We start from the raw sequence: 71185 nt of genomic DNA on the forward strand, positions 1-71185 counted from the left end.
TCCCAGGGCAGGTACAGCACGGGTTAGAAACAGAGTAAAGCTCCCTCTACACTGTCCCATCAAACTCTCCCAGGGGCAGGTACAGCACGGGTTAGATACAGAGTAAAGCTCCCTCTACACTGTCCCATCAAACTCTCCCAGGGCAGGTACAGCACGGGTTAGATACAGAGTAATGCTCCCTCTACACTGTCCCATCAAACACTCTCAGGGCAGGTACAGGGTTACATACAGAGTAAAGCTCCCTCTACATTGTTCCATCAAACACTCCCAGGGCAGGTACAGCACGGGTTAGATACACAGTAAAGTTCCCTCTACACTGTCCCATCAAACACTCACAGGGCAGGTACAGGGTTAGATACAGAGTAAAGCTCCCTCTACACTGTCCCATCAAACACTCCCAGGGGCAGGTACAGCACGGGTGAGATACAGAGTAAAGCTCCCTCGACACTGTCCCATCAAACACTCCCAGGGGCAGGTACAGCACGGGTTAGATAGAGAGTAAAGCTCCCTCTACACTGTCCCATCAAACTCTCCCAGGGGCAGGTACAGCACGGGTTAGATACAGAGTAAAGCTCCCTCTACACTGTCCCATCAAACTCTCCCAGGGCAGGTACAGCACGGGTTAGATACAGAGTAAAGCTCCCTCTACACTGTCCCATCAAACACTCTCAGGGCAGGTACAGGGTTACATACAGAGTAAAGCTCCCTCTACATTGTTCCATCAAACACTCCCAGGGCAGGTACAGCATGGGATAGATACACAGTAAAGTTCCCTCTACACTGTCCCATCAAACACTCCCAGGGCAGGTACAGGGTTAGATACAGAGTAAAGCTCCCTCTACACTGTCCCATCAAACTCTCCCAGGGCAGGTATAGCACGGGTTAGGTACAGAGTAAAGCTCCCTCAACACTATCCCATCAAACACTCCCAGGGCAGGTACAGCATGGGTTAGATACAGAGTAAAGCTCCCTCCACACTGTCCCATCAAACACTCCCAGGGGCAGGTACAGCACGGGTTAGATAGAGAGTAAAGCTCCCTCTACACTGTCCCATCAAACTCTCCCAGGGGCAGGTACAGCACGGGTTAGATAGAGAGTAAAGCTCCCTCTACACTGTCCCATCAAACTCTCCCAGGGGCAGGTACAGCACGGGTTAGATACAGAGTAAAGCTCCCTCGACACTGTCCCATCAAACTCTCCCAGGGCAGGTACAGCACGGGTTAGATACAGAGTAAAGCTCCCTCTACACTGTCCCATCAAACACTCTCAGGGCAGGTACAGGGTTACATACAGAGTAAAGCTCCCTCTACATTGTTCCATCAAACACTCCCAGGGCAGGTACAGCATGGGATAGATACACAGTAAAGTTCCCTCTACACTGTCCCATCAAACACTCCCAGGGCAGGTACAGGGTTAGATACAGAGTAAAGCTCCCTCTACACTGTCCCATCAAACTCTCCCAGGGCAGGTACAGCACGGGTTAGGTACAGAGTAAAGCTCCCTCTACACTGTCCTATCAAACACTCCCAGGGCAGGTACAGCATGGGTTAGATACAGAGTAAAGCTCCCTCTACACTGTCCCATCAAACTCTCCCAGGGCAGGTATAGCACGGGTTAGATACAGTAAAGCTCCCTCTACACTGTCCCATCAAACACTCCCAGGGGCAGGTACAGCACGGGTTAGATACAGAGTAAAGCTCCCTCCACACTGTCCCATCAAACACTCCCAGGGGCAGGTACAGCACGGGTTAGATAGAGAGTAAAGCTCCCTCTACACTGTCCCATCAAACTCTCCCAGGGCAGGTATAGCACGGGTTAGATACAGAGTAAAGCTCCCTCTACACTGTCCCATCAAACTCTCCCAGGGGCAGGTACAGCACGGGTTAGATACAGAGTAAAGCTCCCTCTACACTGTCCCATCAAACTCTCCCAGGGCAGGTACAGCACGGGTTAGATACACAGTAATGCTCCCTCTACACTGTCCCATCAAACACTCTCAGGGCAGGTACAGGGTTACATACAGAGTAAAGCTCCCTCTACACTGTCCCATCAAACACTCCCAGGGGCAGGTACAGCACGGGTGAGATACAGAGTAAAGCTCCCTCGACACTGTCCCATCAAACACTCCCAGGGGCAGGTACAGCACGGGTTAGATAGAGAGTAAAGCTCCCTCTACACTGTCCCATCAAACTCTCCCAGGGGCAGGTACAGCACGGGTTAGATACAGAGTAAAGCTCCCTCTACACTGTCCCATCAAACTCTCCCAGGGCAGGTACAGCACGGGTTAGATACAGAGTAAAGCTCCCTCTACACTGTCCCATCAAACACTCTCAGGGCAGGTACAGGGTTACATACAGAGTAAAGCTCCCTCTACATTGTTCCATCAAACACTCCCAGGGCAGGTACAGCATGGGATAGATACACAGTAAAGTTCCCTCTACACTGTCCCATCAAACACTCCCAGGGCAGGTACAGGGTTAGATACAGAGTAAAGCTCCCTCAACACTATCCCATCAAACACTCCCAGGGCAGGTACAGCATGGGTTAGATACAGAGTAAAGCTCCCTCCACACTGTCCCATCAAACACTCCCAGGGGCAGGTACAGCACGGGTTAGATAGAGAGTAAAGCTCCCTCTACACTGTCCCATCAAACTCTCCCAGGGGCAGGTACAGCACGGGTTAGATAGAGAGTAAAGCTCCCTCTACACTGTCCCATCAAACTCTCCCAGGGGCAGGTACAGCACGGGTTAGATACAGAGTAAAGCTCCCTCTACACTGTCCCATCAAACTCTCCCAGGGCAGGTATAGCACGGGTTAGATACAGAGTAAAGCTCCCTCTACACTGTCCCATCAAACACTCCCAGGACAGGTACAGCACGAGTTAGATACAGAGTAAAGCTCCCTCTACACTGTCCCATCAAACTCTCCCAGGGCAGGTACAGCACGGGTTAGAAACAGAGTAAAGCTCCCTCTACACTGTCCCATCAAACTCTCCCAGGGGCAGGTACAGCACGGGTTAGATACAGAGTAAAGCTCCCTCTACACTGTCCCATCAAACTCTCCCAGGGCAGGTACAGCACGGGTTAGATACAGAGTAATGCTCCCTCTACACTGTCCCATCAAACACTCTCAGGGCAGGTACAGGGTTACATACAGAGTAAAGCTCCCTCTACATTGTTCCATCAAACACTCCCAGGGCAGGTACAGCACGGGTTAGATACAGAGTAATGCTCCCTCTACACTGTCCCATCAAACACTCCCAGGGCAGGTACAGGGTTAGATACAGAGTAAAGCTCCCTCTACACTGTCCCATCAAACTCTCCCAGGGCAGGTACAGCACGGGTTAGGTACAGAGTAAAGCTCCCTCTACACTGTCCCATCAAACACTCCCAGGGCAGGTCCAGCATGGGTTAGATACAGAGTAAAGCTCCCTCTACACTGTCCCATCAAACACTCCCAGGACAGGTACAGCACGAGTTAGATACAGAGTAAAGCACCCTTTACACTGTCCCATCAAACACTCCCAGGGCAGGTACAGGGTTAGATACAGAGTAAAGCTCCCTCTACACTGTCCCATCAAACTCTCCCAGGGCAGGTACAGCACGGGTTGGATACAGAGTAAAGCTCCCTCTACACTGTCCCATCAAACACTCCCAGGGCAGGTACAGCACGAGTTAGATACAGAGTAAAGCACCCTTTACACTGTCCCATCAAACACTCCCAGGGCAGGTACAGCACGGGTTAGATACAGAGTAAAGCTCCCTCTACACTGTCCCATCAAACACTCCCAGGACAGGTACAGCACGGGTTAGATACAGAGTAAAGCTCCCTCTACACTGTCCCATCAAACACTCCCAGGACAGGTACAGCACGGGTTAGATACAGAGTAAAGCTCCCTCTACACTGTCCCATCAAGCGCCCCAAGTAAAGTAGAGCTTGGATAAACATTCAGCCCCATCTCGGAGCTCCTAATCCAGGAGCTCCCAGTCCAGATTCGGCCTTTACTGAATTTCTTGGGGCCTAGGCCAGTCTTCCTTGTCTGGATGATTGATGAACCAGCTAAAAGCCTCATTGCTGTCCACATACATTTCTCGGAGAGGGACCAACAGCACTTTCGAATCAGTTGTTGGGTCGGAGCCAACGTTATCTCATCCGTGATACAAAACCCCATCATGGCCCTTTGAGAATTTCTGTTCAATTTTTTAAAAATCTGGAAATAAAAAGCTGGTACAGTACCCATCACTTAAAATGTCCATGTTTATGACTGAGAGTTTATAACTGTCAGGAAAGACTGAACTGATTGGGCCTCTTTTCTCTAGAAAAGAGAAGACTGAGAGGTGACCTGATAGAGGTCTTTAAAATTATGAAGGGGTTTCATAGGGTGGATACACCCTATCACCATATCCTTCTATTCCTTTCTCCCTCATGTGTTTATCCAGCTTCCCCTTAAATCCATCTACACTATTCACCTCAACCACTCCTTGTGGGAGCGAGTTCCACATTCTCACCACTCTCTGGGTAAAGAAGTTTCTCCTGAATTCCCTATTGGATTTATTAGTGACTATCTTATATTTATGACCCCGAGTTCTGGTCTCCCCCACAAGTGGAAACATCTTCTCTACGTCTACCCTATCGAACCCTTTCATAATCTTAAAGACCTCTATCAGGTCACCCCTCAGTCTTCTCTTTTCTAGTGAAAAGAGCCCCAGCCTGTTCAGCCTTTCCTGATAGTTATGACCTCTCAGTTCTGGTATCATCCTTGTAAATCCTTTTTGCACCCTCTACAATGCCTCTATATCTTTTTTTTAATAATATGGAGACCAGAACTGTGCACAATTATCCAAGTGTGGTCTAACTAAGGTATATGGAGACCAACTCGCCAAGGCTTCTTCGACAGCACCTCCCAAACCCGCGACCTCTACCACCTAGAAGGACAAGAGCAGCAGGTACATGGAAACAACACCACCTGCACGTTCCCCTCCAAGTCACACACCATCCCGACTTGGAAATATATCGCCGTTCCTTCATCGTCGCTGGGTCAAAATCCTGGAACTCCCTTCCTAACAGCACTGTGGGAGAACCGTCACCACACGGACTGCAGCGGTTCAAGAAGGCGGCTCACCACCACCTTCTCAAGGGGCAATTAGGGATGGGCAATAAATGCCGGCCTCGCCAGCGACGCTCACATCCCGTGAACGAATTTTAAAAAAATTGTTCACAGTGCTCCAAGTGTGGTCTAACCAAGGTTCTATACAAGTTTAACATAACTTCTCCGCTTTTCAATTCTATCCCTCTAGAAATGAACCCCAGTGCTTGGTTTGCTTTTTTTTTTAATGGCCTTATTAACCTGCGTCGCCACTTTTAATGATTTGTGTATCTGTACCCCCAGATCCCTCTGCTCTGCCCCATTTAGAGTCTTATTATCCAAGCTGTATGTGGCCTCCTTATTCTTCCTACCAAAATGCACCACCTCACACTTATCTCTGTTGAAATTAATTTGCCAATTACACGCCCATTCTGTAAGGTAGCTTGTCGCAGAGGTGAGAGGGCTACCGACTGACCGACGGCTGACACATATCAGTTGGACGAGATTTGGAGAGGGGCTGATTCCCCCTGATCGTGATTTTTTTTTTGTTGTCGTCCCTGTCCACGGGGCCTTCTTGTTTTCATTGTAATCGTTACTCTTGCTCGCGCTGCTTTGTGCAACTCACTGAGAACAAGGCGTTGCTCTTTGGACGTTGAGTTAATTTGGATCTTGCACAGTCACAGGGGAGAGCCAAGTGTTATTCTGAGCCTGTTTGGAAACTCCAAGACTGCAAGCAGCAGCCCCAGATTGGCAAGAAACTTCTGCAAAATGTTTACCCAACAACGCTATATTTGAATGATGGATTTGTGCGTCACCTTAGGTCCCTGGAACAGCTAGCCCTGAAATCACTCCTCTCAGCTGTCAAGACTATAAATGAAGACATCCTCTCTCAATTTACAACACCGCCTAAAACAGTGTGAGAAAATATTGAGTTTGCACTGTCGAGAGAGAGACTCGGGAACTCAGCCCAGAAATAATGTGAAAAACCTGCCAATGCTTCCGGTGACCAAGATGAAGATATCTCCATGCGACAGGTCAACGAAGAACCAGGAGGAGGCCATTCGGCCCATCGTGCCTGTGCCGGCTCTTTGAAAGAGTGATTCAATTAGTCCCACTCCCCACCCCCTGCTCTTTCCCCCGTAGCCCTGCAAATTTTTTTACCGTTTCAAGTATTTATCCAATTCCCCTTTTGAAAGTTATTATTGAATCTGCTTCCGCTGCCTGCCAGATCATAACAACTCGTGTGTGTTTAAAGCCAATTTTTTAAACACAGTGCGGCCTGTGGATGGTCGAGAAGTGCACACGCACAAAAAACAAAATACTTGCATTAACGTTCGCGCCTTCAGAGAACTTCACACAGCGAATTAAAAAGAAATTGCATTTCTACAGCGCCTTTCACCACCTCAGGACGTCCCAAAGCGCTTTTCGGCCAACGAGGTGCGGTCGCTGTTGTAACGTAGGAAACGCAACAGCCAATTTGCGCACAGCAAGATCCCACAAACAATAACGTGATAACGACCAGTCTATTTTAGTGATATTTATCGAGGGATAAATATCGGCCCCAGGACACCGGGGAGAACTCCCCCCTGCTCTTCTTCGAAATAGCGGCTGTGGGATCTTTCACGTCCCACCTGAGAGGGGCAGACGGGGGGGCCTCGATTTAACGTCTCATCCGAAAGACGGCACCTCCGACAGTGCAGCGCTCCCTCAGTACTGGGCAGTGGGAGTGTCGGCCTGGATTATGGGCTCATGTCTCTGGAGGGGGACTTGAACCCACGACCTTCTGACTCAGAGTGCCGAGGTCATGGAAGGCGCTATGTAAATGCAAGTCTTTTCCTTTCCATCCAGAGTCGATGTGAGAACTCTGCCCCACCCTCCTGTTTAGTCCCTTATTGTCGCAAAAGTAGAACTGAATTTCTTCAGAACACAAAGTCCGAGACCAAAATCTGAGGGAGAGACACGAAAATAAGACAACGATGAAAATGTATTTCTCGGAGTTAAACATCTCGGAGTTAATCATTTGGAACACATGTGGGAAGCTGAAATGGAGGAATGCGGTATCATTTGCCAGTCGAACCCCAGGTTATTGTTTCATGTTCCTTGTGGTTACGTGAAAAATGAAACAATTCAGGCAATTTTTAAAAAAAAAATATTAATTTTGGAAAAAACCCCAAAAAGGCCAGATTTGAAAATATGGGAAACTAAAGCGACATATTTGACTCAAATTTATACAGACTATAAATAAAAGGGTGTAACCCGAGGCCTGGAGACGAGACTTGTACTGGTTCAGTGGGTAATACTCACCTCTGAGTCAGAAGGTCGTGGGTTCGAGCCCCTACTCCAGAGACTTGAGTCCATCATCCAGGTCGACATTTCCAGTGCCAGTATAGAGAGAGTGCTGCACAGTTGGAGGTGCCGTTTTTCAGATGAGATGTTAAACCGAGGGCCCTGTCTGACCTTGCAGGTGGACATAAAAGATCCCATTACACCGTTTCGAAGGGGAGCAGGGGGAGTTCATTGTGTTGGGGATAATATACTGGCATGGATCGAGGGATTGGCTATCTGACAGAATACAAAGAGTCAGGATAAAAGGGTCATTTTCAAAATGGCAATCTGTAACTAGTGGGGTGCCGCAGGGCTCAGTGCTGGGGCCTCAACTATTTACAATATATATCAATGACTTGGATGAAGGAACAGAGTGTCTTGTGGCCAAATTTGCTGATGATACAAAGATAGGTGGAAAAGCAAGTTGCGATGAGGACACAAAGTGTCTGCAAAGGGATATTGACAGGTTAAGCGAATGGGCAAAAATTTGGCAGATGGAATATAATGTGGGAAAATGTGAAGTCATCCACTTTGGGAGGAAAAATAAAAAAGCAAAATATTATTTGAATGGAGAAATACCACAAAATGCTGCGGTACAGAGGGATCTGGGCGTCCTCGTACATGAAACACAAAAAAGTCAACATACGGGTGCAGCAGGTAATCCGGAAGGCAAACGGAATATTGGCCTTTATTTCTAGGGGGATGGAGTATAAAAGCAGGGAAGTCATGCTACAACTGTACAGGGTGCTGGTGAGACCACACCTGGAGTACTGCGTACAGTTCTGGTGCCCTTATTTAAGGAAAGACATACTTGCATTGGAGGCAGTTCAGAGATGGTTCACTAGGTTGATTCCGGGTATGGAAGGGTTGTTTTATGAGGAAAGATTGAACAGGTTGGGTCTATACTCATTGGAGTTTAGAAGAATGAGAGGAGATCTTATTGAAACATACAAGATTCTGAGGGGACTCGATAGGGTAGATGCTGAGGGGATGTTACCCCTCATGGGGGAATCTAAAACTAGGGGGCATAGTCTCAGAATAAGGGGTCGCCCGTTTAAGATGGAAATGAGGAGGAATTTCGTCTCCCAGAGGGTCGTGAATCTTTGGAATTCTTTACCCCAAAAAGCTGTGGAGGCCGAGTCATTGAATACATTCAAGGCTGAGTTAGACAAATTTTTGATCAGCGAGGGAGTCAAAGGATATGGGGAAAGGGCGGGAAAGTGGAGTTGAGGTAAAAATCAGATCAGCCATGATCTCATTAAATGGCGGAGCAGGCTCGAGGGGCCGAATGGCCTGCTCCTATCTCTTATGGTCTTATGTTGACAAAAGCAAGATCAGCAAACGTTTCTTGGTGTGAGACGTCCAGCAATTTTTATTACCTCACTATCACAGTGACAACAACCTGCATTTATATCGCGCCTTTAACGTAGTAAAACGTCCCAAGGTGCTTCACAGGAGCGATTATCAAACAAAATTTGACACCGAGCCCCATAAGGAGATATTAGGGCAGGTGACCAAAAGCTTGGTCAAAGGTAGGTTTTAAGGAGCGTCTTAAAGGAGGAGAGAGAGGCGGAGAGGTTTAGGGAGGGAATTCCAGAGCTTAGGGCCCAGGCAGCTGAAGGCACAGTCGCCAACGGTGGAGCGATGGAAATCGGGGAGGCACAAGAGGCCAGAGTTTGAGGAGTGCAATCGTGGCAGGTAAGTTCCATTCAGTCTGCAATTGAAGTCACGATAAATGCAATTTTCTATTGTCCTTTTAATCAGAAAAAAACCCAGCTACCTGGGAGGTTCACAGAGTTTCTGATTGCAAGCTCCATAAAAAGGAGCGCCCATAAACTCTGTAAATAATCGTGGATTATCACCTAGCCTGGCCGCATCTTTCATTTAAACAAAGAATTAAATTTCGTTGTTCGTTTTCTTGAGCTTTAGCAACAATCCAAATACTGATTCTCTCCGATATTCCTCGAGATTCCCGAGGGGGTTTCAATTTTCACTGTTGGTTTTCTCCGGATTTTTTTGAACACGCACAGGAAAGAAAAAGCTTTGGTCTTTGAATCGTCAACAAAAACCGGCTTTAATGATGCTCAGAGATCAGAAATTGGAGCCACCTTCTCCCATCAGACGCACAAAAAACTTTAACTTGTTCAAAAACTGCCCACAGCTTTAACTCAACGGAAATAAAACATCATCAAAACGCTCACCTGCCGCAGTTTAAGGACATAAAACGATGCCGAAGAGTTTTGCTTTCCAAGAAGGGGCCAAGATGAACGCCAATTCCAATCTAATGGCGGCCACAATGATGGGAACAAGCAGCGGTTTGCAATCAAAGTACTGGGAAATAGCCTGGGTCGGAGGAGGGTATTTGCGGAGGATCTCGAGCCCAGTTTTGCTCTCCCTGGGTCTCTCCTGCTCTCTTCCCCAATCCCCCGCCCCTCCTCCTCCTCCTCTTCCCATCGCCCTCCATTTTAAGATGATGAAAGGATTTGATAGGGTAGATGGAGAGAAACTATTTCCTCTGGTGGGGGGAGTCCAGAACAAGGGGGCAGAACCTTAAAATTAGAGCCAGGCCGTTCAGGGGCGATGTCGGGAAGCACTTCTTCACACAAAGGGGAGTGGGAATCTGGAACTCTCTCCCCCAAAAAGCTGTTGAGGCTGGGGGTCAATTGAAAATTTCAAAGCCGAGATTGATAGATTTTTGTTGGGTGAGGGGATTAAGGGTTAAGGAGCCAAGGCGTGTAGATGGAGTTGAGATACAGGTCAGCCTTGGTCTAGTTGAATGGCGGTACAGGTTCGAGGGGCTGAATGGTCTTCTCCCATGTTCCACACTGACTGTTTCTCTCCTTTCTCTTGCTCGCTCAGCCCCCTAACCCCCTGTTTGCAATTAACTCGGTGACTACCGAGCATCCAGAGCAGGATCGGGGCTGCTCGAGCAGCGAGCGGAGAGATCTGAGCCACGGGGAAATGGGGTCGTTTTATCAGCGATGTCCTATAGTGGACTTTTACAACGACTGAGGACGCGAACTCACCCCCCCGGTTTAAGAAGAACTAGTTCACCTCGTGCTTTGGCCTTGTTTTCTCGATGGACCATGCCCGCTCAACTGAACGTCAGTTCAAAGGCCATGACTGGTCAACGGGGTATCGTTTGCGGTGAGAGAGGGTAAGGGATTTGCTCCCTCTCTGCCCCGTCACGAGAGGGACCCTTTAGCAAACCGGCTCATTCCTCAACATTTCGAGTGACAGCCCCGGGATCGAGAGCTTGGCTGGGCTGCAAAGCGTGAGCTGCGTTAACATAACCACAGTCCCCTCTCGGAGGCCTTCGCGTCAACACAGGACAATTCCCTTCAAACTCGCCAAGTTGCGATTTCCAAAACTATTGGATGGGTCTCAAGTCGAGTAAACAAGGCTGCTTCCCTCCCCACCCCCGGCCCCGAGCAACCCACGACATAAATACGGTCAAGTATGGAGCAGTTCTTCGGTCAACGTGACCGTCCTGGGGGGACTGAACTCAAGACGGTCAACCTCCAGAGGGAGATTCCTCAAAGCTTCACTTTGTACCAAAGCTGCAGTACATGTCCAAGTAACTTTCAAACTGATGGGGAACGGACTGCCAAGAAAACAAGGGGAAAACTGGAACAACACTTAGTGAATTGGCAATGGCCACGGATTTTGCGTTGCTTAACTGGGATCTTCTCAAGCGCCCCCGTCGAGGTGATTCAGATCGCCACCTCCGTCCTTTCCCGTCCCATCTGTGCGGCAGGTGCCGCGCGGTCAAAACAAAAGGGTGGGTTAGGACAACAGTCGGCTGTATTCCGAGAGAGCGGACGATTTCTTCACACTGTCCCAGATCCGAGCAGCATAGTGAAACCTTGGGAAGAGAGGAGAGAAAGAACTAGTGTTTTTACGGCACCTTTCACCACCTCCCAAAGCCACTTTGCCGCCAATGAAGCACTTTTTTGAAGCGCAGTCACTGTTGTGATGTAGGAAACGCAGCAGCCAATTTGCGCACAGCAAGATCCCACAAACAGCACCGAGATAACCGACCAGGTCATCTGTTTCTTTTTTTAAAAAGTGATGTTGGTTGAGGGATAAATATTGGCCCCAGGACACAGGGGAGAACTCTTCTACATTGGGGTCTCTTTCACGTCCGCCTGAGAAGGGGCAGACGGGAGCTTTGGTTTAACGTCTCGTCCGAAAGACGGCACCTCCGACAGTGCAGCGCTCCCTCAGTACGGGCGCTGGGAGCGTCGGCCTGGATTGTGGGGCTCAAGTCTCTGGAGTGGGGGCTCGAACCCACGACCTTCTGGCTCAGGGGCGAGAGAGAGTCGTTTAGGAAAAAAGTCGGGGGGGGAGAAAGGAAGAGACAGACATTAATGGCTAAACTACAAGTTGCTCGGATGGCACTGTTCTGTGGCTGCGACCATAGTTCTTACACCAGTGGATACACTCAGCGTTCAGTACCAGCAACTGATACGATTGTACCCTATTAAATTAATGGCTATTTGTTCCACATAGTTCACCAGCACCATCCAATGTGAGGGGATTTCTCCCCCCGCAGACGCTATGATTTGGTCTTTAGGCACGCTAGCGTCTGAGAAACGCAAAGACAGCTTAATGTATCAGTTCCAGCTCCTTCATCGGAACTCTGGACAGTTCTGACGACAGGCTAATCCCAGCGCTTTCCCTTTTGATTTCGCCAGGACATAAAATAACTTACCGCTGACAATTTACTACTCAAAAAGGAAAAGATTCGGGAGGGGCAGTACGTGTCTCCGTTTGCCGTCCTTTACTACAGAAGGGAACAACAGTTTCACGGCGAAAGTCCTCAGTTTTCTTGTCGCCATGGAGACCCCCCTCGAATTCGGGTCTCCTTTCCCTCGAGGCCACACTGGTGATATCATTTGCGCAGTGCGTCCCCCGGGGGGGTCCACTGCAATCGGGACGGTGGGCGGGGAGGGGAGGAGAGAGGTTTGAACCTGCTCTAAGAACAGTTCAGGAGCCTCCCAACCCTGGGAAAGATTGCGGCCGGCTGGGAATTGCTAACCCAGTGTTGGAACGAGTGAGGACAGGCAAGACAGAATATAAATAGAGAAGGCAGATCATAAATATATATATATATATATATATACATAACCTCAGTAATGGAGGTCAGCAGTCTGATCCACTTGCAGTCCATCTCGTTTCCCACTCCGAGTCACAATCTGTCTCTCACTCGCTTCTCAATCTCCCTCTCGCTCCCATTCCCTCTCCCAGTTTTCCTCTCCCACTCCTCCTTTGGTTTTCCTTCTCCCTCTGATTCCAAATTCCTTGTGTCTGTCTTCCTCTGACTCCCATTCCCTCTCTCCGTCTCCATCTTGTTCCCACTTCCAATTCCCTCCATCTTCCTCCGACTCCCATTCCCTCTCTCCGTCTCCATCTTGTTCCCACTTCCAATTCCCTCCATCTTCCTCCGACTCCCATTCCCTCTCTCCGTCTCCATCTTGTTCCCACTTCCAATTCCCTCCATCTTCCTCCGACTCCCATTCCCTCGCTCAGTTCTCCCCCTTTCTTCTCCCAGTTTTCCTCTCACTCTCATTTCCATCTCATTCCCGCTTCCGCTCCCATCTCCCTCTCACGGCCGTTCCGTTCCCGCGAGGGGGTTGCCAACTCTGGTTGGACGGATCCCTGGAGGTTTCATCACATGACCTCGTGCCCCCAGCCGCTCCGCCCCCCCCACTCTCCCGCCATTGGTCGCCCGACATGTCCATCTTCGCGTTGCCCCGCCAATCAGAAAGCGAATAGGCTCTTGGTTACCCGATTGGATGATTCGTGACTGTCAAACAGCCTTTCCCCCCAGCCCACCCCGTCCGATATTTTTATAACGAATAAACAAAAGTGTTCAAAGAAAATATTTTAAAAACACAATTTTTCTCGCGGGGTTTTGCTGGCAGCAGTGTCCTGGAGATTAATCTTTAATTCCTGGAGACTCCAGGGCAAGCCTGGAGGGTTGGCAACCCCTAGTCAGCAGAGAGTCCAGTTCTCTCACTGGCCCTGTGAAAGGTGAACAAAGAAAGATTCACCAGTGCCATTTTAGCCCAGTCCGCATCTTGCGATTTGAGTCCACGCTTCCAAATGAAGCAAGGACGCGGTACGGCCTAGCAGGAAGGGAGGCCGAACTCAAGGGTCGCCATGACAACAACAAAGCTGATGAACTAACCTTGTAGAACACAGAATCTACAGCACAGAAACAGGCCATTCGGCCCAACTGGTCCATGCCGGTGTTTATGCTCCACACGAGCCTCCTCCCTCCCTACTCCATCTCACCCAATCAGCATATCCTTCTATTCCTTTCTCCCTCATGTGTTTATCCAGCTTCCCCTTAAATCCATCTACACTATTCACCTCAACTACTCCTTGTGGGAGCGAGTTCCACATTCTCACCGCTCTCTGGGTAAAGAAGTTTCTCCTGAATTCCCGATTGGATTTATTAGTGACTATCTTATATTTATAGCCCCCTAGTTCTGGTCTCCCCCACAAGTGGAAACATCTTACAATCACTGAATCTTACGGCACAGAAGGCGGCCGTTCGGCCCGTCATGACTGTGCTGGCTCTTTGAAAGAGCTGTCCAATTTGGTCCCACACCCCTGCTTTTTCCCCATAACCCTGCAAATGAGTCCTCTTCAAGTACGTGTCTGATTGCTATTTTGAAAGTTCCGATGGAAGCTCCCACCGCCCTGTCAGGGAGTCCGTTCCAGATCAAAGCAACTCCTTGTGTTAAAAAATCTGGCGATTCCCCTCTAGTTCTTGTGCCAATTATTCTAAATTATGACCTCTGATTACCATCCCACTAGTCAAAGGAAAGTTTCTCCTTATTTACTCTATCAAAACCCTTCATGATTTTGAACACCTCGATTAAATCTCCCCGTAACCTTCTCTGCTCTAAGGAGAACAATCCCAGCTTCTCCAGTCTCTCCACATAACTGAAGTCCCTCATCCCTGGCACCATTCTGGTAAATCTCCTCTGCACCCTCTCCAAGGCCTTGACATCCTTCCTAAAGTGCGGTGCCCAGTATTGGAGACAATACTCCAGCTGAGGCCCAACCAGTGTTTTATAAACTTCTGTACGTTTACCCTAACATAAGAAATAGGAGCAGGAGTAGGCCATGCGGCCCCTCGAGCCTGCTCCGCCATTCAATCAGATCATGGCTGATCTTCGACCTCAACTCCACTTTCCCGCCCGATCCCCATATCCCTTGATTCCCCTCGAGTCCAAAAATCTATCGATCTCAGTCTTGAATATATTCAACGACTGAGCATCCACAGCCCTCTGGGGTAGAGAATTCCATAGATTCACAACCCTCTGAGTGAAGAAATTCCTCCTCATCTCAGTCTTAAATGGCCGACCCCTTATCCTGAGACTATGCCCCCTAGTTCTAGACTCTCCAGCCAGGAGGAAACAGCCTCTCAGCATCTACCCTGTCAAGCACTCTCAGAATTTAATACGTTTCAATGAGATCACCTCTCATTCTTCCAAACTCCAGAGAATATAGGTCGATTCTACTCAATCTCTCCTCTTTCATATCGCACCGATCAATCAGATTAGTTGTCGCGAGTCGAGCTTCGCTTACCAGTTTTTCTCGGTCAGGATGGTGTGAGAGAGTTGGGGCCGAGACATGGACAGAATCTGGCTTCTCAGCTTGCTGACCAGAGACTGGAAGCTGGGGTGTCCCTTGTAACCCGGGAGCAGTGAGAACAATGGCATCCCTCCGGCCCCTGGTGAATAAAGTAAACGTGAACTTTCGCAAAAAAAGAAAGAGAGAATTGCAGAACCGTCGCCACAATATTCGGAAAGGGGGATCGACGCTGACCTTTCACCTCTGGGGCCTGGATTTAATTCTAGCCCACATTGACGGGATGACGCTCTCCTGTCTGTTGGCGTTAAGTGTCCATTGTACAGTGAGTTTCAAGGGCTCTCAATCCAGGTTTGTAGTGGCTTTCAGCACATAGCAAAAAAACAGCTCATGTGGCACTGACTGACAATCGGACCCCAAGGCCACAAGATGGCTTCTGTGGGAAGTGCAACAATGCCACACTGTGGGGGGTGGGGGCGATCCTCTAGGTTGGAGGCAAAGAACATTGTTCAGGCAGTGTAGAGGGAGCTTTACTCTGTATCTAACCCCCTGTACCTGCCCTGGGAGTGTTTGATGGGACAGTGTAGAGGGAGCTTTACTCTGTATCTAACCCTGTACCTGCCCTGGGAGTGTTTGATGGGACAGTGTAGAGGGAGCTTTACTCTGTATCTAACCCCCTGTACCTGCCCTGGGAGTGTTTGATGGGACAGTGTAGAGGGAGCTTTACTCTGTATCTAACCCTGTACCTGCCCTGGGAGTGTTTGATGGGACAGTGTAGAGGGAGCTTTACTCTGTATCTAACCCTGTACCTGCCCTGGGAGTGTTTGATGGGACAGTGTAGAGGGAGCTTTACTCTGTATCTAACCCCCTGTACCTGCCCTGGGAGTGTTTGATGGGACAGTGTAGAGGGAGCTTTACTCTGTATCTAACCCGTGCTGTACCTGCTCTGGGAGTGTTTGATGGGACAGTGTAGAGGGAGCTTTACTCTGTATCTAACCCGTGCTGTACCTGCCCTGGGAGTGTTTGATGGGACAGTGTAGAGGGAGCGTTACTCTGTATCTAACCCGTGCTGTACCTGCCCTGGGAGTGTTTGATGGGACAGTGTAGAGGGAGCTTTACTCTGTATCTAACCCGTGCTGTACCTGCCCTGGGGATGTTTGATGGGACAGTGTAGAGGCAGCTTTACTCTGTATCTAACCCTGTACCTGCCCTGGGAGTGTTTGACGGGACAGTGTAGAGGGAGCTTTACTCTGTATCTAACCCGTGCTGTACCTGCCCTGGGAGTGTTTGATGGGACAGTGTAGAGGGAGCATTACTCTGTATCTAACCCGTGCTGTACCTGCCCTGGGAGTGTTTGATGGGACAGTGTAGAGGGAGCTTTACTTTGTATCTAACCTGTGCCGTACCTGCCCTGGGGGTGTTTGATAGGACAGTGTAGAGGGAGCTTTAATACATGGTGACAGTTGTGACAATCACAGGCTGTTTTTGAAGGTGGGGAGGAGATGTAGTAAGATCAGGGGCTCAGGAAGCACATTACAGTGTTCAGCACCAATGATGGAACACAGAGAGGAGCAGAAGGAGCTACATCTTTCGGATGAGACAATAAACCGAGCCCCCCGTCTGCCCCTCTCAGGTTGTTGCAAAAGATCCCACGGCCACTATTTCGAAGAAGAGCAGGGGGGAGTTCTCCCCGGTGTCCTGGGGCCAATATTGATCCCTCAACCAACTTCACTATAAAACAGGTTATCGGGTCATTATCACATTGCTGTTTGTGGGATCTTGCTGTGCGCAGGTCGGCTGCCGCGTTTCCTACATTACAACAGTGACTACACTTCAAGAGTACTTTCTTGGTTGTAAAGCGCTTTGGGACGTCCTGAGGTTGCGAAAGGCGCGATAGAAATCTTTCCTTTCACATGGGGTGATGCGATCACGCACTTAACAAAGGCGCGCGGGGGCGGGTGGGACGGAGGGAAACGGGGTGGGGACGGGGGGAGAGCTTTTATTACAAGTTGCTGTGCAAATACCAGAGCAGTTCGCAGAACCATAAAAACAGGAGCGTGAGAAAGAGGCTCTCCTCCCGTTGGACTAATCTAAAATAGGGAGCAGCAAAGCCAAGGATAACACAGCGGCCATAAAACAGCAGTGCAGCCAGGAGCAGACTGTCAACATGGGACATGTTAGTGTGGAACTAGTCACCAATAAACTCACTGGCACCTCATAGCGTGAGCAGAGTCAGCCAGACTACAATTAAGCAGAGGTCCCACAGCCAGCCTCGCCTCCTCCCCTCCGAAAACATACAAAGGATACAAAAAGCGTCAGGTTCACTGATCAAACCCGTCTGCAGGGTAATTTATTGAAATGTTAATATTTAATGGGTGCGTCGGATATATAAAAGCGGACTGGGTGGGACAGGGGTTTCTCATTGGTCTTTTGTCTCTGGGATTTAGATCAAAGTCGATCCCAAACTGACGGGATGGGAAGAAAGACTGTGCATTTATATAGCGCCTTTCACATCCTCAGGATGTCCCAAAGCGCTTCACAGCCAATGAAATACTTTTTTGAAGTGTGGTCACTGTTGTAATGCGGCAGCCGATTTATACACAGCAAGATCCCACAAACAGCAATGTGATAATGACTTACATCATCTGTTTTAGTGATGTTGGTTGAGGGATAAATATTGGCCCCAGATCACCGGGGAGAACTCCCCCCTGCTCTTTTGAAATAGCGGCCATGGCATCTTTTACATCCACTCGAGAGGGGAGACGGGGCCTCGGTTTAACGTCTCATCCGAAAGACGGCAGCTCCGACAGTGCAAAACTCCCTTGGTGCTGGAACTGGGGAGTGTCGGCCTGGGATATGGGACTCAAATTTCTGGAGTGGGGGCTCAAATCCATGACCTTCTGACTCAGAGGAGAGAGAGAGAGAGAGACAGAGAGACCCACTGAGCCACAGCTGATACTGTTGGCTGTAAGAGTCGCATGTGTAATGGGTTTGGGACAGCTTCTAGAGGACACGTGCCCACAGCACCGAGCTGCCTCTCATGCGGCACTGAATGAGCAATCTCCCTCCTTACACAGCCCAGTGTGTGGAGGAGAAAGGTGCATTGTGAGATGCTTTTCTTAAATTAGGAGTTCAGACACACTAATGGGACATTGTAGGGTAGTCAGCTCATGCTGCACCTGCCCTGGGAGTGTTTGATGGGACAGTGTAGAGGGAGCTTTACTCTGTATCTAACCCGTGCTGTGCCTGCCCTGGGAGTGTTTGACGGGACAGTGTAGAGGGAGCTTTACTCTGTATCTAAGCCGTGCTGTACCTGCCCTGGGAGTGTTTGATGGGACAGTGTAGAGGGAGCTTTACTCTGTATCTAACCCGTGCTGTACCTGCCCTGGGAGTGTTTGATGGGACAGTGTAGAGGGAGCTTTACTCTGTATCTAACCCGTGCTGTGCCGGCCCTGGGAGTGTTTGACGGGACAGTGTAGAGGGAGCTTTACTCTGTATCTAAGCCGTGCTGTACCTGCCCTGGGAGTGTTTGATGGGACAGTGTAGAGGGAGCTTTACTCTGTATCTAACCCGTGCTGTACCTGCCCTGGGAGTGTTTGATGGGACAGTGTAGAGGGAGCTTTACTCTGTATCTAACCCGTGCTGTACCTGCCCTGGGAGTGTTTGATGGCCTTTTACTTCTGTCTGTACTCGTGGGCTAGGAACTCGGAGCCAAAGATACATAGATTGGCAGGTCTCCTAGGGGTCAACAGTGAGGGGGTAACTGGACTGCAAGTGGTCCCCAGGCCTGAATTATGAGTAGTCTCCAGCAACTGAAGATTAATCTCCCGGACACTGCTGCGAACAACAACAGGGAGAAAAAAATCACTGGGAAATTTTTTACAATGGTGTATTTTGTCGCAAGGTTGGACGTCCAATGGCGGGTGAATGGAGGCAGGGCAGTTGGAGGCAGGAGGTTGTGTGCTGAAACCTCCTGGAATATGGCCAACCAGAGTTGGCAACCCTAACGATGAGTCCCACTGCCATGGCCGATTCGGTTTGACTGGCCCCGAAATGGGAACTTTACCGGCTCTTGTTAGGTTCTCCTCAGCCTCGCTCTCCATCGCAGGAAGTAGAAACAAGTTGACCTCCGACTCCAGGAAGTCACTGCTCAATCCAGGAAAGATGTTGCAGTCCAACATGGAGAGAGCACCTAGTTTACCAGAACAAAAAGAAAGGCATGTACAAGAGAAATAAGCACTACAACGTCACGTTGCAATTACACCCACTGCAAATTCTACATTTATAATGGGAACTGTCTACGTAAACGCGTCATGCTGCAATTATACCCACTGTAAATTCTACATTTATAATGGGAACTGTCTATGTAAACTCATCACGCTGCAATTACACCCATTGTAAATTCTACATTTATAATGAGAACTGTCTATGTAAACGCGTCATGCTGCAATTATACCCACTGTAAATTCTACATTTATAATGGGAGCTGCCTATGTAAACACATCACGCTGTAAACTCGTCACGCTGCAATTACACCCATTGTAAATTCTACATTTATAATGGGAACTGTCTACGTAAACGCGTCATGCTGCAATTATACCCACTGTAAATTCTACATTTATAATGGGAACTGTCTATGTAAACTCATCACGCTGCAATTACACCCATTGTAAATTCTACATTTATAATGAGAACTGTCTATGTAAACGCGTCACGCTGCAAACACATCACGCTGCAATTACACCCATTGTAAATTCTACATTTATAATGAGAACTGTCTATGTAAACGCGTCACGCTGCAAACACGTCACGCTGCAATTACACCCATTGTAAATTCTACATTTATAATGAGAATTGTCTATGTAAACGCGTCACACTGCAATTACACCCATTGTAAATTCTACATTTATAATGAGAACTGTCTATGTAAACTCATCACGCTGCAAACACGTCACGCTGCAATTACTCCCATTGTAAATTCTACATTTATAATGAGAACTGTCTATGTAAACGCGTCACGCTGCAATTACACCCATTGTAAATTCTACATTTATAATGAGAACTGTCTATGTAAACGCGTCACGCTGCAATTACACCCATTGTAAATTCTACATTTATAATGAGAACTGTCTATGTAAACGTGTCACACTATAATTACACCCTCCCACCTTTGGTGGCTGGATCCACCAGCCCAGTGAAAACAGTGCATCTGGACTGCACCGGACGTCACATTTTGTCACAGATGCAGGACGTTTTTGTTTTATTGCATCCTGAAACTTGCATGGAGTTTCTTTTCTATTCTGCAAAGTTCCCCGAGCAAACAAGTTAAATTCTGATCAAACTGAGCACGTGTTCACTTAACAACTATAGACTCGGCGGCCTTAAAGGGACGTAGCTCCACATTAGCAGCGGAATGATACTTCTGTCATCACAGCAGAGAGTATCGTCCAACTTATTGGGAGGAATACCACGGGAGACCCAGGACTCATTACTCGCTACGTAATGACCGTGTGAAGAAATACCTTTATACTTGAGGTGCGAGTGCAGCATGAGCTTATCGATGACCGTGTGCATCTTCTCGAGGTTCCGGGGGCAGAAGTCCTCACGCCTGGCTTTATTCTGCAGGAAAACTGCAGAGGGGAGAAGAGTTAATACAGGAGAGCACTGCAGAGTGGGGAAGGGGGCAGAACAAAGCTTTATCCCCTCTTCGACTGCCGTTGGCCAGCTAACGGTGCAGTGATCTCTAACCATTGCATTTATTATCTTATTTTTACCAGCGTTTTTCGGTTCAACAACAACAACTTGCATTTATATAGCGCCTTTAATGTAGTAAGGCTTCACAGGAATGTTATCAGACACCGAGCCACATAAGGAGATATTAGGACAGGCGACCAACAGTGTGGTCAAAGAGGTCGGTTTTAAGGAGCGTCTTAAAGGAGGAGAGAGAGAGGCGGAGAGGTTTAGGGAGGGAATTCCAGAGCTCGGGGCCCAGGCAGCGGAAGGCACGGCCGCCAATGGTGGAGCGATGGGAATCGGGGGGATGCGCAAGAGGCCAGAATTGGAGGAGCGCAGAGATCTCGGAGGGTTGTAGGGCTGGAGGAGGTCACAGAGATTGGGGGTGGGGGGGTGGGGGGAGAGGAGGCCATGGAGGGATTTGAAAAGAAGGATGAGAATTTTAAAATCGAGGCGTTCCCGGACCGGGAGCCAATGTAGGTCAGCGAGCACAGGGGGTGATGGGTGAACGGGACTTGGTGCGAGTTAGGATACGGGGGCAGCAGAAACATAGAAAATAGGGGCAGGAGTAGGCCATTCGGCCCTTCGAGCCTGCTCCGCCATTCAATATGATCATGGCTGTTCCTCTATCTCAATACCATATTCCCGCTCTCTCCCCATACCCCTTGATGCCTTTTGTGTCTAGAAATCTATCCAGCTCCTTCTTAAATATATTCAGTGACTTGGCCTCCACAGCCTTCTGTGGTAGAGAATTCCACAGGTTCACCACCCTCTGAGTGAAGAAATTTCTCCTCATCTCAGTCCTAAATGTCCTGCCCCGTATCCTGAGACTGTGACCCCTCGTTCTGGACCCCCCAGCCAGGGGACACACCCTCCCTGCATCCAGTCTGTCTCGCCCTGTCAGAATTTTATACATTTCAATGAGATCCTCTCTCATTCTTATAAAGTCGAGTGAATACAGGCCGAGTCGACCCAATCTCTCCTCATACGACAGTCCTGCCATCCCAGGGATCAGTCTGGTGAACCTTCGCTGCACTCCCTCAAGTATATCCTTTCTTAGGTAAGGAGACCAAAACTGCACACAGCACTCCAGGTGCGGTCTCACCAAGGCCCTGTATAACTGCAGTAAGACATCCTTGCTCCTGTACTCAAATCCTCTTGCAATGAAGGCCAACATACCATTTGCCTTCCTGACTGCTTGCTGCACCTGCACGTTTGCAGAATTTTAGATGAGCGGAAGGTGGGAGGCCGGCCAGGAGAGCAGAAATTCCATGTGTGGTTTAGATAGATGGAAACCAGATGGTTGCACTAAAGCCTGATCATATTGAATCCGTTGTTCACTGACTAACCGCTGTTTCATCATCGCAACCCCAGCGTACAACTCGAGGAGCAACTGGGTGTTTTCTCAACATTTCAACTCCAACTCAAAACTCTGAATCTCCTCACCTCCCTCAATCTCTCCTTCCTGCACTTCGTTAAATCCCAAGTTTGACGTCAATAAACCGCTACGGTATTTACTTTTTCGAAAATAAGGAAGTTTTGTGTTTCTTGAGCTGAGGGAAATCAATGATGGGAAACAACACTTCTCCATTTCAGAGGCACAATCAAGCACTTCCAGACAGGTTATAAATTGGTTAAGACTGTTTTACACTCTATACTACCTCATAAAACACTCCCGGGGCAGGTACAGGGTTAGATACAGAGTAAAGTTCCCTCTACACTGTCCCATCAAACACTCCCAGGGCAGGCACAGGGGGTTAGATACAGAGTAAAGCTCCCTCTACACTGTCCCATCAAACTCTCCCAGGGCAGGTACAGCACGAGTTAGATACAGAGTAAAGCTCCCTCTACACTGTCCCATCAAACACTCCCGGGGCAGGTACAGCACGGGTTAGATACAGAGTAAAGCTCCCTCTACACTGTCCCATCAAACACTCCCAGGGCAGGTACAGGGGGTTAGATACAGAGTAAAGCTCCCTCTACACTGTCCCATCAAACACTCCCGGGGCAGGTACAGCATGGGTTAGATACAGAATAAAGTTCCCTCTGCATTGTCCCGTCAAACACTCCCAGGGCAGATACAGCACGGGTTAGATACAGAGTAAAGCTCCCTCTACACTGTCCCATCAAACATTCCCAGGGCAGGTACAGGGGGTTAGATACAGAGTAAAGCTCCCTCTACACTGTCCCATCAAACACTCCCGGGGCAGGTACAGCATGGGTTAGATACAGAGTAAAGCTCCCTCTACACTGTCCCATCAAACACTCCCAGGGCAGGTACAGCACGGGTTAGATACAGAGTAAAGCTCCCTCTACACTGTCCCATCAAACATTCCCAGGGCAGGTACAGGGTTAGATACAGAGTAAAGCTCCCTCTACACTGTCCCGTCAAACACTCCCAGGGCAGATACAGCACGGGTTAGATACAGAGTGAAGCTCCCTCTACACTGTCCCATCAAACACTCCCAGGGCAGGTACAGGGTTAGATACAGAGTAAAGCTCCCTCTACACTGTCCCATCAAACATTCCCAGGGCAGGTACAGGGGGTTAGATACAGAGTAAAGCTCCCTCTACACTGTCCCATCAAACACTCCCGGGGCAGGTACAGCATGGGTTAGATACAGAGTAAAGCTCCCTCTACACTGTCCCATCAAACATTCCCAGGGCAGGTACAGGGGGTTAGATACAGAGTAAAGCTCCCTCTACACTGTCCCATCAAACACTCCCGGGGCAGGTACAGCATGGGTTAGATACAGAGTAAAGCTCCCTCTACACTGTCCCATCAAACACTCCCTGGGCAGGTACAGCACGGGTTAGATACAGAATAAAGTTCCCTCTGCACTGTCCCGTCAAACACTCCCAGGGCAGATACAGCACGGGTTAGATACAGAGTAAAGCTCCCTCTACACTGTCCCATCAAACATTCCCAGGGCAGGTACAGGGGGTTAGATACAGAGTAAAGCTCCCTCTACACTGTCCCATCAAACACTCCCAGGGCAGATACAGCACGGGTTAGATACAGAGTAAAGCTCCCTCTACACTGTCCCATCAAACATTCCCAGGGCAGGTACAGGGGGTTAGATACAGAGTAAAGCTCCCTCTACACTGTCCCATCAAACATTCCCAGGGCAGGTACAGGGGGTTAGATACAGAGTAAAGCTCCCTCTACACTGTCCCATCAAACACTCCCAGGGCAGGTACAGCATGGGTTAGATACAGAGTAAAGCTCCCTCTACACTGTCCCATCAAACACTCCCAGGGCAGGTACAGCACGGGTTAGATACAGAGTAAAGCTCCCTCTACACTGTCCCATCAAACATTCCCAGGGCAGGTACAGGGGGTTAGATACAGAGTAAAGCTCCCTCTACACTGTCCCGTCAAACACTCCCAGGGCAGATACAGCACGGGTTAGATACAGAGTGAAGCTCCCTCTACACTGTCCCATCAAACACTCCCAGGGCAGGTACAGGGTTAGATACAGAGTAAAGCTCCCTCTACACTGTCCCGTCAAACACTCCCAGGGCAGATACAGCACGGGTTAGATACAGAGTAAAGCTCCCTCTACACTGTCCCATCAAACATTCCCAGATCAACCAACGTCGAATTGAATGGCGGGACAGGCTCCAGGGGCTGAATGGCCTCCTCCTGTTCCTAATCTTAGCCCATTGTCTAACCCAATGCAGCACCCTGTCCCTGACCTTTGTGCACCTAATCCTTTTGCCTGGGCTCTTCAGACACCGATAGTACGTGCACTAAGAGCTCTGACCTGCATTTCGTGGATAAAAATTAAGTCCCACCCCTCTCATTTCAGACTCCCCCTGACTCTGGGAAAAAGGGTAAGACCGTGTAGGGTTAGTGGAACAAGTGACGAGGTGAAGCTCTGAGGAGACTCTCGCTCCCTTACCAATGTTAGGGTAGTACTCTGTGCCTTCATCAGATCCTAAGCCCCCGCTTGATTCGTGGCTGGGAGAGGGCGTGGAGGGTTTCAGCATTTCGGCAGTCTGGAGAAACCTATGCAGGGAGGGAGGAGAGGGAAAAAAAACCCCACATCGATTAACACTTGCCTCCTTTTCTCTCTGGAGCCCTAGAATCCAGACCGACAATCCAAGTGGCAGTGCTGAGGGAGCGCCGCACTGCCGGGAGTGCCGTCTTTCGGATGAGACGTAAAACCACCTACCCTCTCGGGTGGACGTAAAATATACCACGGCCACTATTTCGAAGAAAAGCGGGGGTGGGTGGGGGGAGTTCTCCACGGTGTCCTGGCCCAATTTATATCCCTCAACCAACAGCTAAAAACAGATTCTCTGGTCATTTACCACATTGCTGTTTGTGGGATCTTGCTGTGCGCAAATTGGCTGCCGCCTTTCGCTCCATTGCAACAGTGACCACACTTCAAAAGAAGTACTTCATTGGTTGTAATGTGCTCTGGGACGTCCTGAGGCCGTGAAAGGTGCTGCATAAAATGCTGAGATCAGCTAACTCAGCACAGACCGAGGGGCCCTCCCTGGTGTGTCGGGTACAGCATCCCACTCGTGAACCTCTGAGGAGAGTCAGGAGACTCAGTGACCGCTATTGTGCATCAAAACATTGGCTTCAAATTTAGTTTCAGTAGATGTTGGAAGATGAGACAGAGGAGCTGGCCGCTCACAGCAGTTTTTTTGGCTTTATACTGGGAAGTGGAATTATTCCTTTTGGCATGCTACGTCTCGCTGATGGACTGCTCTCTCGGAGACGTTTGGGTTTCCACCGGAGAGGATAACGGGTTTTAGCCAGTAGCTTTTCTCGTACAATAGCCAAACATCCCCAGTGATCCTCTATAACTGGGACAAGCAGGTCAGTCCTGAAGCATCGTTGGGAAACGAGAGCCCCATCCTTATGCCCTCTTCTGGTTCCAAATACCCAACCTCCTCACAAAGCTGGGGGAAACAGTCCTCCCCACTCCTTTAACCCTAGCAGGCAACAATAAGGACGCTCTTGTCTAGAACATAAGAAATAGGAGCAGGAGTGGGCCATTCGGCCCCTCGAGCCTGCTCCGCCATTCAATTGGATCATGGCTGATCTTCGACCTCAACTCCACTTTCCCGCCTTATCCCCATATCCCTTAATTCCCCTAGAGTCCAAAAATCTATCCATCTCAGCCTTGAATATACTCAACGACTGAGCATCCACAGCCCTCTGGGGTAGAGAATTCCAAAGATTCACGACCCTCTGAGTGAAGAAATTCCTCCTCATCTCAGTCCCAAATGGCCGACCCCTTATCCTGAGACTATGCCCCCTAGTTCTAGACTCTCCAGTCATGGGGGCAACAGCCTCCTGGAGGATCCCAATTACACTGTAAAAGGCTCCAGGACGCGTGCAGCATCTGTTTGGTGTCGAAAACAGAAAGCAGCACGGAGGAGAAAGAGGGGGACGCATCCTGGGTGGTGGGCCGTTAATCTCCTGCTCTGTCACAGGTTTTGAGGGCCTCCCTTTGGAAGCTCTATGAGGGACATGTCGACAGGGTTTGGTGGGACCAATAAGAAAAAAACTTTCATTTATATAGCGACTTTCACATCCTCAGTCCCAAAGCGCTTTACAGCCAATGAAGTATTTTATGAGGCGTAGTCACTGTTGTAATGTAGGAAACGCGGCAGCTAATTTGCGCACCGCAAGGTCTCCTGGAGGCCTCACCAATATTTGACCCTCAACCAACATCACTAAAGCAGATGATCTAGTCATTATATTGCTGTCTGTGGGACCTTGGCTGCCGGGTTTCCTTCATTACAACAATGGCTACACATTAAAAGTATTTCATTGGCTGTGAACAACTTTGGGACTTCCTGAGGCCATGAAAGGCGCCATGTAACAACAACTTGCATTTATATAGCGCCTTTAACGTAGTAAAACGTCCCAAGGCGCTTCACAGGAGCGATTATCAAACAAAATTTGACACCGAGCCACATAAGGAGATATTAGGAACAGGTGACCAAAAGCTTGGACAAAGAGGTAGGTTTTAAGGAGCGTCTTAAAGGAGGAGAGAGAGAGGCGGAGAGGTTTAGGGAGGGAATTCCAGAGCTTAGGGCCCAGGCAGCTGAAGGCACGGCCGCCAATGGTGGAGCGATGGAAATCGGGGGATGAACAAGAGGCCAGAATTGGAGGAGTGCAGAGATCTCGGAGGTTTGTAGGGGCTGGAGGAGGTCACAGAGATAGGGAGGGGCGAGGACACGGAGGGATTTTGAAAACAAGGATGAGAATTTTAAAATCGAGGCGTTCCCAGACCGGGAGCCAATGTAGGTCAGCGAGCACAGCGGGGTGATGGGTGAACGGGACTCGGTGCGAGTTTGGATACGGGACAGCAGAGTTTTGGAAGAGCTGGAGTTTACGGAGGGTGGAAGATGGGAGTCCGGCCAGGAGAGCGTTGGAACAGTCGAGTCTAGTGGTAACAAAGGCACAGATGAGGATTTCAACAGCAGATGAGCTGAGGCAGCTGCATATAAATGAAAGTTCCTTCTCTCTTCTCTTTTTGTACAGAGAGTGTGCCCTCGGACGATGGACACCAGGAGCAGAACGGCCCAAATCTCTCTTTGGACACGAAAGGTTCACCACTGGAAGTGTGGGAATAGAATGGGGAAGTGGAATGGCTGTAGCATAATAATCACAGGGTAGTGGGGAGCGAGAGGAATGTCTCCCTCTCTCTCCAGCAAAACAATAGAGAAAGTCAAAGAATGCTGCTCTAGCCCCAGAGGCACTGGCCTTATAAGGCGTGAGAATGGAATCACATTGTCAGAACTCCACACACATCTTCTGCCTGCTGGCAGCCAAGAACAATAGATGGTTCGAGACTTCTGCGGTGACCCACAGTGAAAGCGGACCCCAACCCATTACTTTCGCCTAACGTATCTCCCTTGGTTACTTTGCCCCCTCCCCAATCCCCTTTCCCAACCGATTAGTGCTCCTCTGTCTTCCCACTCTCTCCGAGCTCACCTTGCTCACTTTCTGCTCCCCTGCTAAACAGCGGCATAGAGCACGAGAGCAAGGAAGTTATGCCAAACCCTTTATAAAACTCTGGTTGGGCCCCAGCTGGAGTATTGTGTTCAATTCTGGGCACCGCACTTTAGGAAGGATGTCAAGGCCTTGGAGAGGGTGCGGAGGAGATTTACCGGAATGGGGCCAGGGATGAGGGACTTCAGTTATGTGGAGAGACTGGAGAAGCTAGGATTGTTCTCCTTAGAGCAGAGAAGGTTAAGGGGAGATTTAATCGAGGTGTTCAAAATTATGAAGGGTTTTGATCGAGTAAATAAGGAGAAACTGTTTCCAGTGGCAGGAGGGTCGGTAACCAGAGGACACAGATTTAAGATAATTGGCAAAAGAACCAGAGGGGGAGATGAGGTGAATTTTTTTTACGCAGCGAGTTGTGATGATCTGGAATGCGCTGCCTGAAAGGGCGGTGGAAGCAGATTCAATAATAACTTTCAAAAGGGAAATTTGATAAATACTTGAAGGGAGAAAATTTGCAGGGCTCTGGGGAAAGAGCAGGGGGGGGAGTGGGACTAATTGGATAGCTCTTTCTCACAGCCGGCACAGGCACGATGGGCCGAACGGCCTCCTTCTGTGCTGTATCATTCTATGACCCCATGCACGCTAAACCTCTGACCACCCAACTTCCCTTCCTGGCCCCCATGCTAGCTGGCATTGTAAATGGTTCACTCTGCTCAGGTACTGTACCTCATCCTTTCAAAACCGCCGTCACTCCCTTTTTAAAGAAACACTCCCTCAGCCCCTCTGCCCTTGCAAACTACTGCCCCATCTCCAAACGTCTTTGTCCCCTCCCAAATCCCTGCCGATCTTTCCCACATCTCCATGTTTGAATCTTCCCAATCAGGTTTCTGCCCGATGAAACAGGGCCTGGCCTAAGATACAAATGATCTTATGTGACTGCGACCAAGGTGCATTTTCCCTCCTTGTACTCTCTGCAACCTTTCGACACGGCCGACTGCACCATCCTCCTCCAACGCCTCCAGCTGAGTGGGACTGCCCTCGCCTGGATCCCCTCTCCGATCGGAGCCAGAACATCTCCAGCAATGGTTTCACATCCCTCTCCTCCGGAATCCCCCCCCAAGGATTGTCCCTCGGCCCCCTCCCGTTCCTCACTTACACGCTGCCCCAATGCCTCTGATCGTCAGATTGAAGTGGGTTGGGTAGAGTCCAGTGGTTTTTAATGGGCTGAATGGCCTTTCCTCCTCCTCCTCCTCCTCCTCCTCCTCCTCCTCCTCCACTGACTTTCTTCTCACCCTGAACTTCAAGCGGCACCAGCAATTCTTACCAAGCTCCCAATGGTCTCCCAAACACGTCCGCACCAGGAGCGCACTGGGATTGGAGTCCTACCTGTACAGGTTGAGGTCAGTGAACCAGTCCTGGACCACGAGGACCGCGTGACACACGGTGAAGAGGAAGGCCGTCATCTGGAGAGACTGTGGGGACACGAGGCGCTTCACATTAAATACTGAAACGGCAGAGAATCAGTCCATATACACACAGAGCATCCAGCGAGGGGGGGAGGCGGGGGGGCAGAGGGGAGAAGGGGGCGGGCGAGGCGGGGAGAGAGGGAGGCAGGCGACAGATGAAGGACATGTCAGCCATACACAAGACTTTTACTTTATTACTTGGAAATCTACACAAACTGGAAGCGACCGGGTCCCTTGAAGTGATGCTTGGCCCTAATACCAGGGTCAGTTCCACGTACAACAATATTACCAAATAAAATCAATCGTTACCTGCATTTCCACGTAGGTGTGGGGTAGACTATATTCAGGGGGAAGCTTTCGGTCGTTATTGATCAAGTGGTCCAGTACAGCAGGGCTTAAGAGGGGCTGCAAGAGTAGGAGCAAAAGATACAGCGTTAGATCCTGATCCCCCTGAAGATGTTTGGATGGGGGCAGGTGCTCATATACTACGAAGCGGAGGTTGGGGGGGGGGGAGGGGGGGAAACAGACAGACCCGGGGCGGGGGGGCCCCAGAAACAAGGACAACTAGACGAGACTCGGACGTGAACCCAGCCAGGCTGCTGTGTCACAAAGCCTTGTGCTGCGGGTATTTTCACAGCCGAGACTGGTCGCCCTGATTCCAGAGCGCTTCGGGCAAACAGAGACCGTCGGAGTTCCGCACCTGAGTGTCCAGGAAAACGATTCGCTCCTGGGTGATGAAGAAGTCGATGCCATTGGTCTGATTTCCACCTCGTTCTTTGATTTCTTGCGTCTGGGCTCTGAAAACGTACGACCTTCAAAACAAATATTCAACACCAGGTGGTGAAAGAAAGACCAGCAAATCACGTTTTTCTTGAACTCTGAACTCCACAACGGTACGAGAGACAGCCTGACTAGCTCACACACACAATGTACACACACGCATACATACAAACGTATACACACGCATATACACACAATGTATATGCATGTATATACACATAATGTACACACAAATGTATCCATACACAATGTATACACACACATACACAATGCATACACTTTCAACACGCAAAATGTATACTCTCAACACACAATGTATATACACACACGTATACATGCACAATGTGCACACAAACTCAACACAATGTATACTCTCACCATTCACACGTGTATACACACACACGCGTGCACACACGTACACGCACACACGTGCACACGTGTATACAAACACGCACACGTGTATACAAACACGCACAGGATGCTACATGATATATTACCACAATTTGCCAGTCAAAACAATTGAGATTGGGGCCAATCGCCAAGCCTGGTCACGGCACAGTGCTGCAGGATTCAACAACAGATTGAAAACGGACAATAGCTGCAGTGTTACACAAACCACCACAGGGCCAGCTGGCTCAGTCGGACGCAGTGCTCGCTCCACCCTGCCTGCTGTTTCGAGTTTGCAGTCTGGAGAGGAAATCAGCTAAACTGGCCGAAGCTTCCTGGAAGCGAAATTGCAGAGTGACTGACCACTGACGGGGGTCCCTGGATTTCCTCCGCAGGGACCCCCATCGATCGGAAAGGAAATGATTTCCCCGGGTATTATTTTTTCATTTATTTTTCATATTTCCTCCACCAAATTGAGGAGGATGTTTGCAACGATATTAAATTCAGATTCACTTAATTAAAAATGGACTTTACCTGTTAGTAAACCTCGCTCTGTGCAGAACACTGATCTGGGCAAGTACAAGAGTCCTGATTCACTCTAAGCCTGTTTGTTCTGTGGGCCGCACTCTCTCTCTTGCCTCTGAGTCAGAAGGTGGTGGGTTCGAGTCCCCGCTCCAGACACTCGAGCCCCACAAGCCAGGCCGACACTCCCAGTGCCCAGTACTGAGGGAGTGCTGCACTGTCGGAGGTGCCGTCTTTCGGATGGGGCGTTAAACCGAGGTCCCGTCTGCCCCTCTCAGGTGGGCATAGAAAGCTCCCACGGGCGCTATTCGGAGAAGAGCAGGGGCAGTTCCCCCCCCCCCGGTGTCCTGGGCCAATATTCATCCCTCAGCCAACACCGCCAAAAAAACAGCAACTGGCCGTTCGTCTCACTGCTGTTTGTGGGATCTTGCTGTGCGCAATAAAACTTTGCCACGATTGCCTGCTCAACAGCGACCACGCTTCGAAAGTAATTCATTGGCTGCAAAGCGCTTCGGGACGTCCTGAGGACGCGATAAGGAGATATATCAATGCGAGCTCTGGCTGAATTTGCCTACAACCAATTCATTGCTGACCTTTTGACATATATTGATGCCCGTGCGTTCTTTCTTTAAAAATGTGTCTCTTATCAATCCGACTGCTTGTTGTATTTGCAGCTGGAGGCCCCCCCACCCCCCCGGAGACCCTCCCTATCATTACCTCTGATCCTCTTCTGCAGTGTTTGCGGAGAGCAGCGACATTACTGTGGATTTGCCAGTTCCCTGCAGGCCGACGATTCCGATCACCAGCACGTCAGTCTGGTCCAGCAGATACTGCAACTCAAGACACACGCAGGAGTCAAGCACAGCAACGGGGGGGGAGAGCGGCCATTCGGCCCCTCTCCGCCATTCAGTCAGATCACGTATCTCAATCCCATCCACCCGTCTTTGCTCCTCGATGCCCATACCCAGCAAAAATCTATCGCTCTCAGGCTTGAAAGCTCCCACTGACCCCCCCCAGCATCCACAGCTTTTTGGGGGAGAGAGTTCCAGATTCCCACTCCCCTTTGTGTGAGGAAGTGCTTCCCGACATCACCCCTGAACGGCCTGGCTCTAATTTTAAGGTTCTGCCCCCTTGTTCTGGACTCCCCCCACCAGAGGAAATAGTTTCTCTCTATCGACCCTATCGAATCCTTTAATCATCTTAAACACCTCGATTAGATCACCCCTTAATCTTCTATACCCGAGGGAGTACAAATCTAGTCTATGCAACCTGTCGTCGTAATTTAACCCTTTAAGCCCCGGGGGTATTCTGTCCCAACACTTACAAACATGCTGGTGATTTGTACTGTGGGCTTCTGCCTTGTCCCTTAGTTTCTGGATTTAAATCAGGTTACTGTGCCTTAGGTGGTAGCACTCTGGTCTCTCTGAGGCAGAGGATTCTCCCCCCAGAGGGAACTCGCATGGCTTGGAACGCATCTCAGTGCAAAATCCCCGCACTGCCTGCCCCTAGCGTGGGCCTAATTTCTTTCCTCGTGTGCTCGGATCAGATTGCACTGCCGACTTTCTCAACCCGTGTAACGAGAGGCGCCTCCGCACTCCGGTAACCCCGGGCTGACTCCTGCACCTCCCCGTGCTCGCCCGCCTCCCGGTTCCGCCCAGTCTGCGATGCCACCGGGTCCGGCTGCTTACCGGGTCTCTCCGTCGCCCGTCGGTGCGCCCGCAGCTCCGGCGAGGCGCCGCGGCCTTTGCGAAGCCGTCAGGGGGCGCCAACACGGGGGCAGGGAGTGCCCGTAGGCCGTTCTGTGGAGATGCCAGGCGGGGCTCAGTGGGCAGCACTTTCGCTCGCCTCCGAGTTAAAAAGTCGTGTGTTCGAGCCCCCACTCCAGAGACTTGAGCCCCGTAATCCAGGCCGACACCCCCCACGGTGTCAGTACTGAGGGAGTGCTGCACTGTCGGAGGTGCCGTCTTTCGGATGGGATGTTAAACCGAGGCTCCCGTCTGCCCTGTAAAAGATCCCATGGCACCATTCAAAGAGCTGGGGAGTTCTCCCCGGTGTCCTGGGGGGCAACATTTATCCCTCAACCAACATCACTAAAATCAGATTATCTGGTCATTTATCACATTGCTGTTTGTGGGATCTTGCTGTGCGCAAATTGGCTGCCCCGTTTCCTACATTACAACAGTGACTAAACTTCAAGAAGTACTTCATTGGCTGTAAAGCGCTTTGAGAGGTCCTGAGATCGTGAAAGGCGCTCTATTGACACCATCCAGGACAAAGCAGCCCGCTTGATTGGCACCCCATCCACCACCCTAAACATTCACTCCCTTCACCACTGGCGCACTGTGGTTGCAGTGTGTACCATCCACAGGATGCACTGCAGCAACTCGCCAAGGCTTCTTCGACAGCACCTCCCAAACCCGCGACCTCTACCACCTGGAAGGACAAGAGCAGCAGGCACATGGGAACAACACCACCTGCACGTTCCCCTCCAAGTCACACACCATCCCGACTTGAAAATATATTGGCCGTTCCTTCATTGTCGCTGGGTCAAAATCCTGGAACTCCCTTCCTAACAGCACTGTGGGAGAACCTTCACCACACGGACTGCAGCGGTTCAAGGAGGCGGCTCACCACCACCTTCTCAAGGGGCAATTAGGGATGGGCAATAAATGCCGGCCTGGCCAACGACGCCCACATCCCATGAATGAATAAAAAAAATATAAATGCAAGATTTTCTTTCTTTTTAGAGATCCGGAGCCAAAGGAAATGGGGTCCAGTGCCTTTAAATGGTCCACGTCCTCAACCATCCTTCTGCATAAAGGAACATTCCCCGGAGTCTTCACTAAACTTGCCCGTCACGGCCCTGAGTCTTCCTGTCCTGCTCTGAGTTTAATTTCTTCATCCATGTCTTTGCCCCCTCCAGACTCAACTATTCCAATGCTCTCCCGGCCAGCCTCCCGCCTTTCGTAAACTTCAGCTCATCCAAAACTCTGCTGTCCCGTATCCTAACTCGCACCAAGTCCAGTTCACCCATCACCCCCTGTGCTCGCTGACCTACATTGGCTCCCTGTCCGGCAACTCCTCCATTTTAAAATTCTCATCCTTGTTTTCAAATCCCTCCATGGCCCTCTCCCTCTCTCTAACCTCCTCCAGCCGCTACAACCCTCCGAGATCTCTGCGCTCCTCCAATTCCGGCCTCTTGCGCATCCCCCGATTCCCATCGCTCCGCCATTGGCGGCCGTGCCTTCAGCTGCCTGGGCCCTAAGCTCTGGAATTCCCTCCCTAAACCTCTCCGCCTCTCTCTCTCTCCTCCTTTAAGACGCTCCTTAAAACCTACCTCTTTGACCAAGCTTTTGGTCGCCTGTCCTAATATCTCATGTGGCTCGGTGTCAAATTTTGATTGATAGTTGCTCCTGTGAAGCGCCTTGGGACGTTCTGACTACATTAAAGACGTTACTTGAATGCAACTTGTTGCTGTTACTGGCACGGCCGGTGGCACCTACCTCCATGGCGCTGTCACACCAGTTCATCTGGTCGTCCACCAGCTTAATTGCATGCTTCATCTTCTCCGGCGGGTGAAGCTTGGCCTGACCGATCACCGCTGTGAATCCAGACAAGAAGAGGTTACCATGGCAAAAGCTGCCTCCTTTCTGCTCGTCAAGCAGCGGGAATCTCAGCGCTGGGTGGCTGCAGTCAGCACCTTTATACCCCCAACCCCACCTCCAACATATAAAATTCTAACAGGACAAGACAAGGCTAGATGCAGGGAGGATGTTCCCGATGGCTGGGGAGTCCAGAACCAGGGGTCACAGTCTCAGGATACGGGGTATGCCCTTTAGAACCGAGATGAGGAGAAATTTCTTCACTCAGAGGGAGGTGAACCTGTGGAATTCTCTACCACAGAAGGCTGTGGAGGCCAAGTCATTAGATGTATTCATGAAGGAGATGATATATTTCTCAATGCTAAAGGGATCAAGGGATATGGGGAAAAAGCGGGAACAGGGTACTGAGTTAGACGATCGGCCATGATCATTTTGAATGGCGGAGCAGGCCCGAAGGGCCGAATGGCCTACTCTTGCTCCTATTTTCTATGTTTCTATGTCCTGAGGCTGTGAAAGGCGCTGTTTAATGCAAGTTCTTTCTTTCTTTCTTTATGAGTCTTCATCTTCCTGGATCCTGTTACAGGGAGTCACAGCGGCTGGCTGCAAACAGCACAACTCTCTTTCCCCAGCTGCTTGTTCAGAGCGAACTGTAAGGTTTTCAAAGGGCTCTCGATCGCTGCAAGACATTCCTTGCTTCCTTTTATCGCTGCAATTAGAATCATATAACACAGAGGGGAGCCATTCGGCCCATCGTGCCTGTGCCGGCTCTGTGAAAGAGCTGTCCAATTAGTCCCACTCTCCCCCTGCTCTTTCCCCGTAGCCCCTGCAAATTTTTTCCTTTCCAATTCCCTTTTGAAAGTTATTATTGAATCTGCTTCCACCGCCCTTTCAGGCAGCGCATTCCAGATCAGAACAACTCGCTGCGTAAAAAAAATCCTCATTTCCCCCTCTGGTTCTTTTGCCAATTACCTTAAATCCTCTGGTTACCGACCCTCCTGCCACTGGAAACAGTTTCTCCTTATTTACTCTATCAAAACCCTTCATGATTTTGAACGCCTCTATTAAATCTCCCCTTAACCTTCTCTGCTCTAAGGAGAACAATCCCAGCTTCTCCAGTCTCTCCACATAACTGAAGTCCCTCATCCCTGGGACCATTCTGGTAAATCTCCTCCGCACCCTCTCCAAGGCCTTGACATCCTTCCTAAAGTGCGGTGCCCAGAATTGGAGACAACACTCCAGTTGAGGTCGATCATTAAGGGGCCCATATGTCAGCCTCTGGTTTCACCATGTTGTTAACCCGTCTATGACGGAGTCTATCAAAACCCTTTTTTGACCAAGTTTGGTATAATTTCAAATGGAAAAATAGGCCTGTGCTCTCGGTCTGGATTTGAAATGGGGGCTGAAATGTCCTCGCGGTGGACAAGTGTGTGAGACAGCGAGAGAGAGAGAGAGAGACAGCGAGAGAGAGAGAGAGAGACAGCGAGAGAGAGAGAGAGAGAGAGAGACAGCGAGAGAGAGAGAGAGAGACAGCGAGAGAGAGAGAGAGACAGACAGCGAGAGAGAGAGAGAGAGAGAGACAGCGAGAGAGAGAGAGAGACAGCGAGAGAGAGCGAGAGAGAGAGAGAGACAGCGAGAGAGAGAGAGACAGCGAGAGAGAGAGAGAGACAGCGAGAGAGAGAGAGAGACAGCGAGAGAGACAGCGAGAGAGAGAGAGAGACAGCGAGAGAGAGAGAGAGACAGCGAGAGAGAGAGAGAGAGACAGCGAGAGAGAGAGAGACAGCGAGAGAGAGAGAGACAGCGAGAGAGAGAGAGACAGCGAGAGAGAGAGAGAGAGAGACAGCGAGAGAGAGAGAGAGACAGCGAGAGAGAGAGAGACAGCGAGAGAGAGAGAGAGACAGCGAGAGAGAGAGAGAGCGAGAGAGAGAGAGAGACAGCGAGAGAGAGAGAGAGAGACAGCGAGAGAGAGAGAGAGACAGCGAGAGAGAGAGAGAGACAGCGAGAGAGAGAGAGAGACAGCGAGAGAGAGAGAGAGACAGCGAGAGAGAGAGAGACAGCGAGAGAGAGAGAGACAGCGAGGGAGAGAGAGACAGCGAGGGAGAGAGAGACAGCGAGGGAGAGAGAGACAGCGAGGGAGAGACAGCGAGAGAGAGACAGACAGCGAGAGAGAGAGAGACAGCGAGAGAGAGAGAGACAGCGAGAGAGAGAGAGACAGCGAGAGAGAGAGAGACAGCGAGAGAGAGAGAGACAGCGAGAGAGAGAGAGACAGCGAGAGAGAGAGAGACAGCGAGAGAGAGAGACAGCGAGAGAGAGAGAGAGAGAGACAGCGAGAGAGAGAGAGACAGCGAGAGAGAGAGAGACAGCGAGAGAGAGAGAGACAGCGAGAGAGAGAGAGACAGCGAGAGAGAGAGAGACAGCGAGAGAGAGAGAGAGAGACAGCGAGAGAGAGAGAGACAGCGAGAGAGAGAGAGAGAGAGAGACAGCGAGAGAGAGAGAGAGACAGCGAGAGAGAGAGAGAGAGACAGCGAGAGAGAGAGAGAGAGACAGCGAGAGAGAGAGAGACAGCGAGAGAGAGAGAGACAGCGAGAGAGAGAGACAGCGAGAGAGAGAGACAGCGAGAGAGAGAGACAGCGAGAGAGAGAGACAGCGAGAGAGAGAGACAGCGAGAGAGAGAGACAGCGAGAGAGAGACAGCGAGAGAGAGAGAGACAGCGAGAGAGAGAGACAGCGAGAGAGAGAGAGAGACAGCGAGAGAGAGAGACAGACAGCGAGAGAGAGAGAGACAGCGAGAGAGAGAGAGAGACAGCGAGAGAGAGAGAGAGACAGCGAGAGAGAGAGAGAGACAGCGAGAGAGAGAGAGACAGCGAGAGAGAGAGAGACAGCGAGAGAGAGGGAGACAGCGAGAGAGAGAGAGACAGCGAGAGAGAGACAGCGAGAGAGAGAGAGACAGCGAGAGAGAGAGAGACAGCGAGAGAGAGAGACAGCGAGAGAGAGAGACAGCGAGAGAGAGAGAGAGAGAGACAGCGAGAGAGAGAGAGAGAGACAGCGAGAGAGAGAGAGAGAGAGAGACAGCGAGAGAGAGAGAGAGAGAGACAGCGAGAGAGAGAGAGAGAGACAGCGAGAGAGAGAGAGACAGCGAGAGAGAGAGAGAGAGACAGCGAGAGAGAGAGAGAGACAGCGAGAGAGAGAGAGACAGCGAGAGAGAGAGAGAGAGAGACAGCGAGAGAGAGAGAGACAGCGAGAGAGAGAGAGACAGCGAGAGAGAGAGAGACAGCGAGAGAGAGAGACAGCGAGAGAGAGAGACAGCGAGAGAGAGAGAGAGAGACAGCGAGAGAGAGAGAGACAGCGAGAGAGAGAGAGAGAGACAGCGAGAGAGAGACAGCGAGAGAGAGAGAGAGAGAGACAGCGAGAGAGAGAGAGACAGCGAGAGAGAGAGAGACAGAGAGAGAGAGAGAGACAGCGAGAGACTAGTGCTCCCGTCTCGCGATGTTGGCACGAGCCGTCCTACTCACGGTCCACGTTGCTGCTGGGTGTGGAGGGCGCCATGCCGCGGTTCTGGATCTGGTACACGGGCTGCGTGGGGCGCTGACCCTCCTTCTCCGTCCTGGCCGTGGCCGTGGGCGCCTGGACCGTCCCGTCCCCGGTGGCTGAGGGCTTGCCCTCCTCGCGGGCTTTCATCAGCACGATGGGCTTCTCCGAGGGGTTGCCGGGGGCGGGCACGGCCGAGGGCACCGCCTTGTTGGTCTGCTGCGTGGAAGGAACAGAAAAGACCCGCCATCAGGAATGGTAACCGACCACTTGACCCCTCCCTGACCTTACAGACGACGGCCTCTCCAAACCAATCGAGTGATTCAGGAACAGGTCAGATTCTGTCAGCGCTGGCTCAGTGAGTCGCACTCTCTCTCGCCTCTGAGTCAGAAGGTCGTGGGCTAGAGCCCTAGGCTAACACTCCCAGTGCCAGTACTGAGGGAGTGCTGCACTGTCAGAGGTGCCGTCTTTCAGAGGAGACGTTAAACCGAGGCCCCCATCTGCCCTCTCAGGTGGGACGTAAAAGATCCCATCGGCACTATTTCGAAGAAGAGCAGGGGGGAGTTCTCCCCGGTGTCCTGAGGCCGATATTTATCCCTCAACCAACATCAGTAAAAGCAGATTATCAGGTCATTTATCATATCGCTGTTTGTGGGATCTTGCTGTGCGCAAATTGTCTGCCGCGTTTCCTACATTACAACAGTGCCCACACTTCAAAAAGTAGTTCATGGGCTGTGAAGCGCTTTGGGACGTCCTGAGGTCGAGAAAGGCGCTATGTAAATGCAAGTCTTTCTTTCTTTTATTGGTCCCAACACTTTCCACAAAATCATCCAAAGTTGGACCCAACAGGGGGATCCGTTGGACCTAACAGGGGGATCCGTTGGACCTAACAGGGGGATCCGTTGGACCTAACAGGGGGATCCGTTGGACCTTGGAAGGTCATTTAGATCTACCTTGGACCCGGTGATCAATTCCCACCTGTACGCCTTGCCCTTTCTCCTCAATCCCTACTCTCTCCCTTGACCCAAGTTATATTGTCTGCTTCAATGAACACCTCTATTAAATCTCCCCTTAACCTTCTCTGCTCTAAGGAGAACAATCCCAGCTTCTCCAGTCTCTCCACATAACTGGAGTCCCTCATCCCTGGGACCATTCTCGTAAATCTTTGTTGCGCCCTCTCCAAGACCTTGAGAGATAAAGTTGTCCCTGATTCCCATCTTATAACAACTTGCCTCTCTTCTTATCCCAAAGTTCCTCATTTACAACTTGGCGTCTGCTTGGTGATAATCATAGAATCATCCAGCACAGAAAGAGGCCATTCGGCCCATCGTGCCTGTGCCGGCTCTTTGAAAGAGCTATCCAATTAGTCCCACTCCCCCCCTGCTCTTTCCCTGTAGCCCTGCACATTTTTCCTTTTCAAGTATTTATCCAATTCCCTTTTGAAAGTTATTATTGAATCTGCTTCCACCGCCCTTTCAGGCAGCGCGTTCCAGATCAGAACAACTCGCTGCGTAAAAAAACATTCTCATCTCCCCCTCTGCTTCTTTTCCCAATTACCTTAAATCCGTGTCCTCTGGTTACCGACCCTCCTGCCGCTGGAAACAGTTTCTCCTTATTTATTCTATCAAAACCTTTCATGATTTTGAACACCTCGATTAAATCTCCCCTTAACCTTCTCTGTTCTAAGGAGAACAATCCCAGCTTCTCCAGTCTCTCCACGTAACTGAAGTCCCTCATCCCTGGGACCATTCTGGTAAATCTCCTCTGCACCCTCTCCAAGGCCTTGACATCCTTCCTAAAGTGTGCGGGGCCCAGAATTGGCCACAATACTCCAAGCTGGGGCCCAACCAGCGATTTATAACGGTTTGGCACTTAATTGAACAGACGGAAATTCGGAGGCTGCTGGCCTGTGATTTCTTGAGCAGCCAATTGGGAAATCAGCCCTCAGGCCCCAATGCTATCCCTCCCACCGGCCAAGTGACGCAGTTTCCAACTTCTCCCGTCCACCGGCATCATTATCATCACCCTGGTGAATCTGTGCTGCACCCCCGCCAACGCCAATATCTCCTTCCTGAGGCGCGGTGCCCAGGACTGAACGCGGTCTCTCCAGACGGGGTCTGACCAGAGCTTTATAAAACTGCAGCGTAACTTCCACGGGAGACGGGGCCCTCCTGGGAACGGTGCGCGGCGACTCCATCTATAAATCAGAACCAAGAGTCGCCCACGCCTGAAAGCGATACCCTACTGACGTGCTCCCTACCCTCTCTGCCGGAGGCTTGGCCAGGATGATTGGTGTTTTCTGCATCGTTGGTCCTACTGCCCCTTCGCTCCCATCCTGCAAGCAAGCACAGGTTAAATGGTTAGTGGGATAAGTAGGGTCCGAACGGGCGGGCAGCTGCTCACTTTGATGGGCGATCCGAAGGATGGCACCTGTGACAACGCAGCACTCCTCCTGGACTGTCGACCGAGGAGCGTCAAAAAGGAGGGCTGAGGTGTCACGCCAAACCTTGGCGATCAGTGCCTCGTCGACCATTTCTGACACCCTCTGCTAGAGTCGTGTGGGCTTGATCTGAGTGCCGTTGCCTCAGCGGTGGAGAAATCCTAAAAATCAGGACACCAAAGGTCTGTTGGCATTAACAACTGGAGAGGTACAAGAAAGAAAGGCCTTCCGTTTCTACAGCGCCTTTCACGACAAAAGGGCGTCCCAAAGCGCTTTACCGCCAATGAAGTAAGGTCATTAGCGAGGTCACTGTTGTGATGTCGGGAAACGCGGCAGCCAATTTGCGCACAGCAAGATCCCACAAGCAGCAATGTGATAAATGACCTTTTTTAAAAAAGTGATGTTGGTTGAGGGATAAATATCGGCCCCAGGACACCGGGGAGAACTCCCCCCTGCTATAGTGGGATCTTTTACGTTCACCTGAGAGGGCAGACGTGAAAGTTTCAATGCTGTATCCGTTCTGCACTCGTGCGTCAGCCTCGCGTTCTGAAGCGGGGCTCGATCCCCAACGTTTCGACCCAGAATCAAGAGTGAGGGGCTGCCCACCGACCCCAAATGGACAGGGACAGTTCGACAAGTGGAGATGCACGTCCCACCTGAAGCGAAGACACCGGCTAATTATGTGAGAATCTCCCACACACGGACCGGTGGTGAATGCAGCAGCCAGCGTGGGCCCCATAATCCAGGCCGACACTCCCAGTGCCGGTACTGAGGGAGTGCTGCACTGTCGGAGGTGCCGTCTTTCAGATGAGACGTTAAACCGAGGCCCCGTCTGCCACTATTTCAAAGAAAAACAGGGGAGTTCTCCCCTGTGTCCTGGCCCAATACTTATCCCTCAACCAACTTCACTAAAACAAATTAATTGGTCGTTTATCACAGTGCTGCTTGTGGGATCTTGCTGTGCACAAGTTGGCTGCTGCGTTTCCTGCATTCCAACAGTGACCGCGCTTCAAAAAAGTACACAATTTGGGACGTATCGAGGTCATGAAAGGAGCTATATAAATGCAAGCCTTTCCTTTAGTCTTTCTTTCCAGCAGGTACAGGCTGTAAGCTAGCACGTTTCCTGTCCGTCACACTGTGCGCGAGGCAAATTTAAGTCCCACATTGTAAATAAAGTATAAAGAATATTCACAGAAACGGAACATACCAGAGCCACAATATCTGCAGCTTCTCGGCTCACCTTCCTACACACACAGCCAGAGTTCTGACGTCCAGCCAGAATAGCAATTAACCTTGGAAGGAACTCACCCAGTGTTTACCTAACAGCAATCAGAATGTGCCTGCTTTGCAGCCACTCTCTGCACGTTGCGTCATCCGACGCGAGCATGAGAAGCGGCACGGGAGGTCCGTTAGTTATGTGAAAAATGTCACACTGCAGGTGTCACACTTTGTTACAGATGCGAAAACTTGAAATACTGTGTATTTCTCACCCGTGTCTGAATCTGACAAAGTACATTCCCATTTGCCAAGTTCCCTGACTGAATAACAATTAAACTCTGAACTACCAAAAGTTGTATTTAGTTAACAATTGAACATACAGACACGTCACCTCCTTAGCAGCAGAATAACTCATTTTGCAATGCATGGTTTATCACTTCTGCCCTTATATTAAACACACTCAATCAATTCACTGCCAGCAACACAAGACAGAATTAATGAGAGGTGCAAGTGTCCATAACCAAAAAATCCTGATGAGGTCCTTGCAAAGCCTCCAGTCTAAAATGGAGTTATCCAGTAATCTGAATTAAGTGAGATTCATATCTTGGAATTATCAGATCATCTGAATGAGGCAACTTTGAATTAAGAATAGGCCGCATCAGCATCCATTTACCTCGACTTCTCCCAAACTTGTACCGACTCCTCCAGCTCTGTGAGAAACACCATGGGAAGCCCACTGGAATTATACATAAACAGGACAATTAACATAACAGGAAAAGGCAACAAAGACAAAATGCCATTCCGCCCCTCCCTCTTGTACAGTAACTCTCCCATCGAAGCCCACCCCTCAAGTACAGAAGCTCCCCACTGAAACTCAACTCTTTGGTATGGTAACTCTCCATCGATGCCCCTCTCTCCAGTACCCAACTCTCCCATCAAAACCCATCTCTCCAGTACCCAACTTTCCCATCGAAGCCCATCCCTCCAGTACCCAACTTTCCCATCGAAGCCCATCCCTCCAGTCCCCTAACTCTCCCGTCAAAACCCATCTCTCCAGTCCCCTAACTCCCCATCGAAGCCCATCCCTCCAGTACCCCAACTCTTCCATCAAAGCCCATCCCTCCAGTACCCTAACTCTCCCATCGAAGCCCATCCCTCCAGTACCCTAACTCTCCCATCGAAGCCCATCCCTCCAGTACCCTAACTCTCCCATCAAAGCCCATCCCTCCAGTCCCCTAACTCTCCCATCGAAGCCCATCCCTCCAGTACCCTAACTCTCCCATCGAAGCCCATCCCTCCAGTCCCCTAACTCTCCCATCGAAGCCCATCCCTCCAGTACCCTAACTCTCCCATCAAAGCCCATCCCTCCAGTCCCCTAACTCTCCCATCGAAGCCCATCCCTCCAGTACCCTAACTCTCCCATCGAAGCCCATCCCTCCAGTCCCCTAACTCTCCCATCGAAGCCCATCCCTCCAGTCCCCTAACTCTCCCATCAAAGCCCATCCCTCTAGTTCCCTAACTCTCCCATCGAAGCCCATCCCTCCAGTACCCTAACTCTCCCATCAAAGCCCATCCCTCTAGTCCCCTAACTCTCCCATCGAAGCCCATCCCTCCAGTACCCCAACTCTCCCCGAAGCCCATCCCTCCAGTACCCCAACTCTCCCATCGAAGCCCATCCCTCCTGTACCCTAACTCCCCCATCGAAGTCCATCCCTCCAGTACCCTAACTCTCCCATCGAAGCCCATCCCTCCTCTACCCTAACTCCCCCATCGAAGCCCATCCCTCCAGTACCCTAACTCTCCCATCGAAGCCCATCCCTCCTCTACCCTAACTCCCCCATCGAAGCCCATCCCTCCAGTACCCTAACTCTCCCATCGAAGCCCATCCCTCCAGTACCCTAACTCTCCCATCGAAGCCCATCCCTCCAGTACCCTAACTCTCCCATCGAAGCCCATCCCTCCAGTACCCCAACTCTCCCATCGAAGCCCATCCCTCCAGTCCCCTAACTCTCCCATCGAAGCCCATCCCTCCAGTCCCCTATCTCTCCCATCGAAGCCCATCCCTCCAGTCCCCTAACTCTCCCATCGAAGCCCATCCCTCCAGTCCCCTAACTCTCCCATCAAAGCCCATCCCTCCAGTCCCCTAACTCTCCCATCGAAGCCCATCCCTCTGGTACAGTAATCCCAGTGTCACAACATCCAATTGAATAACCTCAATGTTATTGTATTTATTATGTTGGGTTATTCCAAAAGAAAATGACAACAGGCCCAGAATCACACAGAAACCAGCATATTCGGGCCTCAAATCAGGCTTTGTGTGGTAAATGTACCAATGGGTGGGGATATCACCCTGCATCTAATAGTTGCAATAATGTTTTTTATGTTCATAGCTGCTGATTTACAGTGTCTGAATAAGCCAAGTGCTCATAAGTGGGGTCGTTGCAGATGAGTTTTTAAAACATTCATTCTGGGGATGTGGGCGTCGCTGGCGAGGCCGGCATTTATTGCCCATCCCTAGTTGCCCCTTGAGAAGGTGGTGGTGGGCCTTCTTCTTGGTAGCGAGTTTGATACGACTGAGTGTCTCGCTCGGTCCCACTTCAGAGGGCAGTTAAGAGTCAACCACATCAGTGTGGGGACTGGAGTCACATATAGACCCAGACTGGGTAAGGACGGCAGGTTTCCTTCCCAAAAGGACATTAGTGAACCAGATGGGCTTTTACGACAATCTGACAGCTTCAGGTCACTTTTACTGAGATTACTTTAAACTGATTCAAACTCTCAAACTGCCCTGGCGGGATTTGAACTCACGTTCTCCGGATTATTAGCCCAGTAACATAACCACTACAGCACCGTACTGTCAGGTCAGTAGGGTCTGGCCCCATGGGCGGAGCAGGGAGAGGGGAATATAAACTCTGTATGGGACAAACAGAAACTTGGGAGACTTTTAACCACATAAGGTAAGAACATAAACATAAGAAATAGGAGCAGGAGTGGGCCATTCGGCCCCTCGAGCCTGCTCCGCCATTCAATCAGATCATGGCTGATCTTCGACCTCAACTCCACTTTCCCGCCCGATCCCCATATCCCTTGATTCCCCGAGAGTCCAAAAATCTATCAATCTCAGCCTTAAATATACTCGAGATGTGGAGATGCCGGTGATGGACTGGGGTGGACAAATGTAAGGAATCTTACAACACCAGGTTATAGTCCAACAATTTTATTTTAAAATCACAAGCTTTCGGAGATTATCTCCTTCGTCACTCACCTGACGAAGGAGATAATCTCCGAAAGCTTGTGATTTTAAAATAAAATTGTTGGACTATAACCTGGTGTTGTAAGATTCCTGACATTAAATATACTCAATGACTGAGCATCCACAGCCCTCTGGGGTACAGAATTCCAAAGATTCACGACCCTCTGAGTGAAGAAATTCCTCCTCATCTCAGTCTTGAATGGCCGACCCCTTACCCTGAGACTATGCCCCCTAGTTCTAGACTCCCCAGCCAGGGGAAACAGCCTCTCCATCATCTACCCTGTCAAGACCTCTTAGCATTTTCTACGTTTCAATGAGATCACCTCTCATTCTTCTAAACTCCAGAGGGCACAGGCCCATTCTACTCAACCTCTCCTCACAGGACAACCCTCTCATCCCAGGAATCAATCCAGTGATAGGTTTCCAAATCTCTCTCACTGGGCTGGAGAAGAAAAAGTACAGAAGCACCATCTACTGGCAGGAGGTTGATCCTGCACAAACGAGGGCTTAATCAACCTCTTAACACCCAAAGTCTTCCCCGCCCCTCCCACGTTTGATTAGTCAGTCACGGTGCTTGTCCTGGTCCTAACTGGAGCATCTCAGTCTGGAATTGTCAATCTAAGATTCTATTAAGTCAAATGGGCCTGTACTCTCTGGAGTTCAGAAGTTAATAACTGGACCTTTCAATCCATTGGATTTTAAACCAGTAAATTACTATTCAATTTTACAAAAACACTGGTTATGCCTCAGCTGGAGTATTGTGTCCAATTCTGGGCACCGCACTTTAGGAAGGATGTCTAAGCCTGAGAGCAGAGAAGGTTAAGGGGAGATTTAATAGAGGTGTACAAAATCATGAAGGGGTTTTGATAGAGTAAATAAGGAGAAACTGTTTCCAGTGGCAGGAGGGTCGGTAACCAGAGGACTCAGATTGAAGATAATTGGCAAAAGAACCAGAGGGGGAGATGAGGAGAATTTTTTTTTTTAACGCAGCGAGTTGTTCTGATCTGGAATGCGCTGCCTGAAAGGGCGGTGGAAGCAGATTCAGTAATAACTTTCAAAAGGGAATTGCCTTTGCCTGGATCTTCACTTGCCTGGATGGGTGCAGGTCCAACAACATTCAAGAAGCTCGCCACCATCCAGGACAAAGCAGCCCACTCGATCGGCAGCCTGTCCACTACCTTAAACACGCACTCCCTCCACCACCGGCGCACTGCACTGCAGCAACTCGCCAAGGCTTCTTCGACAGCACCTCCCAAACCTGCAACCTCTACCACCTAGAAGGACAAGAGCAGCAGGTGCATGGGAACAACACCACCTGCACGTTCCCCTCCAAGTCACACACCATCCCAAGCTGCTGCAGTGCATCCTGTGGATGGGACACACTGCAGCCACTGTGCACCGGTGGTGAAGGGGGTGAATGTTTAGGGTGGTGGATGGGGTGTCAATCAAGCGGGCTGCTTTGTCCTGGAGGGTGTCGAGCTACTTGAGTGTTGTTGGAGCTGCACTCATCCAGGCAAGTGGAGAGTATTCCATCACACTCCTGACTTGTGCCTTGTAGATGGTGGAAAGGCTTTGGGGAGTCAGGAGGTGAGTCACTCGCTGCAGAATACCCAGCCTCTGACCTGCTCTTGTAGCCACAGTATTTATATGGCTGTTACATTATATTATTCTGTTTAAAAACTCAGTTCTGGCGCAAGGTCTTCGACCTGAAACGTTAACTCTGTTTCTTTCTCCACAGATGCTGCCCGACTTGCTGAGCTTCTCCGGCAATTTCTGTTATTATTTCAGATTTCCAGCATTCGCAGTATTTTGCTTTTTCTAGAATTCTGTCACACTATTCCGCGCCCTGCGCTGTCCTATTATTCCGCGCCCTGCGCTGTCCTATTATTCCGCGCCCTGCGCTGTCCTATTATTCCGCGCCCTGCGCTGTCCTATTATTCCGCGCCCTGCGCTGTCCTATTATTCCGCGCCCTGCGCTGTCCTATTATTCCGCGCCCTGCGCTGTCCTATTATTCCGCGCCCTGCGCTGTCCTATTATTCCACGCTCTGTGCTGGTATATTATTCTATATTCTGCGCTGTCCTATTATTCCGCGCCCTGCGCTGTCCTATTATTCCACGCTCTGTGCTGGTATATTATTCTATATTCTGTGCTGGTATATTATTCTATATTCTGCGCTGTCCTATTATTCCGCGCCCTGCGCTGTCCTATTATTCCACGCTCTGTGCTGGTATATTATTCTATATTCTGCGCTGTCCTATTATTCCGCGCCCTGCGCTGTCCTATTATTCCACGCTCTGTGCTGGTATATTATTCTATATTCTGCGCTGTCCTATTATTCCGCGCCCTGCGCTGTCCTATTATTCCACGCTCTGTGCTGGTATATTATTCTATATTCTGTGCTGGTATATTATTCTATATTCTGCGCTGTCCTATTATTCCGCGCCCTGCGCTGTCCTATTATTCCACGCTCTGTGCTGGTATATTATTCTATATTCTGTGTTTTTATATTATATTAAATGGCACCGTTTACATCCAGTGACCCCACTTTTGCTGATTCCTTCTGACCAGGAAATTTACCAGCATCCGCCCACCTACAAACAGCGAGTGGGGTTCGGTATAAATCCACCCCACTCCCCACTCACTCACCCTGCCCTCCCGCGGCCGATACTCCCACTCTATCCCCTGGCTCCGGCCCGGCTCGGTCATCGGCGTCTCTCTCCTCTCCCCCCCCCCCGTCGCCGCCGCCTCACTGCGAGTCTGCGAACCCCGACACTCTCCGCCGCTCGGCAGCCCGGTCAACTGTCAGCCGCGCACCCGCCCCACGCAAACGGCGTCCGGCTCAAACGCGTCCGGCTGGAGCGCCGCACCCCGCGGCTTTGGTTCCGCCCCCCCGCTCACTGAGTTCCTACCCAATGCCTGATGCTTGGTCTCAACCAGCTCGCAGGAGGGTTTCTTTATTACGAAAATGAAAGACATTGATCTTGGAAATAAACACACTTCCATGAGGAAGAGGGGAGATTGTTCAGAGCTGCCTTTTCTTAAAAACCCATAAGGAGACACTGGATTGCCCCAAGTGTCATCAAACCAAAAGACCTAACAAAAGTTCCCCCTTCTTACATGGGCAAGAAACAAATTCATAAAAAAGTTAAGGAAACTTATCAAATGAAATAATAATATAACAGCACCGAGTATAGAATGATATCACAGCACCGAGTGTAGAATAATATAACATAGAGTAGATGCCCTCCAGTCCCCATGGTACACACCGGTCACGAAGGCCACAAAAGTACCAACAGACTCCACGTGCTCCTTCTCCTGGGCCACCTGGGCGTGGAGGAGAGGCAGGCAGATGAAGTGACCGCCCTCGCAGGCCACGTCCAACCTGGGTCTGTGGATGGCCACCTTGAAGTGGGGAGGGTTGCGCAAGAGGTCAGAGTCAAGGGCAACAATAACCTTCCTGCGATTAGTTGACCAGAAACATAAAAACATATAAAATAGGAGCAGGAGTAGGCCATTCGGCCCTTCGAGCCTGCTCCGCCATTCAATATGATCATGGCTGAGCCTCTATCTCAATACCATATTCCCGCTCTCTCCCCATACCCCTTGATGCCTTTTGTGTCTAGAAATCTATCGAGCTCCTTCTTAAATATATTCAGTGATTTGGCCTCCACAGCCTTCTGTGGTAGAGAATTCCACAGGTTCACCACTCTCTGAGTGAAGAAATTTCTCCTCATCTCAGTCCTAAATGTCCTGCTCCGTATCCTGAGACTGTGACCCCTCAATCTGGACCCCCCAGCCAGGGGAAACATCCTCCCTGCATCCAGTCTGTCCAGCCCTGTCAGAATTTTATACGTTTCAGTGAGATCCCCTCTCATTCTTCTAAACTCTATTGAATACAGGCCGAGTCGACCCAATCTCTCCTCATACGACAGTCCTGCCATCCCAGGGATCAGTCTGGTGAACCTTCGCTGCACTCCCTCTATGGCAAGTATATCCTTTCTATGGACTTTACATGGAGTCAGACAAATGCCTTATACAACCACTCTCATCTCTGAGTCAGAAGGACATGGGTTCCAGACCCACTCCAGAGACTTGAGCCCATAATCTAGGCTCACACTCACAGTGCCAGTAGTGAGGAGGTGCTGCACTGTCAGAGGTGCCGTCTTTCGGATGAGACGTTAAACCGAGGCCCTGTCTGCCCTCTCGGGAGGATGTAAAAAAATCCCACAGCCCCTATTGGAAGAAGAGCAAGGGGGAGTTCTCCCCGGTGTCCTGGGGCCAATATTTATCCCTCAACCAACATCGCTAAAACAGATGATCTGGTCATTTATCTCATTGTTGTTTGTGGGATCTTGCTGTGCGCAAATTGGCTGCGGGGTTTCCTATATTCCAACAGTGACCACACTTCAAGAGTACTTCATTGACTGTAAAGCGCTTTGCGACGTCCTGAGGGTGTGAAAGGCGCGATAGAAACGCAAGAACTTTATTTGTTAAACTGAGCAAAGCCTGAGGAATCGGAGACGAGAGAGGGGTTAGGATCTCCATGGTGACGACAGCTGTGGAGACACATGTTGAACCTGCCATGGGGAAAATGGAAGTCCTGATTGGATTCTGGGTCCTTTGAGAAACGTTGGAGATGGGTGTGCTTGGAATGTTAAAGATAAGAGTTTTCCCACAGTCTTGTGTTTTGTTCTTTCATTCAAAAATTAAGTTCCATTGACAAAGATCTCAAGTCACAAAATGTACACAGCCAAAGAATATACAAAATTACAACAGCAACTTGCATTTATATAGCGCCTTTAACGTAGTAAAACGTCCCAAGGCGCTTCACAGGAGCGATTATTAAACACAATTTGACACCGAGCCCCATAAGGAGATATTAGGACAGGTGACCAAAAGCTTGGACAAAGAGGTAGGTTTTAAGGAGCGTCTTAAAGGAGGAGAGAGAGGCGGAGAGGTTTAGGCAGGGAATTCCAGAGCTTAGGGCCCAGGCAGCTGAAGGCACGGCCGCCAATGGTGGAGCGATTAAAATCGGGGGATGCGCAAGAGGCCGGAATTGGAGGAGCGCAGAGATCTCAGAGGGTTGGAGGAGGTTACAGAGATTGGGAGGTGGGGTGAGATAGTCTTCCTCAGTCTACACAACAAAAAAATCTAAGAAAATTTAACAAGGAGGAAAAAGGTTCAGGAAAAGAGGGACTATTGGAAAGGCCCAGTCAAAGAAAAGGGTTTTGAAGAGGAAGGAGGAAGTGAGGACAGTTAGTTTTGGGAGAGAATTTCCGAGGGCAGGATTAGATCAGCATGTCGTACAGAATCATGGCTCGCGATAGAAAAGGATTTTATATTGTAAAAATAATAATTATACAAATATTATAAAAAGGATATAGAGGCATTGGAGAAGGTGCAAAAAAGATTTACAAGGATGATACCAGAACTGAGAGGTTATAACTATCAGGAAAGGCTGAACAGACTGGGGCTCTTTTCTCTGGATAAGAGAAGGCTGAGGGGTGACCTGATAGAGGTCTTTAAGATTATGAAAGGGGTTCGATAGGGTAGACGTAGAGAAGATGTTTCCACTTGTGGGGGAGACCAGAACTGGGGGCCATAAATATAAGATAGTCACTAATAAATCCAATAGGGAATTCAGGAGAAACTTCTTTACCCAGAGAGTGGTGAGAATGTGGAACTCGCTCCCACAAGGAGTGTGGTTTCAGTTCTCCTGCGATAGGGATAGGAAAAGGGATAGAGGTGGGGATGGGGATGGGGTTGGGAAAAGGGATGGGGATGGGGATGGTGATGGAGATGGGGATGGGGATGGGGATGGGGATGGGGGTCGAGATGGGGATGGGGATGGAGATGGGGATGGGGATGGAGATGGGGATGGAGATGGGGATAGGGATGGAGATGGGGATGGAGATGGGGATGGGGATGGGGATGGGGATGGAGATGGGGATAGGGATGGAGATGGGGATGGAGATGGGGATGGGGATGGGGATGGGGATGGAGATGGGGATGGGGATGGAGATGGGGATGGGGATGGGAATAGGGATGGGGATGGGGATGGTAATGGGGATGGGGATGGGGATGGAGATGGGGATGGAGATGGAGATGGGGATGGGGATGGTGATGGAGATGGGGATGGAGATGGGGATGGGGATGGGGATGGGGATGGAGATGGGGATGGGGATGGAGATGGGGATGGGGATGGGGATGGAGATGGGGATGGAGATGGGGATGGTGATGGAGATGGAGATGGGGATGGGGATGGAGATGGAGATGGGGATGGCGATGGTGATGGAGATGGGGATGGAGATGGTGATGGGGATGGGGATGGAGATGGAGATGGGGATGGCGATGGTGATGGAGATGGGGATGGGGATGGGGATGGAGATGGGGATAGGGATAGGGATAGGGATGGGGATAGGGATAGGGATGGGAAAAGGGATGGGGATGGGGATGGAGATGGGGATAGGGATGGAGATGGGGATAAGGATGGGATGGAGATGGAGATGAGGATGGGGATAGGGATAGGGATAGGGATGGGGATAGGGATAGGGATGGGAAAAGGGATGGGGATGGGGATGGAGATGGGGATAGGGATGGAGATGGGGATAAGGATGGGATGGAGATGGAGATGAGGATGGGGATAGGGATAGGGATAGGGATGGGGATAGGGATAGGGATGGGAAAAGGGATGGGGGTGGTGATGGAGATGGGGATAGGGATGGAGATGGAGATAGGGATAGGGATGGGATGGAGATGGAGATGGGGATGGAGATGGAGATGGGGATGGGGATGGGGATAGGGATAGGGATGGGATGGAGATGGAGATGGGATGGAGATGGAGATGGGATGGAGATGGAGATGGAGATAGGGATAGGGATGGGATGGAGATGGAGATGGGATGGAGATGGAGATGGGGATGGGGATGGGGATAGGGATAGGGATGGGAAAAGGGATGGGGGTGGTGATGGAGATGGGGATGGAGATGGGGATGGGGATGGGGATGGAGATGGGGATAGGGATGGAGATGGGGATAGGGATGGAGATGGAGATGGAGATGAGGATGGGGATAGGGATAGGGATAGGGATGGGGATAGGGATAGGGATGGGAAAAGGGATGGGGATGGGGATGGAGATGGGGATAGGGATGGAGATGGGGATAAGGATGGGATGGAGATGGAGATGAGGATGGGGATAGGGATAGGGATGGGGATAGGGATAGGGATGGGAAAAGGGATGGGGGTGGTGATGGAGATGGGGATAGGGATGGAGATGGAGATAGGGATAGGGATGGAGATGGAGATGGGGATGGAGATGGAGATGGGGATGGGGATGGGGATAGGGATAGGGATGGGATGGAGATGGAGATGGGATGGAGATGGAGATGGGATGGAGATGGAGATGGTGATGGAGATAGGGATAGGGATGGGATGGAGATGGAGATGGGATGGAGATGGAGATGGGGATGGGGATGGGGATGGGGATAGGGATAGGGATGGGAAAAGGGATGGGGGTGGTGATGGAGATGGGGTGGGGATGGGGATGGGGATGGGCGTGTAGGGGGGGGAAGAGGTAAAACTCAGCCAAGTTTCCCACTTCTGATCACCATCCATTTCCTCTTGCCAGAAAACCTGTGCATGTCACGTGAGGGCAGGTCATGCACCCTATGGTCGAATATCCTACACAATGTCATGGATCTAGAATGGCCATTTGATGCCTGAGGATTGTAGCTGCCATAGAACCAGGGCCCAACATGAGCCAGTGGTGTCAAGAGATTAGGGAGAAAAATTGTGGAGGGGGGTAGAGGGAGGGAATTCAGAAACCAAAGAGAGATTCAAAAAACCACCAAACCCAATATTTAGCACTCGAGGTAAGACAAGGATTCTTCTAATCATCGGCTAGCCAATCCAAGCCCTCAAGCACTGCTTTTTGGTCTCCAGTGGTCCAGCACTTCGACTGCAGAGGCTGAATTCACTCTTTCAGTTGCTGCTTAAAGGCCTCACAGATGTGGCTGGGCAGCTCTTCGAAACCCGTTGCCAGAGCATCTACTTTCGTCGCCAAGGTTACCAGTCTTTTTTCCAGCTCGCTGTAGGAGTCAGACATCTTGGAGTTCATTTCACACAGGACAAAATGCATCTTAAATGTAAGAGCAGCACAGTTAAACTCCAGGCTTTAATCAATTTTCAAATCAGTTGAAGCATGGTATTCCCCCTCATCACATAGTTAGTTCCTCACAGAATCCCAATGGGCCAAACCCCTTCCCATTCACTCCCGTTGTACAGAATCCCAATGGGCCAAACCCCTTCCCATTCACTCCCATTGTACAGAATCCCAATGGATCAAACCCCTTCCCATTCACTTCCATTGTACAGAACCCCAATGGACCAAACCCCCTTCCCATTCACTCCCGTTGTACAGAATCCCAATGGACCAAACCCCTTCCCATTCACTCCCATTGTACAGAATCCCAATGGACCAAAACCCTTCCCATTCACTCCCACTGTACAGAATCCCAATGGACCAAACCCCTTCCCATTCACTCCCATTGTACAGAATCCCAATGGACCAAACCCCTTCCCATTCACTCCCGTTGTACAGAATCCCAATGGACCGAACCCCTTCCCATTCAATCCTACTGTGTGGAATTCCAAAGAATGGCTATTGTATAGAAAGACACTTCCTATATTTACGCCACCTCTGAAGTCTGTCCAACTCTTGTGGAGGAAAAGTCAGCAGAAGGACCTCAAGGATCAATAATTATGCAGAAAGCCCAATCAGCCCTGGTGCATAGTTCCCAGTAATGCAGCCCCACCAGGCTGCCACAGAATAGACACTTGGCTAACAAAATGAACTGGGCAGAGGGACTAGATGGGACATGCGGACAATGGTCGCTCATCACCCATGAGGGTTTCTGAGCTGGAGGGAATTCCCAAAGGAACTGCTGTTACCTTGGAGAGTTCCATCATGGCGCTGACTTGATCCCAAAGTTTCCTTTGCTTCAGCTTCGCTTTGCGGAACCTGTTGAGATGGGTTAACAAGTCAGCCGGCGACAATCAGAACCGCATCGTAAAACATTTAGGGACCTCTGGATGCTGAGGTGGCACGTTGGGATCGCACGTACTGCCACCATCAGTCTCCACTTTGCTTCGATCTCCCGTTGCATAGAATCCCAATGGACCAAATCCCTTCCCATTCGCTCCCATTGTACAGAATTCCAATGGACCAAACCCCTTCCCACTCACTCCCATTGTACAGAATCCCGATGGACTAAACCCCTTCCCATTCACTCCCATTGTACAGAATCCCAATGGACCAAACCCCTTCCCATTCACTCCCATTGTACAGAATCGCAATGGACCAAACCCCTTCCCATTCACTCCCATTGTACAGAATCCCAATGGACCAAACCCCTTCCCATTCACTCCCATTGTACAGAATCCCAATGGACCAACTCTCCCACCGACGCCCATCCGTCCAGTCCCCGAACTCTCCCATCGAAGCCCATCCCTCCAGTACCCGACCTGTCTAGTATCCTAACTGAGATCAGCCAATTCAACACAGACCAGGGATCTAACCTGGACCTCCCTGGTCTGTATGGGCTCAGTACCACAGTGGGTAATGGTGCAGTTACCTCCATAATCAAAGTGCCACAGAGGAGCATTTTAACAGGCGGTCACTGCAGATGAAGAAACCCCCGTACTTACTTACAAACCGTTGAGAGCAGGCTGCGTTGATATATCTTGATCTTCCGCTGATCTTGCCTCTTTCTGTGTTTGTACAGTAGCCAAGCCACTTCAATCAGATTAGCAGCAATCTTCTGGACCTGTCAACATTTGAATAGGCCAAAGTTGAAGAGGGAGTCTCCTCATCAGGACTCTAAATGGGGAGGCTCATCTTTGGGACTCTAAAAAGGGAGCTTAATCGTCAGGGTCCTTTTCAAAAATGGAGTCTCATTCTAACTCTCCCATCGAAGCCCATCCCTCCAGTCCCCTAACTCCCCCATCGAAGCCCATCCCTCCAGTCCCCTAACTCTCCCATCGAAGCCCATCCCTCCAGTCCCCCAACTCTCCCATCGAAGCCCATCCCTCCAGTCCCCTAACTCTCCCATCGAAGCCCATCCCTCCAGTCCCCCAACTCTCCCATCGAAGCCCATCCCTCCAGTCCCCTAACTCTCCCATCGAAGCCCATCCCTCCAGTCCCCCAACTCTCCCATCGAAGCCCATCCCTCCAGTCCCCTAACTCTCCCATCGAAGCCCATCCCTCCAGTCCCCTAACTCCCCCATCGAAGCCCATCCCTCCAGTACCCTAACTCCCCCATCGAAGCCCATCCCTCCAGTCCCTAACTCTCCCATCGAAGCCCATCCCTCCAGTCCCCCAACTCTCCCATCGAAGCCCATCCCTCCAGTCCCCCAACTCTCCCATCGAAGCCCATCCCTCCAGTCCCCGAACTCTCCCATCGAAGCCCATCCCTCCAGTCCCCTAACTCTCCCATCGAAGCCCATCCCTCCAGTCCCCCAACTCTCCCATCGAAGCCCATCCCTCCAGTCCCCTAACTCTCCCATCGATGCCCATCCCTCCAGTCCCCCAACTCTCCCATCGAAGCCCATCCCTCCAGTCCCCTAACTCTCCCATCGAAGCCCATCCCTCCAGTCCCCTAACTCTCCCATCGAAGCCCATCCCTCCAGTCCCCTAACTCTCCCATCGAAGCCCATCCCTCCAGTCCCCTAACTCTCCCATCGAAGCCCATCCCTCCAGTCCCCGAACTCTCCCATCGAAGCCTATCACTACCGCCCCCTCCGTTGATGAAATATTTCGCATTCCTGCACAGATCTGAATCTCGGTCCTGCAGGGGCAAGGGTAACGTCCTAAACGACTGCTCCACCTCTGGCCCCCCCCATCTGTCCGACTCCTCACCTCCTTTGTGAGCAGGATGTCCTGCATGAAATTGTGGACGTGCTTCTCATCCTTGCTCAGCTCCAGTTTCTTAGCGATCACAGCGATGAACAGCGCCGTGCAAAAAACACCCTTCAGGAAGAAAAACACAGCTGGTTTAAAATAAAGCGCCAGAGTGAATGAGACACAGTGTTAGATCGGGAACAAAAGGATCATATTTGTACCCTGTTTGGAAACAATATGGAACGTATATTAGGGACCGTGAACTAGTAGATGTTCACACTTGATTTACACTTGCCGTGCCTCACAGATTGCTCCTTATAATCATCTCCTTCCACACACACACACACACACACACACACAAACAAAGTGGCTATATACTATATATATAATATATAGCTATTCTATATAGCTATTCTATATATAGAATATATAGAATATAACTACCTATAGAACATATGTAGAATATAGTTATTCTATATGCTATATAGTTATTATATATATAAAACCCCCCGAACCCCTCGATTAGATTCCAGTCTGTAACTCTCTCCCGGGTATCTGTTATTCTATATATAAACCCCCCCGAACCCCTCGATTAGATTCCAGCCTGTAACTCACTCCCGGGTATCTGTTATTCTATATATAAACCCCCCGAACCCCTCGATTAGATTCCAGCCTGTAACTCACTCCCTGGTATCTGTTATTCTATATATAAACCCCGCGAACCCCTCGATTAGATTCCAGCCTGTAACTCACTCCCGGGTATCTGTTATTCTATATATAAACCCCCCGAACCCCTCGATTAGATTCCAGCCTGTAACTCACTCCCGGGTATCTGTTATTCTATATATAAACCCCCCAAACCCCTCGATTAGATTCCAGTCTGTAACTCACTCCCGGGTATCTGTTATTCTATACATAAACCCCCCCGAACCCCTCGATTAGATTCCAGTCTGTAACTCACTCCCGGGTATCTGTTATTCTATATATAAACCCCCCAAACCCCTCGATTAGATTCCAGTCTGTAACTCACTCCCGGGTATCTGTTATTCTATATATAAACCCCCCCGAACCCCTCGATTAGATTCCAGCCTGTAACTCACTCCCGGGTATCTGTTATTCTATATATAAACCCCCCAAACCGCTCGATTAGATTCCAGCCTGTAACTCACTCCCGGGTATCTGTTATTCTATATATAAACCCCCCCGAACCCCTCGATTAGATTCCAGCCTGTAACTCACTCCCGGGTATCTGTTATTCTATATATAAACCTCCCGAACCCCTCGATTAGATTCCAGTCTGTAACTCACTCCCGGGTATCTGTTATTCTATATATAAACCCCCCAAACCCCTCGATTAGATTCCAGTCTGTAACTCACTCCCGGGTATCTGTTATTCTATATATAAACCCCCCCGAACCCCTCGATTAGATTCCAGCCTGTAACTCACTCCCGGGTATCTGTTATTCTATATATAAACCCCCCCGAACCCCTTGATTAGATTCCAGCCTGTAACTCACTCCCGGGTATCTGTTATTCTATATATAAACCCCCCCGAACCCCTCGATTAGATTCCAGCCTGTAACTCTCTCCCGGGTATCTGTTATTCTGGATATAAACCATCTGACCCCAGCTTGTAAGTCAGTGTGTAGCCGGTGTTTCTCACGCACATGAACTGAAGAGGACTCTTCCTACCAGAGCTCCTATTATCAGGCAGATGAACTTGCCGCAGGCAGTGAAAGGGACCTTGTCACCGTATCCAATGGTGAGGAAGGTGATGGGGATGAGCCACATGGAGGCAAGAACATCATTGGTGCTGTTATGGCGATTTTGTCTGTGGGAGGGGGGTGAGATCAGGGCAAGTGTCAGTTTCACCGGGATACACATATACAGAGAGAGCATCGCACACACTTATCTACAAAACTAGTCGCTGCACTTCAGAGTACTTTATTGTTTGATCTTTAAACGTGGAGGGAAGGGAGGAAGGAAAGAAAGACCTTTCTACAGGGCCTTTCACACCCTCAGGACACCCCAACGCGCTTTACAGCCAATGAGGTACTTTATGAAGTGTAGTCACTGTTGTAATGTAGGAAACGCCAATTTGCGCACAGCAAGATCCCACAAACAGCAATGAGATAATGACCAGATTAATCTGTTTTTTAGTGATGTTGGTTGAGGGATAAATATCGGCCCCAGGACACCGGGGAGAACTCCCCCCTGCTCTTTTGCGAAATAGCGGCCGTGGGATCTTTTACGTCCCACCTGAGAGGGGCAGACGGGGCCTCGGTTTAGCGTCTCATCAGACCTCCGACTGTGCAGCACTCCCTCAGTCATGCAAAAACGCCAAATTTGATCCCAGTTCTACGCTGATTCAGCCGATTTCAGTTGGGCAGCGACGGCTCATTACGATTGCTCTCCATCCCCCAGGAGGGGGAAATCAATTCTGAATTAGTGCCTACTGCCCACTCTGGAACGTGTGTGTGTGTGTGTGTGTGGACATCAGGCAAAGTCATCAGCCGTGATGCACTCCATGGTTGAATAGCCCCCTGACACCGATTGGACTCGCGTACAAAAATGGCCATTCGGACGAGGCACCGCAGCAGGAGTGAGCACCTTCAGGAGAAGAGACAAAATTACGAGGGAAGATTGCAGAAACTTTGGCAACTATAGACCTAGATAATAGCTCAGTTTGTCAAGGGTGCAGAGGAGGGCCACTGGAATAATTCCTAGTTTGAAGCATCTTAGTTATCGAGATAGACTAAAAGAGCTGGGACTCTACGCTTTAGAGAAGCATAGACTTAGGCGAAGATCTGATTGAGGTTTATAAGACGGTGAAGGGATTAGATTGTGTTTGTGTGGACGGTTTGTTCCAATTAAATAGGTTTAGGGAGGACCAGGGCTCACAATTTTAAAGTCGTACGAGGCCCAGGTCTGGGTTCGATGTCAGGAGGTGTTTCTTTTCCCGGGGAAGAGTGGGCCTGAGGAACAGGCCTCCGGCTCGTCCGGGGGGACATCGATTCCCTGAATTCCTCCCAGCGAGAGAGAGGGACCTGTTCCTGTCTGGGGCGGAGACCCCCTCTCACAAAATGCAGCTCCTGCGTAAAATCATCAGGGGCCGGACTGATCACCCGGACTAGTTTCGATCTCGCAAGAGAGTCGGAGAGGAATTTCCCAGAAGTCTTCCCCTAAATTGGCCCTGGGTCTTTTTATCGCCTCTCCCGGGAGATCACATGATTTGGGGAGGGGGGGCGGGGACGTCAGTGGATCTGGCGATCCACGAGGTGCCTCTGTTGTGTTAGGACGGGCTGGATGGACCAGAGGGTCGTATGAGACCACTCAAACAAACCCCGCCCCCCCCCAACCACCGCCCGCCCGGGCGCCGCGACATTGTCTGTTAAGAGACGCTCACCTCTCACAAAGGCTCAAGGCCCACGATGCAATGAACCACACTGAGAAAACAAAGAGCAGCAGAATCTTGCCCGGACATCTGTTCATGAGAACCTTCAGGACGAAATAGAACTTCAAATTGATCTTGCTGAGGGATCCAATGGTCTGGTACGATGGGTTAAGCACCTTGCTGTACAAGAAGATGACCCTTTGGACCAAGTAGATTCGGAGAAACATCAAGTTTGACAAGACGATACCTGCGTTGGACCAGGGAGCGTTGGAGGTCCAGGGGAACACAATGGAATACGGGTGGACAACACAGACCAACAGCTCAAGGCTTATGTAAAGCTTCCTCTCCCTGGTCAAAGCAACAGTCCACTCCTCAATGCCTTCATCGATCATGAACAGCTGAAGTCAGAATTTGACAAAAACAGTCAACGCAAAGGACACACAATTCATGGAGTCATTCGTAAGAAGGAAAGAAAATAGAGGGACACGGGAGCGGAAAGAGGCCATTCAGCCCCTCGAGCCTGTTCCGCCATTCAATCCGATCGCGGTTGACCTGTATCTTAACTCCATCTACCCGCCTTGGTTCTGTAACCCTTAATCCCCTCACCCGACAAAAATCTATCCATCTCAGTTTTGACATTTTCAATTGACCCCCGGCCTCAACAGCTTTTTGCGGGGGAGAGAGTTCCAGATTCCCACTCCCCTTTGTGTGAGGAAGTGCTTCCCGACATCACCCCTGAACGGCCTGGCTCTAATTTTAAGGTTCTGCCCCCCTTGTTCTGGACTCCCCCCACCAGAGGAAATAGTTTCTCTCCATCTACCCTATTGAATCCTTTAATCATCTTAAACCCCTCGATTAGATCACCCCTTAATCTCCTACACTCGAGGGAATACAAGCCTAGTCTGTGCAACCTGTCCTCGTAATTTAACCCTTTTAGCCCTGGAAGACGAAGAGGCTGTTTAGGCCATTGGAAAGAAAAGACTTGCATTTCTATCGTGCCTTTCACGACCTTGGGACGTCCCAAAGCGCTTTACAGCCAACGAAGTACTTTTTGAAGCGTGGTCACTGTTGCAATGTGAGAAACGCAGCAGCCAATTTGCGCACAGCAAGATCCCACAAACAGCAATGTAATAAATGGTCAGATAATCTGTTTTTTTTTTAGTGATGTTGGTTGAGGGATAAATATTGGCTCCAGGACACCGGGGAGAACTCCCCCCTGCTCTTCTTCAAAATAGTGGCCGTGGGATCTTTAACGTCTCACCTGAGAGGGGCAGACGGTGCCCTCGGATTGACGTCTCATCCGAAAGACGGCGCCTCCGACAGTGCGGCACTCCCTCAGTACTGACCCTGGGGAGCGTCGGCTTGGATTACGGGGCTCGGGTCTCTGGAGTGGGGGTTTGAACCCATGACCTTCTAACTCAGAGACGAGGGAGAGAGAGAGAGAGAGTTTTTTTTTATTCGTTTATGGGATGTGGGCGTCGCTGGCGAGGCCGGCATTTATTGCCCATCCCTAATTGCCCTTGAGAAGGTGGTGGTGAGCCGCCTTCTTGAACCGCTGCAGTCCGTGTGGTGAAGGTTCTCCCACAGTGCTGTTAGGAAGGGAGTTCCAGGATTTTGACCCAGCGACGATGAACGAATGACGATATATTTCCAAGTCGGGATGGTGTGTGACTTGGAGGGGAACGTGCAGGTGGTGTTGTTCCCATGTGCCTGCTGCCCTTGTCCTTCTAGGTGGTAGAGGTCGCGGGTTTGGGAGGTGCTGTCGAAGAAGCCTTGGCGAGTTGCTGCAGTGCATCCTGTGGATGGTACACACTGCAGCCACTGTGCGCCGGTGGTGAAGGGAGTGAATGTTTAGGGTGGTGCATGGGGTGCCAATCAAGCGGGCTGCTTTATCCTGGATGGTGTCGAGCTTCTTGAGCGTTGTTGGAGCTGCACTCATCCAGGCAAGTGGAGAATATTCCATCACACTCCTGACTTGTGCCTTGTAGATGGTGGAAAGGCTTTGGGGAGTCAGGAGGTAAGTCACTCGACGCAGAATACCCAGCCTCTGACCTGCTCTTGTAGCCGCAGTATTTATATGGCTGGTCCAGTTAAGCTTCTGGTCAATGGTGACCCCCAGGATGTTGATGGCAGGGGATTCGGTGAGAGTGCTACCCACTGCGCCACGGCTGACACTGCAACTTCGCAAAAAAGCAGGTCTTTCTTGGTCGGCGAAAGTCAGTCGCAGTCTTGGCAACCAGGTGCAGTAACTAACTCGGCCATCAGGGGAGCGATTACTAGTTATCTCACACAAGGGCTGCCTGCAGTGACTCACACCAAGACTGGCTGGTGTCTCGACTCACAATCTGCAGCTGTGTGCCGGTGAGATAAGAGGGAGCAAGACTATCAGGGCTGTACACACAGCCCCTGTGGTCTCCGTTTAACAGGAAACAGTGCAGGATGTGCCCGTGAAAAGGGAAACTTGATTTTAAGCAAAGGATTGTGTCAGAAGATATATATTTATTTTTTTCCTTTGGCAGCAGTGTTAACCTTTTCACCCTTCTCACCAATAACAATGCCAGTGGTCAGGCTGCTGGCGCAATGGAACCGTATCCCTTTTCCCGTTAATCTTTGATAGGAAAACTCATCTGCGCCCTCACCTAAAACGTAACTCGAGATTAATCAGGTATTTGTTTCTCTTCGTTTATTCTGGGCATCGTTGGAGAAACAGCCCCATGGGCTGCACCGAGGGTGTGTTGAATTGAGGCAACAGCTTTTTCCTGTGCGCTTAAAAAGTGCCTGCGCCCATTTCGCAGAATTACATTGAATGTTCAAAACAGAAACAGGCCATTCGGCCCATCTGGTCCATGCTGGTGTTTATGCTCCACACGAGCCTCCTCCCTCCCTACTTCATCTCACCCTATCAGCATATCCTTCTATTCCTTTCTCCCTCATGTGTTTATCCAGCTTCCCCTTAAATCCATCTACACTATTCACCTCAACTACTCCTTGTGGGAGCGAGTTCCACATTCTCACCACTCTCTGGGTAAAGAAGTTTCTCCTGAATTCCCTATTGGATTTATTAGTGACTATCTTATATTTATGGCCCCTAGTTCTGGTCTCCCCCACAAGGGGAAACATCTTCTCTCCGTCTACCCTATTGAACCCTTTCATAATCTTAAAGACCTCTATCAGGTCACCCCTCAGCCTTCCCTTTTCTCGAGAAAGGAGCCCCAGCCTGTTCAATCTTTCCTGATAGTTATAACCTCTCAGTTCTGGTATTACCATTGTACCTTTTTTGCACCTTCTCCAGTGCCTCTATATCCTTTCTGTAATGTGGAGGCCAGAACTGTGCACAATATTTCAAGAGTGGTCTAACCAAGGTTCTATACAAGTTTAACATAACTTCCCTGCTTTTCAATTCTATCCCTCTAGAAATGAACCCCAGTGCTTGGTTTGGACTTTTTATGGACACGGACTTGCGTGGACAACAGCCCACTTAGGCAAGGTATCTGGGGAGCATTGGCATTTTAAAAATTCATTCTTAGGGATGTGGGCATCCCTGGCAAGGCCGGCATTTATTGCCCATCCCTAATTGCCCTTGAGAAGGTGGTGGTGAGCCGCCTTCTTGAACCGCTGCAGTCCGTGTGGTGACGGTTCTCCCACAGTGCTGTTAGGGAGTTCCAGGATTTTGACCCAGCGACGATGAAGGAACGGCCGATATATCTCCAAGTCGGGATGGTGTGTGACTTGGAGGGGAACGTGCAGGTGGTGTTGTTCCCATGTGCCTGCTGCTCTTGTCCTTCTAGGTGGTAGAGGTTGCGGGTTTGGGAGGTGCTGTTGAAGAAGCCTTGGCGAGTTGCTTCTGGAACTGTACCCCAGCACGAGGGGAAACAAAGGGTTAAAGTGATTAAGACTGTCACAATTACCTGAATATCCCTGATATGATAGGCCACAATCAGTCCAAGGAGCAGGAGAGTGGAGATAGTGATGGCAGCTCCCAGTGTGGAGCTTACGTACTGTTAGACGAAAAGAGACAAGTGTAATTCAGAGAACTAGCAAGAAATGCTTCACCACTTCCATATGTGGAAATCCGTAATCTTCACCAGATCAGCAAGACACCCACCGGACAATGATCCTACAAGTAAGCTCACAGGTCTCATTTGTTATAGAATCACACTATGATACAGCACAGAAGGAGGCCATTCGGCCCATCGTGCCTGTGCCGGCTCTTTGAAAGAGCTATCCAATTAGTCCCACTCACCCCCCTGCTCTTTCCCCCGTAGCCCTGCAAATTTTCCTTTGAGTATTTATCCACTTCCCCTTTTGAAAGTTATTATTGAATCTGCTTCCACCGCCCTTTCAGGCAGCGCATTCCAGATCAGAACAACTCGCTGCGTAAAAAAGATTTTCTCATCTCCCCCTCTGGTTCTTTTGCCAATTATCTTCAATCTGTGTCCTCTGGTTACCGACCCTCCTGCCACTGGAAACAGTTTCTCCTTATTTACTCTATCAAAACCCCTCATAATTTTGAACCCCTCCATTAAATCTCCCCTTAACCTTCTCTGCTCTAAGGGGAACAATCCCAGCTTCTCCAGTCTCTCCACACAACCAGTTAATCTGTTTTTTTTTAAGTGATGTTGGTTGAGGGATAAATATCGGCCCCAGGACACCGGGGAGAACTCCCCCCTGCTCTTCTTCAAAATAGTGGCCGTGGGATCATTAACATCCACCTGAGAGGGGCAGACGGGGCCCTCGGTTTAACGTCTCGTCCGAAGGATTGGATCGGAACCAAGGGTCGGAAATCATATTGCACAATATTAGTGTCTGCTCGCTGAATTCATTCGGAACAGAGGTGTTGGCCTGTCCTTATTAAATGCCACCATTAAAAGGAAGACGTTAAGTTACCATGTCGATAATTTAATGGCGGCGATTTCACCCTGTAAGACTTTAATCATCTGGTTTGCTCTCCAATCATCTGTTTCAAAAAGCTGTGGGCTATTGGGCAAACTCTTTATCCAGAGGATTGCGAGGAAACTCAACCCCCATTCCCCAGGCTGTAAGTCCCCTGTTGCAATGGAGAAAATAACGGGACTTAACAATAACCAATCTCCAGGACCTGATGGTTTCCACCCCAGGGGTATTATAAGAAATGGATGACGAAATTGCAAATGGAGTTTGACATGAATGCAGATAGCACAACCCAGAAAAGTCACTCAGACTCATTAATGTCGCTTCATAGTGTTTTGTAATGGATCTGTAGGGTGAAGGAGTCATTTTGATCTAATGGTAGACGGTTAAATGTTTCAAGTAATTGGCCAAAGAACCAGAGGGGGGAGATGAGGAGAATTTTTTTTACGCAGCAAGTTGTTATGATCTGAAAGGGCGGTGGAAGCAGATTCAATAATAACTTTCAAAAGGGGAATTGGATACATACTTGAAAGGAAGAAAATTTGGCTATGGGGAAAGAGCAGGGGGGGAGTGGGACTAATTGGATAGCTCTTTCAAAGAGTCGGCACAGGCACGATGGGCCGAATGGCCTCCTTCTGTGCTGTATGATTCTATGATAAGTCCTCATGAGGCACTTTATTCGACGCCAGCATGTACTCGTTAAATCGCGAGCGTGGTGTAAGCAATTTTATTTTCGACCACTGACAAAGGACAACTCAGAAAACCTCCCCGACACACTTAACCATCCCTTGCAGACAATCATTGAGTCACACTGCTGTTGAACAATTTCCCAAAGCAATGGAAAAGAAAGAAAGACTTTCATTTTGACAGAGAGAGTGAGAGAGAGAGGGAGAGAGACAGGCAGACGGAGAGGAAGAGGGAGACAGACAGACAAAGAGAGGGAGAGAGAGAGAGAGGGAGAGGGAGGAGAGACAGACAGACAGAGAGAGACAGACAGACAGAGGGAGAGAGGGAGAGAGAGAGAGGGAGAGAGCGAGAGAGACAGACAGACAGAGAGAGAGGGAGAGAGACAGAGACAGAGAGAGAGACAGAGAGAGGGAGAGAGACAGACAGACAGAGAGAGTGAGAGAGACAGACAGACACAGAGAGAGAGAGGGAGAGAGAAAGAGACAGACAGAGAGAGAGAGGGAGAGAGAAAGAGAGAGGAGAGTGGGGGAGAGAGAGAGGGAGAGAGACAGAGAGATAGAGAGAGAGAGGGAGAGAGAGGGGGAGGGAGAGAGGGAGAGCGAGTGAGAGAGAGGGAGAGAGAGGGGGAGAGAGAGGGGGAGGGAGAGAGAGGGGAGGGAGAGAGAGACAGACAGACAGAGAAACAGAGAGAGACAAAGGGAGAGAGAAAGAGAGAGACAGAGAGAGAGACAAACAGAGAGAGAGACAGAATGACAGAGAGAGATGTAGGCGGAGGGAGAAAGGCAGAGAGAGAGAGAAAGATAAATAAAGAGAGAGACAAAGAGAAAGACAGAAAGAGCGACAGAGAGAGACAGAGGCAGAAAGAGAGATAGAGACACAGAGATATCAAGATATAATCGAGGGGACTGCGTAAGAAAGGGTGTTGGAATGATACATTTTTATGCCTCTCTCTTACTTTATCAACACTATAAATTTATTGCTCCTCCGAACACTTGTGTTTCCTAAGTTCCAAATCCTCCCCTGCCCTACAGCAACAACCTGCATTTATATAGCGCCTTTAACGTAGTAAAACGTCCCAAGGAGCTTCACAGGAGCGTAAATCAGACAAAATTTGACACCGAGCCACATAAGGAGATATTAGGACAGGTGACCAAAAGCTTGGTCAAAGAGGTCGGTTTTAAGGAGCGTCTTAAAGGAGGAGAGAGAGAGGCGGAGAGGTTTAGGGAGGGAATTCCAGAGCTCAGGGCCCAGGCAGCTGAAGGCACGGCCGCCAATCAGCCTCATGGACTGGAGGGGTAGGGGTGTAGGTGAGATCAGACGGATTACTGCCGTTCCTGATCGCAATGCCAGCTGCACAGTGCGCGTGACAGGGGGTGGCGGGGGAGGGGGGGGGGGGGTTGGGACTGGGCCGCGAGTCCCCCTGTGGTCGAATAGCCCACCCGCACTCGCCCGTCAGAGAGCCAGCGTGTGGCCCGGTGCTTGTGGGACTTCTGAGAAACTGTCAAGGGAAGGGGGGGTCACTCACCATGTGGCACTTGTGCCAAGATAGTTCCATGGTGACGATCATTAGTCCGATGCCGAGCCCAGCCAGCAGCAGCGACCAGGCACTCAGCCTCCTCTTGCCCTCCAACAAACACTTTCTCCGCTGGAGCTTCCAGGCGATGTCTCCCGGGGGCCTGCCCCTCTCTGCCCTCTTCCTGCGCCGCTCTGCAGCTGCGCTGGCGCGGGTGGGAGTGGTGGTCCGAGCAGGGGCGCCCCGCACGTCCCAGGTGGGCAACTGCTCAACCGTCGAGGCACCACGACAGGACATGCCGAGGGGGCCAGAGAGAGAGAGAGAGAGAGAGGGACGGAGATCTCCGCAGAGTGCTGCGGACTGAAGCTTTATCTGCAAGAAAGGAAGCAAGAGCTTCCTTTCGAAAGCCGAGTATAGCCGCAGGATAGGATACGGGGAAAAAAAAGGGTTTTACCATCGTGTGTGGGGAGGGCAGTTCAGTCAAGTCAATGCCTGGATCAGATCAGCCACCTTCTCTGCCGTTTGACTCAAAGCAACGGCCTCACTGCAACTGACCCACCCTGACCTGTCGTCCAACGCACAGAAAGAGGGCACAGAATCGGAAGGGACAGCGGCAGTGAGACTCTGCTTAAAAGTGACACCGTTGCATGGAATCATGCGGCAACAGAAGGAGGCCATTCGGCCCAGCCTGCCCGTGCTGGCTCTTTGAACGAGCGATCCGATTAGTCCCTCCTCTTTCCCCGTAGCCCTGCAATATTTTTCCTTTTCAAGTATTTATCCAATTCCCCTTTTGAAAGCCACGATTGGATCTGCTCCTGCCCCCCCCGCCCCCGCTTTCAGGCAGCGCATTCCAGATCTTAACAACTCATTCCAGTACCAGGTGTGAGCTGGGGCTCAGTGGGTCTCTCTCGCCTCTGGGTCAGAAGGTTCGAGCCCCCACTCCAGACTTGAGCCCCGTAATCCCAGGTCGACACTCCCCGATGTCAGCACTGAGGGAGCGCCGCACTGTCGGAGGGTCGGTACTGAGGGAGCGCCGCACTGTCGGAGGGTCGGTACTGAGGGAGCGCCGCACTGTCGGAGGGTCGGTACTGAGGGAGCGCCGCACTGTCGGAGGGTCGGTACTGAGGGAGCGCCGCACTGTCGGAGGGTCGGTACTGAGGGAGCGGTGCACTGTCGGAGGGTCGGTACTGAGGGAGCGCCGCACTGTCGGAGGGTCGGTACTGAGGGAGCGCCACACTGTCGGAGGGTCAGTACTGAGGGAGCGCCGCACTGTCGGAGGGTCGGTACTGAGGGAGCGCCGCACTGTCGGAGGGTCGGTACTGAGGGAGCGGTGCACTGTCGGAGGGTCGGTACTGAGGGAGCGCCGCACTGTCGGGGGGTCAGTACTGAGGGAGCGCCGCACTGTCGGAGGGTCAGTACTGAGGGAGCGCCGCACTGTCGGAGGGTCATTACTGAGGGAGCGCCGCACTGTCGGGGGGTCAGTACTGAGGGAGCGCCGCACTGTCGGAGGGTCGGTACTGAGGGAGCGCCGCACTGTCGGGGGGTCAGAACCGAGGGAGCGCCGCACTGTCGGAGGGTCAGTACTGAGGGAGCGCCGCACTGTCGGAGGGTCAGTACCGAGGGAGCGCCGCACTGTCGGAGGGTCAGTACTGAGGGAGCGCCGCACTGTCGGAGGGTCAGTACCGAGGGAGCGCCGCACTGTCGGAGGTGCCGTCTTTCGGGTGAGACGTTAAACCGAGGCCCCCCATCTGCCCTCCCAGGTGGACGTAAAAGATCCCATGGCCACTATTTCGAAGAAGAGCAGGGGGGGGGAGTTCTCCTGGGTGCCCTGGGGCCGATATTTATCCCTCAACCAACATCTGCTTTTTTTAGTGATGATCTGGTCATTTATCACATTGCTGTTTGTGGGATCTTGCTGTGCGCAAATTGGCTGCCGCGTTTCCTACATTACAACAGTGACCACATTTCAAAAAGTACCTCATTGGCTGTAAAGCGCTTTGGGACGTCCGGAGGTTGTGAAAGACGCTGCAGGAATGCGAGTTCTTTTTAAGACAATTGATCATAACATGGCAATCGGCTGCTATGATCTGTGCTCACCGCTGCCCTCATGTGGACAGTGACTATATAGTGGGTTGATGGCATAAATCTTGGTTCTACTCTTACTGGTGCAATCCCATCATGGAACAAGTAACATTAAATATCCTAACTCAGTTCTATGGGGAAACTGTGCCCACAACCCAGCTTCAGAATTAATTGGGCACCTTTATTTCAGGGAAGATGCAATGGTGACCTCCGACAGTGCGGCGCTCCCTCGGCACCGACCCCCTGACAGTGCAGCGCTCCCTCAGTACTGGCACTGGGAGTGTTGGCCTGGATTTTGTTTTTTTTATTTCAAAATATACTTTATTTCATAAAATTTAAAGATACACACAGTTCAAAGTAAATATCACAATTCCAAAGCAATACAATTCAAAACACAATACAGATCGGACACAATACAATCCCAATATTTCAATTCAAACACAGTACATATCTTATGATCCATGATGTACAAGGTGGGGTGGCCTTTCCCCATAGAACCTTGCGTAGCTCACACCTCGCCTCAGTGCGTCCCGCAGCACGTACTCCTGGTCCTTGGAGTGTGCCAGTCGGCAACACTCGGTCGTGGACAGCTCCTTCAGCTGGAGGACCAGCAGGTCTCGGGCGGGCCAAAGGGCCTCCTTCACCGAGTTGATGGTTTTCCAGCCGCAGGTGATATCTGTCTCGGTGTGCGTCGCGGGGAACAGCCCGTAGAGCACAGAGTCCTGTGTTACCGAACTGTTGGGGATGAACCAGGACAGATACCAACGCAGCTCTCTCCACACCCTCTGCCGGAAGAGGCAGCCCATCAGGACGTGGACGCCGGTTCTGGAGAGGGATTGCCCCACCCACATACCAAGCTTCTGTTTGGCCTTGGCGATCCGCTCCTCCCAGTTCCTTGTGCAGGCCTGCGGCCCCCCCGAACCAGATCCCCAGCATCTTCAGGTAGTCGGACCTGACGGTGAAGGGGACAAGGGACCAGGCTTCCCACCTGCCAAAGCACACGGCCTCGCTCTTACTGCGGTTTACTCTGGCCCCCGAGGCCAGCTCGAACTGGTCGCGGATTCCCCTCAGTCTGTGGTCCGACCGGCGATCGGAGCAGAAGATGGTGATGTTGTCCATGTACAGGGAGGGCTTAACCAGAGAGCCTCCGCTGCCCTGGGATCTCCACCCCACCCCCCCAATACCTGCGTCCTTCCTGATGGAGGTGGCAAATGGCTCTATACAACCCCCGTCCAAGACGGCGGAGAGAGGACGGCCCTGCCTGGCTCCAGATCTGATGTGAAAGCTCGCCGATACCCACCCATTGATCAGGACTGCTCCACGGACGCCCGCGTAGAGCAGTCGGATCCAATTGTGGATTCCCTCCCCAAAACCCATCCTGGAGAGCACGTCCGTCATGTACATGTGGGATATTCTGTCACCTGGATTATGGAGCTCGAGGCTCTGGAGTGGGGCTCAAACCTTCTGAATCGGGGCGGGGTGGGGGGGGGGGGGAAGAGACAGACAGAGAAAAAAAAGAGAGAAAGAAAAAAAAGAGAGAGAAAAAGGAGAGTGAGAGAGAGAGAGAAAAAGAGAGAGAATAAGAGAGAGAGAGAGAAAAAGAGAGAGAATAAGAGAGAGAGAGAGAGAGAAAAAGAGAGAGGGAGAAAAAAAGAGAAAGAGAGAGAGAAAGAGAGAGAGAGAGACCCACCGAGCCACAGCTGACACCTTTTACACTGAATTTACATCAAGTTTGATGAAAGGAATTTGTGCAGAGCAGAAACCCAATTCATTCGACATTGTTGCTACTCTGGTCAATGCTCACCGCTGCCCTCCTGTGGCCAGTGAATATACAGCAGTCAATATGCATAAAGAAAGAAAGTGGGGGTTAAATTCGATAACCCCCAAATGCGGGCCGGGGTGGGGGGTCATGATGAGCGATTAACCTGCGCCCGGTCGTTGCAATGCAGGCAACACATGAGATTGGTGCTGCCTGGTCATTGACCTGATTCCCAGCATGAGCAGCCAGGCCGAGCTCCGTTGTTCAGAGTTCTCGCCAGCAGGGGGGCCCCCGATATTGCGGGAGTAGCCTGCACCTCTTAAAGGCAGCCTGCACCTCTTACTTGCAAATTATAAGATACGGGTCCGCAGGGAGTCTGAACGGAGATCAGACATCGCACACGTAAAACACAGATGCAAGTCCCTTCCCTATATTTACAAACTGATGAGTTATGTTAAAACATTGAATAAAGGTTGCGCACCACTAAATCCCACAGCCTCCATTCTGCACGCCAGACCTCACCAATCTGCCGATCTGAGTTGGTACCAGGCCGGCGAGAGTCCGTGCACCAAGGTTCTCTGCTGATGCACCAGAGACCTTGGTGCAAGAGGTGGACAGAAAGAGGGACATCCTATATGCACAGGGGGGCATGAGGCCCTCCAGACAAATACTCCTGAGGCAGTGGGAGGCAGCGGGGGACGAAGTCAATGCCAGGCGCACAGTATCATGAACATGGATGCAGTGGAGGAAGAAGTTCAATGCTTTCACATGAGTGGTCAAGGTGAGTGAGGTCGACTGTCAAGTGGCGTCTCCGACCGACTGCCCCACGCACTACACCCCCCCATCATCCCAATAAACTCTTTCCATCAGTACTCAACTCTTCCAATCAGATGCTTCCTCTCACCCTACCACTGTTTCAAACCGCCCACCCACAACTCACAGGTCACACACACTGGCAGCTATTCAACCATGACAGGCACATCACCCAGACACACGTCCCGCTTTCTCGCAGGAGAAGGTGGCGCATATCAGGAGGCAG

General features: G+C 50.5%; 2 protein-coding genes across 5 annotated transcripts; both read right to left on the reverse strand.

The window, feature by feature from the left end:
- Positions 1-9148: 9148 nt before the first annotated feature.
- smg9 (SMG9 nonsense mediated mRNA decay factor) lies at positions 9149-47687 on the reverse strand. Of its 4 annotated transcripts, none has more exons than XM_067975326.1 (14): positions 47572-47687; positions 42344-42406; positions 40273-40347; positions 37997-38228; positions 34390-34487; positions 31604-31722; positions 29898-30009; positions 29507-29602; positions 29118-29203; positions 24658-24764; positions 20543-20650; positions 19087-19212; positions 15018-15162; positions 9149-11277 (listed from the first exon to the last, which is right to left on the reverse strand). In XM_067975326.1, the coding sequence occupies exons 1-14, from the start codon at positions 47629-47631 to the stop codon at positions 11199-11201; spliced, it is 1506 nt and encodes a 501-aa protein (XP_067831427.1). In that variant the 5' UTR covers positions 47632-47687; the 3' UTR covers positions 9149-11198. The 4 variants fall into 4 exon arrangements, with proteins under 4 accessions (XP_067831427.1, XP_067831426.1, XP_067831429.1 ...); XM_067975325.1 differs by having other exon boundaries at positions 37997-38231; XM_067975328.1 differs by having other exon boundaries at positions 31604-31716; positions 47572-47686.
- A 4806-nt stretch (positions 47688-52493) lies between these two features.
- Positions 52494-66669, reverse strand: LOC137306217 (intermediate conductance calcium-activated potassium channel protein 4-like). The gene is made up of 8 exons (XM_067975329.1): positions 66318-66669; positions 63124-63213; positions 59228-59613; positions 57514-57652; positions 55840-55950; positions 54630-54748; positions 53874-53943; positions 52494-53061 (listed from the first exon to the last, which is right to left on the reverse strand). Exons 1-8 carry the CDS (start codon positions 66600-66602, stop codon positions 52897-52899), a joined length of 1365 nt encoding a protein of 454 aa, XP_067831430.1. The 5' UTR covers positions 66603-66669; the 3' UTR covers positions 52494-52896.
- Between the last annotated feature and the right edge of the window lie 4516 nt (positions 66670-71185).

Source organism: Heptranchias perlo, chromosome 42 (genome assembly GCF_035084215.1).
Source record: "Heptranchias perlo isolate sHepPer1 chromosome 42, sHepPer1.hap1, whole genome shotgun sequence".
In the NCBI taxonomy this organism is placed as follows: domain Eukaryota; kingdom Metazoa; phylum Chordata; class Chondrichthyes; order Hexanchiformes; family Hexanchidae; genus Heptranchias; species Heptranchias perlo.

Coding starts and splice junctions, on each gene's coding strand:
- LOC137306217 (XM_067975329.1), bottom strand. CDS start 66,602: ATGTCCTGTCGTGGTGCCTCGACGGTTGAGCAGTTGCCCACCTGGGAC. Junction 59,614..63,123: donor ATCATATCAGGGATATTCAG/GTAATTGTGACA, acceptor TTCTGACTTCAG/CTGTTCATGATCGATGAAGG. Junction 53,062..53,873: donor CCATGATGGAACTCTCCAAG/GTAACAGCAGTT, acceptor CTTACATTTAAG/ATGCATTTTGTCCTGTGTGA.
- smg9 (XM_067975325.1), bottom strand. CDS start 47,631: ATGACCGAGCCGGGCCGGAGCCAGGGGATAGAGTGGGAGTATCGGCCG. Junction 38,232..40,272: donor CCAAGCCTCCGGCAGAGAGG/GTAGGGAGCACG, acceptor CCTTCCACGCAG/CAGACCAACAAGGCGGTGCC. Junction 30,010..31,603: donor ACTGCAGAAGAGGATCAGAG/GTAATGATAGGG, acceptor TTTGTTTTGAAG/GTCGTACGTTTTCAGAGCCC.